Source organism: Scomber scombrus, chromosome 21 (assembly GCF_963691925.1).
Source record: "Scomber scombrus chromosome 21, fScoSco1.1, whole genome shotgun sequence".
Taxonomy (NCBI): Eukaryota; Metazoa; Chordata; class Actinopteri; order Scombriformes; family Scombridae; genus Scomber; species Scomber scombrus.
The window spans coordinates 9923066-9993835 of NC_084990.1; the positions used below are offsets into that span (position 1 = coordinate 9923066).

At 39.6% G+C, this 70770-nt stretch overlaps 5 protein-coding genes across 7 annotated transcripts in view; 2 read left to right on the forward strand and 3 right to left on the reverse strand.

Annotated features, from left to right (window-relative positions):
* Positions 1–10707, reverse strand: part of LOC134003843 (WD repeat-containing protein 49) — an 18627-nt gene extending 7920 nt beyond the window's left edge. Inside the window, exons 1-14 of the mRNA XM_062443195.1 lie at positions 10664–10707; positions 8905–9133; positions 8595–8755; positions 6709–6923; positions 6562–6608; positions 6324–6461; positions 6038–6226; positions 4729–4920; positions 4105–4563; positions 3816–3965; positions 2164–2348; positions 1474–1613; positions 671–819; positions 373–584 (exon numbers count right to left, since the gene is read on the reverse strand). Coding sequence (XP_062299179.1) covers positions 373–584; positions 671–819; positions 1474–1613; positions 2164–2348; positions 3816–3965; positions 4105–4563; positions 4729–4920; positions 6038–6226; positions 6324–6461; positions 6562–6608; positions 6709–6923; positions 8595–8755; positions 8905–9133; positions 10664–10707 — 2510 coding nt within the window. The remainder of the gene's footprint in view (positions 1–372; positions 585–670; positions 820–1473; positions 1614–2163; positions 2349–3815; positions 3966–4104; positions 4564–4728; positions 4921–6037; positions 6227–6323; positions 6462–6561; positions 6609–6708; positions 6924–8594; positions 8756–8904; positions 9134–10663) is intronic.
* A 2848-nt stretch (positions 10708–13555) lies between these two features.
* On the forward strand, positions 13556–38063 carry LOC134003816 (myoferlin-like). The gene is made up of 54 exons (XM_062443169.1): positions 13556–13735; positions 14687–14742; positions 15331–15422; positions 20483–20591; positions 20720–20813; positions 20975–21141; positions 21799–21927; positions 22083–22145; positions 22238–22288; positions 22393–22423; positions 22739–22854; positions 23003–23129; positions 23311–23414; positions 23502–23570; positions 23675–23718; positions 24289–24371; positions 24629–24667; positions 25002–25126; positions 25261–25374; positions 25613–25790; positions 25889–26013; positions 26238–26347; positions 26597–26789; positions 27005–27160; positions 27343–27474; positions 27665–27828; positions 28693–28807; positions 28989–29091; positions 29353–29487; positions 29680–29694; positions 29736–29890; positions 30128–30221; positions 30360–30437; positions 30608–30789; positions 31128–31286; positions 31505–31606; positions 31695–31856; positions 32081–32246; positions 32322–32398; positions 33560–33658; positions 33822–33950; positions 34167–34322; positions 34416–34507; positions 34624–34794; positions 34916–35064; positions 35183–35322; positions 35412–35500; positions 35586–35681; positions 35929–36070; positions 36203–36302; positions 36400–36593; positions 36898–37007; positions 37207–37354; positions 37541–38063. Exons 1-54 carry the CDS (start codon positions 13648–13650, stop codon positions 37577–37579), a joined length of 6156 nt encoding a protein of 2051 aa, XP_062299153.1. The 5' UTR covers positions 13556–13647; the 3' UTR covers positions 37580–38063.
* A 243-nt stretch (positions 38064–38306) lies between these two features.
* LOC134003266 (alanyl-tRNA editing protein Aarsd1-like) lies at positions 38307–44686 on the reverse strand. Of its 3 annotated transcripts, XM_062442408.1 has the most exons (17): positions 44561–44686; positions 44280–44393; positions 44035–44101; positions 43823–43921; positions 43464–43553; positions 43267–43326; positions 41275–41403; positions 40940–41099; positions 40704–40761; positions 40437–40593; positions 40213–40329; positions 39799–39929; positions 39628–39694; positions 39285–39376; positions 39073–39127; positions 38898–38992; positions 38307–38810 (listed from the first exon to the last, which is right to left on the reverse strand). In XM_062442408.1, the coding sequence occupies exons 1-17, from the start codon at positions 44593–44595 to the stop codon at positions 38672–38674; spliced, it is 1665 nt and encodes a 554-aa protein (XP_062298392.1). In that variant the 5' UTR covers positions 44596–44686; the 3' UTR covers positions 38307–38671. The 3 variants fall into 3 exon arrangements, with proteins under 3 accessions (XP_062298392.1, XP_062298390.1, XP_062298391.1); XM_062442406.1 differs by lacking the exons at positions 43267–43326; positions 43464–43553; positions 43823–43921; ... (1 more) ...; positions 44280–44393; positions 44561–44686 and adding an exon at positions 41877–41989; XM_062442407.1 differs by lacking the exons at positions 38307–38810; positions 38898–38992; positions 39073–39127; ... (6 more) ...; positions 40940–41099; positions 41275–41403 and adding an exon at positions 42935–43106.
* Positions 44687–47366: 2680 nt separating this feature from the next.
* Positions 47367–54350, forward strand: kat7b (K(lysine) acetyltransferase 7b). The gene is made up of 14 exons (XM_062442370.1): positions 47367–47537; positions 48514–48664; positions 48766–49014; positions 49178–49260; positions 49818–49901; positions 50085–50183; positions 50308–50418; positions 50631–50822; positions 51070–51159; positions 51369–51509; positions 51633–51726; positions 52545–52691; positions 52861–52967; positions 53478–54350. Exons 1-14 carry the CDS (start codon positions 47520–47522, stop codon positions 53577–53579), a joined length of 1668 nt encoding a protein of 555 aa, XP_062298354.1. The 5' UTR covers positions 47367–47519; the 3' UTR covers positions 53580–54350.
* Positions 54351–55427, reverse strand: si:ch211-131k2.2 (uncharacterized). Its single transcript, XM_062442371.1, has 5 exons — positions 55320–55427; positions 54995–55091; positions 54796–54825; positions 54624–54677; positions 54351–54442 (listed from the first exon to the last, which is right to left on the reverse strand). The coding sequence occupies exons 1-5, from the start codon at positions 55425–55427 to the stop codon at positions 54351–54353; spliced, it is 381 nt and encodes a 126-aa protein (XP_062298355.1).
* Positions 55428–70770: the final 15343 nt, after the last annotated feature.

Consider the following 70770-nt stretch of genomic DNA (forward strand, 5'->3'; position numbering starts at 1 on the left):
TTGGCACATGTAAGTTAGTCATCAGTACTTCATGTCCTGTATCTGATACTGGCAGTCTTGGTAAGCAAGGTGTTTGTTCTATTTGTGTGCAGAATTTAATGATCGAATCCTGAAAAGTCTGCCATTTTTATGCACGTCATACTCAAAATTTGGACCGTATAATCCAATATGCTTCACAGCACCATGTGGGTAGTCAATTTTAGCATTTATGGCCTCCATGGTCATATTGCACCACCCATGGAAGAGTTAGCACACTGCCGAGAGACACAGGGAGTTCTTAACTCTCAAAAATATTTCTCTACTGACATTATTTGATGCATTGAAATACTGTATAGTAGATATGCTATTGTAATATATAGTAGACAACTTCACCTCAGGTATGTAGCTGGGTCAGAGATATTCCATATCGCTTGCTGCCCAAAAGAACCCACATGATCTCCGTCATTTGTCCAAAGTCCAGCAGAGCCATCAGCTGAACCTGTGAGGACAAACAGTCTGTCTGCCACCTCGAGGACTTCTACACTTACCAACGCCCTCTTATGAGCCTTCCAACAGTGCAGCAAAGGAGGACATTCACAAACCGGCTGCGTAGAAAGAGAATACCTCAGATACATGGCGATATTTCATTTCACACCAACCCACAAACAAATACATGCATACAGCTATTTACCTCATGTTGGATGTCCAAAGCATAGTGAGAGATGTCCCAAATCTGAAGCTGGCCTGTTGTGTCTCCTGAGACCAGGATGGTGTTTTTAAGCTGATCTGAGTTCAGACTCAGCACACGCTCGCCCGGCTGCTCTGGAGCATAGAACTGGCCTGTGATAAGGAGGGGGACACTGAATTGTACACTTGCAGTTCAGCAAACTCAAAGAAACCGATCACTCCTATCATGTAAAATCTAGATCAGTTTTACCAGTATGCTCTTGTGGATTTTCATGGAGAAGATCGATAGGGAGTGCAACTGGTTCATGCAGGAAAATCTTTTTATATTCAGATTTTGTGCCAATTTTAAGAATACTGTTTTGACTCAAATGTCAAATGTACTTTTGAGACAAATTGCTACCCTTTAATGCTCTCTGTTATGTCACATTGTCAAATTCCTCTCTGCTAGAAAAATGCATGGCAACATATACAGACCAGTATACACACATGTGCACACTGACTCGCTCAGACATGCACACATATGCAGCGGTCAAAGTGCATGAATCCCACACCACTAAACACAGATGGGATCTGGAAAGAGACATAGCTGTGGGCTGCCAGGAATGGTACCGGCGGGAGGCCAAGGCGACAGTTCAGCCTGACTGTCACTGCTTTTGCTGTTTGTAAATCTGTCTTACGGGAGGATAATTCAAACTGACGGCTGCTTGTCAAATACAGTGTTGTGCTTATCCTCCCTCATACATGTATTTGAAATCTTTTTATTTTTTCTGAATGACATTCTCTGGATCCTTCTTTACTCTCATTCACCATGAATGTGTGCCTGTCCAGTGATGCTCCAAAAGCAGAGACAGCCGGCCTGTGATGACACCAGGACACCTCTGTTTCTATACGTCCTGTTTCCAGCACGATGCTGCAGGAACAAGAGGCTGTCCACAGGGAGCGCCGCTCTGCATACAAGCAGAAAAAAACATGTAAAAAAGGACATTCAGAATGCTTGACATAAAAGTTCGGTGACCACCAGATTATGATGGAAAACATGAAAGTGGAAGCTTACCATCCTGGTTAAAACATTTTTTAGGATGTTTGACTTTGACTGGATTTTACTGATCGTAATATTGGTAATTAATATGCTTTGTTGGCAGTGTAATGTAGCCCAGTCCAGCCCAGACTCTTGTGTGACATACATCAAGTTTTATCATATCAGCTCAAAAGTGTCGACACTACTATAATACTGTGCAGGTCTTTTTAATCTTCAGATGTTCACAAATGTTGTCCTAGGTCAGTTTTGGGGACATTACATATTACCCAAACCCTCATAACCACAACTTGCCCAACCCTAAACCTTTCTTTAACCTTAACCACTGACCCAAAAATCTGCTTTTTCACAATTTTGTCCTCAGTCAACTGGTCTGAATTTTATCCCCGATGACACACACACACACACACACACACACAAACACACACAAACACACACACACACGGGGTGCGTCCTCTTACCCTGCCTGTGTCTCTCTGTGTAGGTGGAGCAGTGGTCCTTGTGTCTCCAGCCTCCAGATAATGACCTCTCCGTCATGGCTTGCTGTGGCAATGACCCCCAAGGAAGAACACTGACCCACAGCCAGGATGTCAGATTTGTGGACGCCGTTGGACTTCCATGACATATCTGCTCTCACATACAAATCCTACATTTACACAGATTGAGATAATAAAAATCACTCTTAACCTACAGGCTTGCTTAGCTACAACAGCACCTGAGCTCCATTCTAAGACCAGTGTTTTACATTCTTACCAGATGTTGAAAACAACGTGGAAGTGCTTCCTTATGTTGTGGTATTATTTATACAATATTTATCCAAGGGACATTTGCATGCATTAATAAGACTGAATTTCAGCAGCTACAGCAAATAAAATACAAACTGCAATGTTGTTTTTAGGCCTTATCGTGTGCACAGGCTTGTTGTTGAAATTGTGAAACTCTTTGCACATGGCTTCCCACTGTGTGACAGTTTACAAATGGTCTAAACCAACATATAATTGTTTGTGTTGCCTTGCGGAAAAGCTGCTCCATTTCCTTCCCTGGTTTACTGATTTTGTTTATACCTCTGGGCTAAAAGGTTGTGGTCAGCTCTTTAAAATGTACTATCAGGACGCCATAGGAACACTGGTGCAGATGTATTGCAAGGCACAGACTCATTTTAGCTCACCAGATGCATGTATGAATATATTTGTAATTTACGTCATCGGCTGATATCATTTACTACTAAAGCCATTCATCAGCAGCTTTTTTAGACATAAAATGTTAAATGTTTTCTAAAAAACCCAACGTAGTTCTGCTGAACCAGGAGACTTCACAATGAGAGGCATTATGACTGAAGAAAAACAGGGTTCAGAATTTGCTGGAGAAGCATGAACGCTGAATGTTTCTACTGTAGTCTTTAGGAATGAATGTAACCACAGAACAGATGATAGTTTTAGGTTGAGATGTAAAAGGTAACAGAAGAGTTTGAGGTTTAAAAACATGCACGTCTGCACACACAGACTTTTGTCTCACTTTGCAGTTCATGTGTTTATACTGGCAAATACTTCATCTGAACTTATTTAGACCTTAGTCAGTGTGTATAAATGTGTAGGTGGATACGGCTGTCTGATTCTAGACAATTTTTAAACCACAATAAAAAGATATAAGGAGTCTGATTTAGTGATATCACATATTTAGCTCTGAATTTACTAGATACTTTTGGAAAATTGCAGGTAACATTTTCCGAGTCTAATTTTGGACAACATTTTCTTAAACTCAACTTGTTAAGTGTTTTAAGTCCTTATCAGATTAGTCACTACCTTGACAGTGTGGGACTCCAGCCATCCTTTATTCAACATCTGGGGAGGAACTTTACAAAAGTAAAAAATGTAAGGACTACGACTCTGGATATGTATCCATTTTTTCAAACATCTTCATGCTATGTATCATTTAAGCTTTTTGGAACATTACTTTTTTGGTCTTGGTGTTGAATGTTTTAATGGGTGGCACTATTCTTGTCTTTCCTGTAATAAACTCCGTCACAGTTCATGTCCCATAATTATTCCTCTATTATATATTTATTTACGTGTTTATGTTCTGAATTCATAATCAAAGGAATCTTTGGTTTTACCTTGGCACCAGTAATGTTGTACTGAGCGATTTGTCGGCTCCACCCCACAGCCAGCAGCTGGTTGCTATGAAGACAAGTCACCGCTGTGACTTCAGAATTGGTGACAGGCTCCAGTTTGTGCAGGTTAAGGCCGTTAAGTAAGCTCCACACCTGCTCAGTAGAGGTCAACAAGAGGCTATCTCATTACCAAACACTTTTTAAACTTTCTCGTAGATATAAAATAAAGATGTATGCCACTTAATGTGTTTAAGGTGAAAGTTTTTGTGCATACAAAACATGTGTGTTAAACCTTAATAGTGCCGTTGCAGGCCCCAGTGATAAGTCTTCTGTGGGAAGAGTCCAGTGCCATGCAGGTGAGTTCATCTTCTCCATGAACGTTGCAGATTTGAAGCCGTTTCTTCCCTGTCCCAACATCCCACAGAGACACTGATGAGTCTGCATGTCCAGTCACCACCTGTTTCAGGGTGGGGTTGTATAGTGCACAGGACAGTGCTGGACCATTGAGTTCCCTTGCTTCATCTGTCAACCATCCTCCCCCTCCCCTCTCTCTTTCAGCTAGATCAAGCAGTGCCAGATAATCCTTACATCCCACTACTAAATGAGGCTGAGTCTGTTCAGGAAGAGGAGGGCTGAGCAGCAGGAAAGGGAAGTTGCCGTGCTCTGGGATTCGGCCTGGCTGCAGGCAGGGGAACGGCAGGCCGACAGTTTTCAGACAGTGATGGGTAGAAATGTCCCAAACCCTCAGCTCCTGACAGAGGAACAAATATTGATATACTAGTAGTAATTTGTCATGATTCATAAAAATCCCACAGTATGAACTAAAATGATAAACAATAAGTGTGTGTGAAAGATCTACACAGACTCATTATCAGTACAGATTCCTGTCTTTTAGGCTTCATCTTTCATGACTTACAGCATCTCTGGAGTAGCTGAAGATCTGCCCAACGGCTTGATAAATTGCAATATCCAACACAGCGGTGCGGTGACCCACCAGCGTAGCGACAGGACTCGTGGTCACGAAGCGGGTCCACAGTCTGACCACTCGGTCACAACCACCTGTGACCATCAATTGCAGAGATGCGTTGTAGTCAAAACATTTGGCCCCCTGCAAAAGGAGACAAAAAGATGGCGCACAAAACTAAAAACAACATGCTATAGTGTAGACAGAAATGTACTGTTTCAATTGTCCTTTGGAAAAAAAGACATGACCACTTCAAATGCTACAAATCAAGTTACAGTAGCTGGTCTCATTAGTTTAACACTGGGGACTTTTTAAGGGTGGTTTTATTGTAAAATTGTCAGACATTTAATTGGCTCTTAAAATGAGTTTGCCTGTTAAAAAAATGCCATAATAAATAACAGGAAGCATCACCACCCAGTTTAATAGTGTTTTGTGGAACAGTAGTCATGACGCTGTCTTCACTGCATGGAATGAAAATAAGTAACTTACATCACATGTGATATTTGTTCTTGTGGATAAAGCCTGTGGCATAATGTGGCTAGTGAGGACATTCACTGCTGTATAAACCGATTCTCTACAACTACACAGATTTAATGGAATGAAAGTTGATTTTAAGACCTTGACCCCCACAGTTGGGTCAGGGTCACCCAGACAAGAGCACCGTGATAGAGCGTTGTGTCCGTCTGACCTCAATGTTATTTAGAAATGGTTACGTCCCTGAATAAAAATACAGGGGATGAGGGGAGTAACAGTGATGTTATCCAGGGAAAGACAAAAAAACAAGGTAAACAAAATTGGATAAACACAAAAATTTTATTTAATTTTTTATTTAAACAGATAAAACTACTTTCTCTAAAAAGATACAGCACCACACCGTAACAAATACATACGTACCTCTTGCTCTTTTTGAATTCTACTTCTCATACTACTGTTTTATTTTATTTTATTTAACAATTTATGGTCATTTAAAATATGTATATCCCATACTACTGTTAATCTAGTTTTCATTTAATTTAGTTAATTTTCCAATTAAATGGGTTTCATTATTACACTTCATATCTTTTTCTTCCCACGTGCATTAGTCTCAATTTGTTTTACTGTTTACATTTGTACTGTCTTATTATCAGATTTCTGGTCATCTGTGAAGCACTTTGTATTGCACTAACCTGCATAAAGGTACAATACATATATTAGTATGTTATCCACAACTATGATGGACAGTAATCTTTACTAATGTCAGCAAATTAAACAAAATAATTACCTGCTTAAATTTCCAGATGTAAGGCTCCTGCTTCAGTGACACGCTCATAAAGACCACAGAGGTGTTGTCACTCTCTGATGATGACATGATGACGTTGGTACTTGGCTCAAACATCAGTCTGTTGACTGGTTCCTGGTGGATGTTGGGGATGTAACGGGAGGACACCATGCTGGAGTGTTCACCAAGGTCCTGATGTCAAAATGGATAACAACAAATTAAAGTGTTATTGAAAACTGGATTGTATCCAGACATTGAGCTCAGTAATTTAACAGAGAAAGTCAAGTGCCGGGAAGAAGATCCTGTGTGGGCCGTTCAGCTTCTTGGTGGGATTCTTAAAAAGCCCTTTAGATGAGTTCAGGAACCAGATCAGGTGGATTCCTCCTTTTTCATCCCCCAGTAGCAGTAGAGGTGGTCGCTCTGGAAACTTGGAGAACAACCACATGGATTAAAGCGATTCATTAATTGCTTTCTGAGTAATTTCATCCAGTTCAAACAACAACATCCCAATAGAGACAGGTCAATACCTGAATATCATGCCAGTAACAAAGTGCAGTCGGCACGCTCCGAAACCCTTGGAATAATGATGAGAAAAAAGTGAACATTTACTTAAAAAAAAAATCATTATACACTTATTTTCATTAAATAGGCTACACTTAAGAAACGTAGTGTACCAAACAGGTGGACATCTTCAAATACACTTGCTGTGGAGACATTTACAAAATGCAGGTCCCTGCAGTCAGTTGATATGGCAACCTTGTGGACATTGCCCATGTAGACAGCATCAGTGGTCCAGCCTCTGAACCGCCTTGTGTTGGCTACTTCCTCTGTTGGGTCTCCGGCAAGCTGAGGATTATTGTAAAAAGAGTGAGAGTGTGTGTGTGTTATACTTGAACAGTACCATGTGTATTAAATATCATGATGTCACTCACCCCTATAGTTTTGAGTATATGTAAGCTGCTGTTCCAGACAGTGATCTGACCCCCCTTACTGACACTAATATAGCGGAGTGGAGGAGGATGGGAAACAGCAACCACACGCACTGTTGGCTCCCGCTGCAGAGTAATGAGTACAAATATAATTAATACAAAAGGTTATTGGATGATTAAAAGTACTACTTTTAGAAAAATAACATGAGGAGAGTACAGAATAGCTACAAGCTAAAATGTTTCATCCTTCATTATAGCATTTAGTATCATTAGTAAGAACTGTATATGTCTAATAAAATGTATAATTATACATCATTCACTTGTTAAAACTTATGTGAAGGATTTGCCCGACTTTAATGGGTTATGCAGCTACTATATAAAAGAAATGGGCTCAACCACTATCCCACATTGAATATCAACTGCAGTATAGTCCCTAGGTCATATATTTAACCTGGGGACAATGAATAGACAGAGCATTTCTGATTTTTAGACAACTTTACCCCTTCAGTAGATGAAAGTGAAAACAGCCTTTAAGTGTATATGTTCATTCTGCACAGTGAAACTCAAACATCCAACTCAAGGTACAAGAAGGAAAACACATTTTCAGGGGAGAGGGGACAAACAGTAAAGTAAACTTGTGGCCATAAAAACCTTTTAAATATGAGCTAAAATAAAAAATAAAACTCTCTGATGGGTGACAAGTTGCGAATATGACCTTAATCATTTGATTCAGTGTAATTTAACATTCAGCTTTAGTGTTTGAGATGGTTGAGGTCAAAGGTTTTGTTTTGTTTTATTACAATTCTTTGTCAGGAATGGCGCTTTCCGGACTGGAAGAACTTTTTCATAGTTCCAGGAACTGCTGCAGGAAGTATCCCTGTTTTATCGTGTCCACACTGCAGGAACTGGGAAAGATCGTAGTTCTTTGACTGCCATTTTGAAGGACTTTTTTAGCGCCTACATCAGGGTACTTTCCCAACTCAAGAGGAAGTTTGAGTCACCATAAGTGTATGGTGACTGGGCCAGGGGTAAGTGTATGTTGATTGGTCACATATGAGTTGATACAGCACTGATGCAGCATCAGAAACCACCATTTAAAAAACAAAAACCTGTATAAACAACAGCTCTTAATACAAGCTTTTTCCTTTAAACATTGCAACAAAACACATCTCCTTTCCGACATCATTATGAACATGAAACCCACACACACACACACACACACACACACACACACACACACACACACACACACACACACACACACACACACACACACACACACACACACACACACACACACACACACACACACACACAAACACACACACACACAACAAACACTCAGTTCCGATGACAGAATCATCCATCTTGTTGTTGGAGTTGTATCTTGTGCAGAAACGACATTGGTATACCAAGTGAAAGCTTGTATCACTTTAAAAAAAACTTTAGAAAAAAAGCCCTTTAAGGTATCTCAGGGGAGTGAGTAGGTCCTCTCAGGGAGTTGCTGGAACAGTTTGGTCTGAAAGTATCTAAAAGTACGAGGTCTATAGTAGTGTTTGACTGTAATTCAGTGTAATTGTTTAGACATCCTACAAAGATGCACCAAACTCAACAATAGGCCAGAGTTATACCAGTGGATTCCTACCTTGTTGTGAGAGCAGTGTCTGATTTGTAGCTTTGAGTCCAGGAGAGCAGCTCTAGGGATGGAAGCGCTCTCTCTCTCTGTGTATTCAAGAAGCAGGTATGAACACAGCTGCTGCCACTTTATCTGTCCTGTACAGCAGATATCTACCTGAATACGGAGAAATTAAGAGAGTCACAGTGGCCCTACAACATCATCTAAAAGCCATCTTTATGCTGATGGGATGTGCTGTATCATGTTTTTTTTTTTTTTTTTTTAAATCAACAGTGTCCCAAAAACACCTCAGAATTTGTCTATACCTCACTGAAGAACCTCTCAACCCAAGCACCCTCAACATCTGGACCAATTACAGACTGTAGAACCTCGCGAAACTCTTTGAACCCCATTCCATGTTCTTCATTTCTTCCTCGGTTTCTTCCACTCTTCTGTGTCTTTAGTCCAGCTTTTGAACAGGTAAATGCATTTCTCAGCAACTGCAGGTGCTCTGGGCTCAGTTTCTCTGCAGGACTGACTCCAATAGCTGGATCACTGCACAGAAATGAAAGAACATATTTGCAGAAAATGCTAGGTTTCCTTGCTCAGTAAGTGAACACCAATTAAAGACTTCATAGCTGCATTTTCCCAAAGGTCAAGTATCCTTTGGTGTTATTACATTGCTTCTGTCAGCTGGTGAGATGTTTGCAGATGAGTACACCCTCATCAGCATTTAAAATATGTTTTTTCTAAAGTAAGTGACTTTTAAAAACATTGATCCCATTATTAGAATTACCATCAGTAGCCCCTTTTAGGACGGTTTGTTTTTCTCCTTTACTCAGTCGAGTAAACTGGATTCAGACAGACCTCTCACAGATGCAGATGTTTGTGCTTTTAGTTAAATGTTAGTAATACAATTAGGGCTAAAATTCACATTATTCTTTGGAGTTGGAATTTTTGATAGCAGCCCCTGATCCCAACCCTCAGGAGGAACTGCTCCATCCCCTCTTTGGCATCTAATAAAGGGTTCACTGCAGAATGAATGCAGCGCTCCCAAGTGGCCGCTTTGGGAAAACACACTGCTGATGTAAACAAAAGTTTAAAATCACACTATGAAGACATACATAATGCATATTTATCTGGAACAAATAAATAAGAACAAGCATGTAAATTCAACTGTACGCCTTAATTTTTGTACTTGGTCAATTTTGGGGGTGGGAGAATAAGTTTGGTTTGGGGGATGCGTTGGAAAGATCAAGGAGTTTCTCACCACCAGCAGCTCCTGTGTGGCCCTGTTGCTCAGGGAGACTACAGGCGGACAACAATGAGTCACATGTCCCAGCATTGTGAGCTATTTTCCAGGTCCATTAGGACATGGATGACTGGTCCCTTACATAATGTAAATTTCTAACAATCAAACAATACCAATTGAACCATAAAATAATTAAGTAATAAAAGTGCATTACTTTGGTGAACAAGAACTTTAAAAGGCCATTTCATCTGAAAGAGGCTGCCGTGAAGCTGTGTGAGGAGGAGGATTCCTGTTAATGTCTGCTTATGTGCGTTTTTGTAAATCAAAAAAGGGTCACTGGACCATAGAGAAGAAAATGTATCACATCATAGAAAACTTGACAACTTATTTTAATTTTACACATATATGGATAGAGGATCAAAATTTAAACTTATGTACATTTACACTTGGAGTGCAGATTTTTATTTGACAAGAGTACAACTTCTCGACCATAACAAGAACAAAAACAAAAAAAATAACAGGCTTTTGTGTGCTCTAACAGATCATAAAAAGTTAATTATTTATCAAGATCAAATGCATAAGAGCAAACTGAAGAAAACTCACCAAAACCTACTGTGGGGTACCTCAGTCTCATAATACATCCATGGATTTTTGTTGTTTCTCAAGGTATCCATATTGATAACTTGAGCTTCACTATTTGAAACCCTATTTACATTCTTCCAAATACCAGATACTGCTCCAGATGTTAAAATTTTAAATCCATATTTAATCCAGACTGTACAGTGGTTCATGCTCTTTAGGTCCAAGATACGACAGCCACAATCTCCTCTCACAAATGCTGAGGCAAACCTGAGATCTTCACTCCGAGCTTAAACATGCTGGGCTTTTGTTTCCTTCTCATCCTCGGTCTTTTCAAGCAAACACAATTTGCTCAAACAAAGGTTGTTGTCTTCACACAGGGAAGGAATGAAGCCACCCGTCACAAGTGTGAGAAAGCAAAGTCAACACATAACTGATGAGAAGACCATGGTGAGATGAGAGTTTCCAAAATAACTGCAAGTCCGCTGGGGGTAACAGAGTGTCAAACCCCACAGACAAGCCCTCAGAGGGTTAATCATTTAAAGAGGCAAGGTTGGTCAGGACCCAGGGGAGTTAAGATTGGTAACTTTTGCTCAGGGACAGTTCAACTATCCACACACAATGAGGATTATACAGAAATCTTGGGCAGTTAATTATAAACTAACATATGTCATGTGCAAATAAATTCTAAAGTCAAAAAAGCAACAAGCAATGATACTTTCATATTTTAATAGCCTTACAGACCTCTGTAACTAATGCCAAGCAACCCACAGCAGTTCTGCTTACCACTTCAATGAGCATGAGCTATCCAGAGTGGCCTTACACTGTGTTTAATGAAGACACCTATGTCCCAGTGGGTTCTGGCCTGCTGGGCAATATCTTCCACCTTAAAGAATCAGCTCTAATATTAGCCCTATCATCAGTAGCCTATACTGTCTGCAACTGTCTCACATGTATACATAATTCATCTGATACATGATGAAATGACATGAAATATACAACAATAACTTCTGACTCAAAGTGAAATACCTTTTTTGACTTCTCACAGAAACTAAAGCACAGGTTGTCATGGGTAGCAGAGCAGGTGGACCCAAACGCTGAGACCAAAGGCAAAACCAGGGCTGAAGAAAAAGGTGTTTATTCTTGGAATTGAAGACAGAACACACACAAAAAAGCTAGCTGAGCAAAACTAAATGCAAGGCAAAACAGGGCTGAACAGAGGATGCAACAAACCTGAACTGCAAACCAAGACAATTGGCAATACAGACAGAACTAATAAGTCGATGGGGAACAGGTGACTAGTTATGGCCAGGCTGGGATTTGATATGTTGGGAGGACATTGGGGACAGGGCAGGGCTCATGAGATTGATACAGGACAGGTGTGAAAACTGGGGGGGGGGGGGGGGGGGGGGCTGGGGATGAGTGCACTCCTACACAACTGAGCATACATTAAACCATCCAAGAAAACCCATGAACATATACCCAATTTAACATCAACTAACCAATAATTGCAGTGTAGTGCTTCAAACAACTCAACCTTAAATAAGCTAAACCAAATGACCAAAAGAACTGAACAGAAGTAGGCCTACAACACTGGAAACCAAGAGAATACAAAAACCATGAGGCCATGGCATACATGGAAGTAGTAACAATAATAATGACTCTGATCCATTTCAGTAATTAGTGCTATTATTAATTACGCCAAGGCTTTTCCTGCTTTGGACTATGTGGAGAGGGTTTTTGATTGGCTGGCAGATATCTTTTAATATGTGGACACCTCAAATAGTTCCCAGTAACAGTTTAATCAATGGCATAATCATAAAACCATAATCACAGTACTACTTAACATTTATAATTAATATGTTAATCTTGCAACAAAGGACATGATCGTTAGTGCCTCTTATAGATATTTCAGGCAAACATGCTTCCTGTTGTAATGTTTGAAGCTACAGATGAGTGATAAATTGAAGGAAAACCAGACAAAGTGTCTTAGTAAGGTGTTGTGGGCCACCGCATGTATTAAGAACATATTCTTAATACATGTGGTATATATATATAATTTTATTTTTTACAAATTCACACTTTTATCTGAATTATCATGAATAGATCAGCATTGATTAAACATAATAGTTTTCAGATGTTGTTTAACTGTTTCTGAGATGATCAAATACCAAGCAAAATAATCTACAAAGATTCATTTTATACAAATCACAGATTTGGATCTGGTTCCTGCCCTTAAAACACTGAAAATTGTCTGTCTTGGTTAATTTCAGTCACCTGGACACCCAGGTGTAAACAGCTTCTTGATTTCATGATTAGAGGAAAAACAACAGAGCTGCAGGACTGAGGAGAACCACTGATATAAAGCAGCAACAAGACAATGCAGGGTAATATAAGATCATAATCAGGATATATTACATTCAGTGTGGGTAGTCCTAAATTGTGCTACTAAATGAAATGTGTCTCTGCCAATGCAATTCTATTAAGACATTTTTTATAACAATGAACCTTGGAGTACTGAGAAGCTGTGTCCTTAGCTGAGAGGGCCTCGTAACTGACAACATGATACATGTTCCTCTCTATCTCAACCAGTCGAGGCAGATGGCCGCCCACTTTGAGCCTGGTTCTGCTTGAGGTTTCTTCCTGTTAAAAGGGACTTTTTTCTTGCCACTGTCGCCAAGTGCTTGCTCATGTGGGAATGTTGGGTCTCTTTAAAATTAAAACCTGAAGAGTACGGTTTAGAACCTGCTCTATGTGTAAAGTGCCTTGAGATGACTTGATGATTGATGATTTGGCGCTGTGACAATGATTTGTTTTTTTAATTTTAATTTATGTTTGGTCAATATAATGAAAAATCACGGTTGCCATTATCGCCATTCTTGTATTTCAAGTGTATATAAACTACTCCCGTGGAGTCAATATACTCGTTAAGTTATATCATTTGGTCATTTAGGACAAACTATTTTCTTCGCTGATGTTGCTGCAGTTCATGTTAATCCAGTCAACCCCTCGCAGGATGGCAGCAGCAGCTCGCAGGTTTCCATTCAGTATAATTACACACCCGTGATCCGCCCTCAACTCCCCTCATTCCCAATAAAAGAGACTTTGGGAAATATCCTTTCTCCGCTCTGCCTTGACTGCTTCAGTGATGGGGTGGTAAGGGAGAGGGTGCGAGAGTGCCACAGTCCAGTTCAAACTAATTAACTTCACTGGTTTGCTTTTTGTTTTGATTGTCACCATGTTGCGGGTTGTGGTAGAATCGGCTCAAGGTCTGCCTAAAAAGAAGGTTGGAAGTCCTGATCCGATTACAACAGTGTTTTTTAAAGGTCGGTAACTTTTTTTTAAATGAAGTCTTGCAGCTCAGGGAGAAAACTTACAGGCTAATATTAATTCATATCATGATGTAAAGTGTATCTACGGCGCTAAATTATTTTATAGTCACTTAATTGGTACTTTTATTTGGAATGACGTCACCAGTTGGACCTGATAGTTTTTGCAGGGACATTTATTATGGTAGTTTGTGCTAAAAGAAAATATTGCTCTTCTCAACATGTGCATTCATAAGAAGATGTGTTTCCCTTAATTTTCTGACAGTTTGCTGAGTATTCAGAAGGTCTTGGTCTAAATGCAGCATTCTTTTTTAAAACAGGAGATTTTACTATTATGTCATGACATTCCCAGATGCCAAAACAGCTGGGTAAGGATCTTGTTGGATTCTGTAGGATATGTGCGCATGAATGAGCTCAGACAGAAAAAATGGGGGGGAAATTTGGAAATTGTAGTGAAATTGGCCTATAGCTACTGAAATCCGATATATAAATATCAGACACAGGGTCCTGTCAGAGTGGCGTTTCCTCCTGAAGAAAGTTGGCTGATCCTGGCAATCAGCCCAAGTTGTTGGCAGCTGCTGTGTTTCTACCCTTGTCTTCATGTTATACAGGTGGGGCAGCTTCCCTTCCTTTCTTTTTTCCATCTTCCCATTAAAAGTCGAAAGTGCAGCCTGCTGACACCACTGTCCACCTGGGAGAAATATGCCAGTTTAAACAAAACACAGGAAACTCCAGTTTGTTAGGGAAAGTAAATGATTGTCCTCTGAATTCCATGTATGTCAGCAAAAACAAGGAGGAAAATGTTTTTCAATACACATTTACTTATTGGCTGATCTATGTGAGTCCTAGTCTTAACAAGTCATTAGTTTCTTCATTCTGAGAATAAATTGGTGATTTATTTACAGATTGGTGTCAATCAGTATTCACAACAAACTTTTTCACTTTCAGATGAAAAGAAGAAAACAAAATCGATTGACAGTGAGCTGAATCCTGTATGGAATGAGGTAAATCTCTATTACACACAAACACACACACATGCAAAAAGCTAAAATCTGCAGACCCTTGCAGTTAAGTACATATTTTAATCACCACAATATAGCAACAGCCAGCAAAACACTCATGTATGTACTTGCATGCATTACATTCCATTAAGATGAAAAAAATGTGGAACATGGATAAAATGTAGTACATCTAGAACAACATGTGATTAATGTAATTCTGCTTGACTGTTTTACTTTGATTTTTTCATCAAAGATAGTTTACAGCAGCTGCTTAGGAATGCAGGAGTAATTGATTTTGTACTAGATATGTCCACTTTTAATACAGTACTAGACATCATGTGGTAATGTGATAACCACCACATGACTGTCACAGTATGCTTTCACCATGTCAATAGATTATTGATGTAAAGAAAGAGTTATTGTGTCTGTCTTGCAGTATTGTGTCATACAGGCTGAGTTGGCAAATCGTTATAACCCAGGTGACACTGAATTAAATGCTCTGCTCTCAGATAAAATGTTGCTTCTTCTGGACAAAACAGTAGTTGCATCATCATATCTGATGGACTGTGTGTCCAACTTCTTGTCTTGTAGGTGCTTGAGTTTGATCTGAAGGGCAACACACTGGACTCCAGCTCCTACCTAGATGTGATTGTGAAAGACTATGAGACGATTGGGAAAGATAAGTAAGTACAGTAAAGCTCCAGGAATTTAGCTCCCTGTTAGCTTTGGCTTCATGCTCTGTGCAACCACAGGATCATAGTGACAACAGACAAGCTGTTTGCCTCACCTCACTTCAGTGAATCACAGTGCAAACCTCTTCTTGTCTGAACGTAGACCTTCTTGAAAGTAAGTCTGTTTAGTCAGACAGAAGGTTTGCTAATAGGAACTGAGTTGCGTGTGTGTGTCTTTGTTTTACATTAAAAGGTGACGTCCATGACAATCAGGCTTAGCTGCAAAATAAGCATTTGCACATGACATTGCCACCACCAGCTGATTAGAACAGACCTTATCAACACTGACACAGTAGCATACAAGGAAGCAAAGTCAGATGTCTTCATAGTAACCCAGTGTTTGAGTTATGCTGCTGACTCTCTCTACCCCCTCACACCCTGCTTGCCATGCTGAGACTTGCTAGGATGTGTGGGATGACTGATCCTGCTTGGGCAACAATGGATAGATGAATCGTTGTTTGTGTTCTCTCTCCCTCTCTCTCCCTCTGGGACTTGTGTGGCAATGTATCAATGAGGAAAGGGGAAATTCTTGAATATAGTCAAATTTCTTTGCAGCTGATGGAGTGATTGCAGTGCACATCGTGTGTATGAATAGCTTTAATACTGTGTGGGGAAAACAAGTGTTGTAAGGTTTCTATGTTGGTCCAAAACAGCTCAAGATTGTTACTAGAAGCACATATGGGACTAATTTAGACCAACCACAAAGAATGTCTCCTCAACATCACTAATTACCGTGATCAGAGTCTCATGTAAAAATGAAGCTTATGAAGTGGTTCTATCTTATGAAATATGTCAAGCAAACTACATACTGTGATTTTTTTCTGTTCATATGTTTAACCTAGTAAAAGTTTCCCCTGTGCATCGAACAGTCATAACTGAGGGAGGAGCTTTTTAAATGTGTGTCTCCAGCACATGAGTCCATGTTAAACTGAGTAAAGTTTTCCACTGGGCTGGCCTGTCTGACACACTCCCTCAAGATCCCTACACAGTGGGAGCAGCGAGGGAACTTCTTCTCATGTTTAAATAGTTTCCCAGATTTTGTTATGGGTAATCCATGATGTCATGGCAACCAAAAAAAAAAAGGGGGGGGGGCAATCTGTGTCTCATCGACTGATTCGATTTTACACAGGAATCAGATGATTGCTGCCTTCATAGCAGCACAGTCTTAATCATAACATGTGGGAATCAAATTTCTGCCTGCAGTGAGTTTTATGAGTTTAAACACTGACAAAATGCTTCATTTCTTTATACTGTGTAACAACAGATGGTGGTGGAATGATAAATGATTTAGGTTGATATTTAAGTCTTCTGCTCTAATGTCAGTGTTTTTAGATTTGAAAAGGTAAAGCTGTATGTATGACAGGCTGAAACTAGAGTGTTTACAGCAACACTTGCAGATTTGTGAGATTTTACTGGTACAGTCACACAGAGAAGCTATAGTCTTGTGTGCTTTCAGTTAAATGGTAACATCAGCATGCTAACATTTACAGTGGCAAAGTACAAGTGATGCTAATGAGAATGACATTAGTTAAGCAGGTATGTAGTCGTAAACCAAAGTACTGAACAAATTAAAACTTTAGCCTGATGATGGTGCTTGACAAAAGATCAGATGATAAATTACAATTAACACAATTAATCATCTGGAGATGTTGAATCTGTAGCAAATTTCTTCGCAACCACTGCAAAAGTTGCTGAGATGTTTCAGTCTGTACCAATGTGGTGGACCAACAGACTGACATTTCCATTCATGGAGCCAAAGCACAAGTATGGCTAAAATGAATACAGTCAGAAGTATCTTGATGGGCAATTTATTAAAACTAGCTCATGGTTGAAAATGAACCTTTTGTTAAACCTGTTTGAAACTGGCTTTGCCTGGTCTGCACCTGCTTTGCATGTTACAGAACTTTTTTATCCTACAAATTTAAACATTAACTTGATAGATGCACAGTACAGATCTAAAACAGAACGGCAGACTTTTAGAAATCATATTGCGATGATGCTAAAACAACAATGGAATGGCCACTATATTAAATAATATCTTGTTTTGCACAAACAGATTTGGGAATTTGAACTGAGGGGACATTAAAAACGTGCTCTAGCTTCACATCAAATCAAATTGGCTCTCTACCCTGAGTGTATTGTTTCATTTCCAGTCTTGCAGTATAAAAATAGCAGAGTCAGACATCAGTGGGTCTGTCCAAATATTTCACCTACTTTCAACTATCTTGTCTGTGAAAAGATATTTCTGGACTCCATAACTTTGCAGTGCTGAAAACACGGATTCAACCGAAATAATCATGGAACTCTACAACCCCAAATTTCACACTTAAATCATCCAAGATTAGCTGTATCACTTCAGTGCTGCAGTAAACACTCAACAATTCTAACAATTGTGTGAAAGGAAAATGACAGGAGAACGAGGAGTTAATGTTTGAGCTGAAACGCAGCCATGCACACTCAGAGCTGCTTGTCATTTGTTCCCCTTCAAGGATAAGTGATCACTGATGGAGATATGTGAGAATGTTGTTATACCACATAATGTTAAAGACCAGAACAAGTCTGGTAACAGGGAGCACCACCATCTGTTATTGAATACTCAAAAATCCTGACAAAAGGCAAAGAAACTGTATCTGCATTCAATAATAATAGCTCCATACGCATGATATCACCCTGTTTGTGGGTAATTATAATGGCATGGGGGATGTTTCTCTGTGACTCACCAGGCACAGCAAAATCTGTTTTGGTCATTCAGCTTTTTGTTTACATGGAAAACAATGGGAAGGTTGTCAGTAAATGGATGTCTTTCCCTATTCTGTTCACGAGATGGACAATTCAGGGATGTTGTAATTGCCCAATAACTTTGTATAGATATCCTTGCTAGCTACCACTGCTAGTCATGGTTTGATACCATATAATCACACAGTGTGACTTATTCTGTTTTATATTTGAATGCACATATCAGAATGTGGTCAAACAGAAAACTGAGAGATGCAAATATCCTTGAAAAAGTTTGAAGCAGTTGGTAGAATTTTATGAGGAAAAACTCTACACACACTCCCATGACATTTCATGGAAGTGTTGGATAAAGGTTGCATCCTTTCTGAAGCCAGTCTTTCATCAAGTCCAAATCCTGTTCACATTATTGTTGAGATTCCATTAGAATAATACACATTTTGATTGTTGGGCACTGTTGGATTTGAGGCTACATACCGGGTTTATGGAGTCACTGAATCCCTGGAGAATCCCCTGTCAGCCTCCTCCCTGATGAAGAGCCCAAAGTCCTGCTAAAATAATAACACACTGTCCCTCCCATTTCTGTCAGACCATTTGTGTGGTGACCTAAGTGGTGTTAACCTGATATACAGCCATTTAAAACAATATTGCCTAAGTGATAGAGTACAAAATGCGATTTTTTTTTGTTACTTTGCTCTGTTTTTTGGAGAACGGTATAACTGCATTTAGTTTTAATATATTGAAAGATTAGTTTTTAGTGTTTTTTATGCTTTAATACTTACACATTTCTGACTGTCTCTCACAGCACAGCAGTCAACATTTCCTACATCTTAGCCCAATAATATACCCCATCCAGATCAATAAAAGTTATCAAAGGATATGAAGTTGCGGATCTAATGCAAAGCTGTACTTTTTTTGCCCTTGGATAGAGAGTTTATAGTGAATAAATGTTACACCCTATCTTGTGGAAATTCCTTCTCTTAGGAATGCTGCCAAGATAATATTACTCCATTTGCCCAAATAAAGATATTAGACATTTTACATGATGTACTGCATTCCATTACCAAGTTGTTATTACTTTGTGCATGATGCATTGTGCATTATTTCATCCAGCCAAGTAATGGTTGACCTTATCTCAACCTCTGTAGGTGTAGGTAACACTATTAGCTTCTCACAGCTAATAGTGTTATGTTGTAGCATAAACAAGCGGCACATTAAGCTGTGTGGTTATTGGCAACACACCAAGGTGCTCACCACAAGCAATAACAAACTGCTTCCGAGTGGTTTTTTCACTGAAGTAAACATAATCTGATGCGTTGTTGTTATTCACTGAGTTCAACTCACACACATTCTTCCTTGATGATTGTATTTTATCATAGCTCCAAAAATCATTCAAACATAATCGGACAGTTTTCCACATTTGGTTTCCCTTCATTTCGTCGATGAGTTCTCTAAGAGGGACATTGTTACATGCCAAACCTAAAGCCATGCAGCCCTCTCACCAACTCTGGCTTAAATTAATTTGCATCCTTTAACCTTATCTTGACAACCATTTGATTGATTAGACAGTTGTCTTGGCTTAATTATTAACATGTTAAATGATCACGTAATTTCTGAGGCAATGTTGTAATTAACATTCCATACAGAACATGTTCGACTTGTTTGCAGGGGCAAATGACTTAATAGAAAAACTGCTTCAAGAGCACATATAACAAATTGGTTGTTTTTTTTCAAGGTGGCAGTAGACAGTTCACTGGGTTACTGTGTGTTTACTATCCTTTTATTTGACCAATGACAAAGTAGAGATGGGACCAGTTTGAAAGCCTCCAATATCATCCTGGTTCATAGCTGATATGCAATGAATTACATGGAAGAATTAGTTCAATTCAGTTTGCGGTGTAGGACATCACAAGTGATGTAAACACTGATTCACTGCTTAGTAGCTTCCGTGTGGTGTTGACTGTGTGCTGGCTCATGGGTTGCGTTTATTTGTCTGAGCAGGCAGGGTTTGTTAGCTCTTGGTGGTAACCTTCATTATTCCCATTTTGTGAATGACTTCACTGAACATACATAACGCAATTCATTTCTGGGTGGATTGTAACTGATATGTTGGCTAACTAGAATGGCAGCCTGAGTTTTGCTTGACATAAGTCAGGAAATCAGTGCATAATTGTCAGAGGAAATTCCCCCCACTCTGTATCCCTGTCACATGTTATATGATGTATAAAATTATAGATCTGTTGAATTGAATAGTTTCCTGCTGTGTTTTTTCCTGACAGATTCCTTGGGTCAACCAAAATCTCTTTGAGAGACCTTGCCTCAGGTCAAGTTAAATCACTACCATCTAAAAATGTGCCTTTGGTCAATGAAAGTGGACAGAGTATTGGAGTAAGTTTTTTTTTTCTGTCAGTATTAAGATTTACAGCAACACTACCTTCATGTTGCTCAGGTTAAATATGGCTACATTTCAAAGATGTTAAAAGGAATTCATAGAATGACTAATAATTTCCTTCCAGGCTACAATCAACCTTGTAATTGCCTACGATCCTCCAGCCAATGCTGTACCAAACCCTAATGACCCTCAAGCAGGAGATGCCACAGTGGATGCTGGTATGTTTGTATAATTCTTAATTGCACAGTTATTATAGCCGGCTGGCATAGTCAGCTGCACAGCACCCTCAACTGAGCATGTCAAATTCTGTGGAACGAGACAGATTCTTACAAACACTTGCTGTAATAAGTAAGGTGTTTCATCATCTTTTTCTGAATAGGTGGTGATGGTGATGGGGGTGATGATACCGCACTTGATGGGGCCCAGAGTGGCTCTGCAGGGGTCGCCTCATCCCCTGGTAAGCCCGGTAAACCTGCTAACCTACGCCAGCGGCTGGCCAGGGCACAGAATCGCCACAGGCTAGTCAATAAACCTCAGGACTTCCAGGTCAGTGTGTGTTTCTCCTTCAGTGCTACATAGTTCCTGTTTAGATGTAAATCAAGCACTTAAAGCCACTGTGTTGGACTTATGTGATTTAAGTATCTTTTAAAGGATTCTAATGGCATACGTTTTTGCTTGTTGAAAGATGAGTCAGTCCTTGTGAAAAAATGATGCAGCTGTCTGCCACTGGGTCATTTTTTAATACCACTGGATAATTAGAAATGTTCAAATAATACACATAGTGGCTTTCACAAGAAAAAGAATACAAAGTCTAACATTAATATTAGTACAGATCTGAAGTTGAGCTTTGTAAATGTAAGTATTGTAACAGGAATAGGTTTCCTCTGCTCCTGCTTACATCAATTGGCAAAAAATGAATTTCACACACTGGTAGCCCACTAAAAACATTTGTAATCATACAATAAATGTTTGACATTTGAAATGAAATCATGAATGAAATCATCATAATCAAGTGTAATCTCCATTCTTAATAAAGCAATAATAATTATAGTTTCTGTTGGTGTAGCTACATCATTACCAAGTGTTTGGTATGTCTAAGGCTCCCAAATATTCAAATAAAATATTGACACTGTTGGTCTGAATCAGATGTTCACCTACAGATTTACATACATTCATTCACGCTAACTGATCCTGTGCTGTCAGATCCGTGTCCGGATCATCGAGGCCCGTCAGTTGCCCGGCAACAACATCAAACCAGTGGTGAAGGTGAATGTGTGTGGACAGACCCACAGGACCCGGATCAAGAGGGGAAACAACCCTTTCTTTGATGAGGTACTCTTATTTTTGTGTTCCCCTGTGTCTGCAGACCACACTGAGTTGAAATCTAATAAGTCTTTCTTCTTTTTCCATTACACAAGTTCAGGTTGAGCTGTAATTGTCTCCTATTTTCATTTAAGCTTTGTATAACTTTTTTGGTATTTTTGCAGATGTTCTTCTACAATGTCCACATGCTACCATCAGATATGTTTGAACAGAACCTCAGCTTTCGGGTAAATGCAGTAAAAGTCAATTATGAGGTCCTGTCTTCTGTCAATATGTGTAAACGTACAAAAAAGTGAATTTGCTTCCTTCCTCCCTGCAGGTGTATAACTCCTATTCACTGAGGGCTGACAGTCTCATGGGAGAATTCAAGGTACCGTGTGTAATGTCTACTCCACATTGTCGTAAATGTGTGATAGTATGAGGTAAATGTGTTTGTCAACAGTCTGACTGATCTCTCTATGTTCTCTCATACAGCTGGACGTTGGTTATGTCTATGATGAGCCAGGTAAGCTTATCACAAACCACAGATTTGTGTTTCATTTACATTTGTTCAGAGGATGCTATTGTTTATTTTGTGGGACCATACACAGAGTTATTATAATGTTATTTTAAGCTGACCATTTTATTTGTTGCATTATTGCAGTTATTTTTAATTTTACTTTATGGCATTTAAAGGGAATAAAATGCATGAACACTGTGCATTGCACATATAGGCACAAGGTATGAAGTGCTTTTTATTTGCGTGTACATTTCACCGGATGGTGCTGTTTTGTTTTTTGAAGTCTGTCCTTTATTTGGTCGTTTCTGTGTGTTTCTGCAGCCCACTGTGTCATGAGGAAGTGGCTTCTCTTAAATGACCCAGATGACTCCAGCTCTGGAGCTAAAGGCTACCTCAAAGTCAGCCTCTTTGTGGTGGGGGCTGGGGACGAGCCTCCGGTATGACGGACAAACTTACTGACAGATTTTTTCTGGCTCTGGCTGCTTCTCTTTCTTCATGTAAATCTTCATGTAAATATGTTGGGTAGGCCCCTTGCTCTCTCTCTCTCTCTCATGCTCTCCTTTCTGTTCGTTCTATCTCACAAAGGAGGAGAAAAGGGAGTCTAATGATGACCAAGATGACATAGAGAGTAACCTGCTGATGCCAGCTGGTGTCACACTGCGATGGGCTACCCTGTCGCTAAAGGTGTTCAGAGCTGAAGACATTCCCCAGAGTAAGACACACTGTAGTATAATCATGGTTTGGTATTTATAACACAGTAAAATGTTGTTTAATTTACACAGTGTGTGCATCATTTGGATTATTGGCAAAACTGATACAGGCAAGAAAAATATATAACCATACTCCTAAATAAAATATGACTGATTGATTCCTCCATTGTTTTCTCATTGTAGTGGATGATGCATTTGTCACAACAATGAAGGAAATCTTTGGAGGAGATGGAAACAAGAAGAACCTGGTGGATCCCTTCTTAGAAGCTCGTTTCGCAGGCAAAAAGGTTTCTGTTAATCTTCACAGCATTTGCATTAGCAGCATTTGGATTGCTAATTATTATACAGGCTGACATATGTTGCTGTCTCTCCAGCTGTGCACTCAGATCATCGAGAAGAATGCAAACCCTGAGTGGAACCAATTATTGAACCTCCAAGTGAAGGTAACGGATCCTACAGCTTGATACTGTTGCTGTATTCTGACCTAGCACACAAATTACTTTCAGTCTGACTCTGATTAACCTGTTCCTTGTATTTTCTGCCGTAGTTTCCCTCTATGTGTGAGCGTGTCAAACTGACAGTCTTTGATTGGTAAGTCGAACAATTGCAATTCATATTCAATAGCTGAAGTATCCAGTGTCATTTTGTGGTCAAGAAGGAAGGAATGTAAAGAAGTAGTGTTAATCCTCAGATTTACTTGTGGTTTTGAGAGTGAAGCACAGCTGTCCTGCAGATGATCAGCTGTATTTGTGTGCATGTATCCATGCCACATCATCAACCATATGAGAATAATGTGGCAGTCTGTGACTGAAACTGTGCTGGCCCCTCCCTTCCCCTCAATAACACACTCTGGGATCCTGTTGGCACCGTGTCTCAGCTAATATTCATAACTGCGTGCCTCTGGGTGAATGAGTCAGTCAGATAAGTCAAGTCCAGGAAGGCTGGTGGGAAATGAGTGTAAGAGGAAAGGTCAGAAAAACTGTGTCACCTCAGTAGGTGTTGAAAAGACCCCGGGTCCCAGACCCAAAAGATGCATTGTTAAAACTGAAACATTTAGAAATGTTTTTCCGCTACACATCTTTCCACCACTAGGTAGTGTAAAAGCAGAGCACACCAATTCACCTACACTATATGATTTGCATGTTAATCACATGATTGCAGGGATCGTTTGACTGGAAATGATGCTATTGGTACCACATATCTGAACCTGGCCCGGATAGCCTCCTCTGGTGGAGAGATAGAAGGTATGCTTATTGTTTTTTGGGTTTAAAAAAAACAAAAAACATTGGAAAATATATAAAATGCCCAATAAGTCTGTCTTATGTGAAAACTCCAGTGCTGGAGTTGACAGCCTTTGCATCTCAGCTAGATATACAATAATTGTTGCTATAAAGTAAAAAAACAAAAACAATATACAGTTAAAAACTATTGTTGTTCTTATGTGTCTGTTTTTACTGACTTCTAAATGGTACTTGAATTGTCTTTTTTTCCCCTGGTATAGAGGAACATGCGGGAAATGGGGAAATACCGTCGTATGAAGGTTCACTTGTGCTTTTTTTGCTCTGTGTTGCATGAGATGTGACGTGTCAAGCATGTTTTGCGCTGTAGATTGCTGAATAAGTCTAAACGCTGTGCATATAGCAAGTAAAGCTGTGTTGTGTTCTGCTGTGACACTAGTATTAGGATTTAAATGTCACTGTCAATGTTTTTGTTTTGTGTCTGTCACTCTCTTAACCAGCATTCCCCATTTTCAGCTTGGTCTATACATAACCACCGCCTCAAATAGAGCAACACTTGCATACTAACCTGAAAGCTTTGCTCAGATGAACACACATTGATTGAAAAGAGGTTAAGCCGTTTCTATTTCCCCACAGCAAACACAGGAGAGTCTGAAGTGGGTTTTCTGCCCGTCTTTGGGCCCAGCTATATCAACCTGTATGGCAGCCCCAGAGAGTTCAGCGGCCTGCCAGATCCCTACGAAGATCTCAATTATGGAAAGGTAGTGGTGTAGACATGATTAGACTCGTTAGTATCTAATAAGTAGCCTACAATGTTCAACTTCCTGGTTACCTCTGGCTGTGTCTTACATCTACTGAATGGCTTCATCATCATCAACGTGTGGTCTTTGCACAGGGAGAAGGTGTGGCCTACAGGGGCAGGATCCTTGTCGAGATGTCCACTAAGCTAGAGGGGAAAATGGACAAAACAGTAGACAGCATCCACAGTGATGACATCCTGGTGGTACAGGTACTTTTGACTGTTTATCCACTGAGTGGTATCTGACAAGTGTGGTTCAATTCACTCTTATTGTGGATTTATGGAGACAGGTTGAGACAAGAAGCCCTTTAGGGAAGTTTGTTAATGGATGCCAATGAGTTAGCAGGTGCTGGATCACTGAATATGATCAGCATAAAACTTGTCCATGAGCCTCAACATGATGTTATTCAGTTAAAACCTCTCTCCTCTGTTTCCTTCCCTCCATTAGAAGTACCAGAGGAGGAGGAAGTACTGTCTGTGTGCAGTCTTCCACAGCGCCACCATGATACAAGAACCTGGAGAACCAATACAGTTTGAAGTCAGCATTGGTAACTACGGTAACAAACTGGACACCACCTGCAAACCACTGGCCTCCACGACTCAGTATAGCTGTGCTATGTTTGATGGTGAGCGAAGCTACAACCTGATGTGATGCTTGGTCTGTACACTTCCGAGGCGCTTTCTTGTCAAGAGGATTTGTTCAAATAGTGTGTTATTTTTCAAGGTAACCACTACTACTACCTTCCCTGGGCTGGCACCAAGCCGGTTGTCGCAGTTATGTCATTCTGGGAGGACATCAGCCACCGTCTGGACACAGTCAACATCATCCTCTACATTACTCACCACCTGGTAATACAGCATAATTCTCTGTAATCCTCATAAACATAGATTGATTGCTTTCATTTGAATAAGAGTTTGTTTTATTGCCTGTGGTGTTTGCGGCTATAAAAAACGTAGTCCATTGCGCAGATGTTTGGAATGTGTGCGTACATGTGCCAGTGAGAGTCAGTAATAAAGGTGTAAAGTAGGAACATGAGAATAATCCTCACACCCCCTTTTTTTTGTTGTTGCAGCAATCCAACCTGGAGGCATTTAAAACTGCTCTCTCAGCCAAAGTGTCTGACAACCAACTTACAGAGGTGTGGCTGAAGTTGCTCAATCAGCTGATTGAAGACTTAGAAAGGTAAGCAGAGGATATGGTGTTGCATAAAGAAAACCGCTCACTTGGATCAGTGCATTTTAAATGTAATAAAGTTAAATGAACCCGTGGTAGTCAGGAAAAAGTTGCACCGAATAACAAATAAACCAAAAATGGCCATATGTAGTAAACCCATAAGGATGTAAGAGTTTACTGGGTAATTCTTTGGTATAATCCAAGTTTGTGTATAATTTAGATTTTAAAGAGTGTCATTATGTCTCATCTGTCTCTCAGTTACCCAACACCTGAGCTGGAGGGCCGACCCAACCTGACATCTCTGGACATCCAGTTAAAGAAGATGCGAGACAGCACCTTGACCACCATGAAGGAAGGAGCCAGACGCATGAGGGACGAGGCCAGAGAGATCAGAGACACACTCACTGATATTGAAACCTGGTTGAACAAACTTACACTGCTGGCTGAGGAGGTACAAACACAGCAAGCAAACGCTCTCACTTGAACGTGCTTTTCAGTAACAATTATTTGTAGCTGAATGTAGAAAAGTATATTTTCACTGACTGACCCTGGCAGGACGTTGAATCGCAATTAATGGATGTTATTACAATTGCTTCATGCACTGTCAAACGATAATGTTACATTATGGATAAATTTTTTTTTTCACTTTTTATTCCCATCCTCCAGCCTCAGAACAGCATGCCTGATGTGATCATCTGGATGCTGCGGGGAGAGAAGAGGGTGGCCTACAGTCGCATCCCTGCTCACCAAATCCTCTTCTCCACATACAGTGAACAGGCTTGTGGACGAGACTGTGGCAAGACCAAGACTGTCTTTTTACAGGTACAGGCTCATAGTTCAGTAAATAGATTTTTTCAGAAAAATCGATTATTGTTTTTAAATATGTCGAAACATCTTATAGTGTCTTCCACCTAAATTGCAGTTGGGTATTTTGCTGAAAGTTACTGCACAAGACTCCATTCATCTGGACTCAAAATGCTCTGGTGATATTTTGTCTCTCTCAGTACCCCATGGACAAGACCAAGGGCTTGAAGGTGCCAGTTCAGATTAGAGTGAACATGTGGCTGGGTCTGTCTACACATGAGAAAAAGTTCAACTCCTTTTCTGAGGGAACCTTCAGTGTGTTCGCTGAGCTGGTATGTTACTCCAAAATATAATGGTCAAAACAAAGCATGAAATCACTTTTTGTATTTAAGTATTGCTGGAAATTGTTGAAGAATGTATTAAAGTTAAAAGAAAATTCTCTAATTATAAATCTCTTTGTTGTTGAAAGCCAGTAAGTCAAGTCAGCACCTAAAATTAAACATGTCGCTGTTTGCGTTACAGTATGAGAACCAGGCCCAGGTATTTGGGAAGTGGGGAACCACAGGACTGGTGGGACGCCACAAACACTCAGATGTAACAGGCAAACTGAAGCTGAAACAACAGTACTTCATGCCCCCCAGAGGATGGGAGTGGGAGGGCGACTGGTTCATTGACCCAGAGAAAGCGTGAGTATAATTAGTATAATTAGAGACGACCTAACCCTTTGGCATTCGTCTCCTTGCAAAATGTAAAACATTTGACCAAGGAGAAGACCTTGTGATTTGTTATATTAGGATTTAGACCAGTTATAACTTTAGTAGTTCTGGTTATAGTGGTTGAACATAATTCTTACATTCTTTGGACTGTGTGCACTTAAGTACAGGAAGTGGACTAATTCTGCCCTGTGTGTGTTTACATTCCTCTCATGCCATAGACCACAATTTAATGACAAAGTGCCAGGATGTGCTGGGAAGCTGGAAGTTATGTACACTTACTTTTCAAATCTACCTTTGTCAACTTAAGAACAACCAACTCTCTGCTCTTCAATCCTGGCTCTGCATTTACATCTGTAATGGCTGGGTTTACCATGCCAACATTGTCAGTACATTTCTGGCAGCAAGTGACTGCAGACAAGTGACAAAATAACGAACAAAGTTGAATAAATTACATCTTTTTGTTGTTTTTTCCTTTTAAGTTTTATAACATAGCTGAACCATTATAGTGTATGAACAGTGACATTGTCTAGAGGAACACAGACCATAAAAACGCCCCTCAACAGTTTTATTTGAATAAAGTTTTAGCAGGAGTCCAGCCAGTAGTTGGGTTACTCCCAACTTGTAAACATGAAAATCGTCCCTTCTCTTTGGTTCATCAACTTTATCCTGGAGAAGTTATATTAGTTTGCCAGGGTGTTTTTTATCGACCACTGGGGAATGCCAAAGTGTAGAATTTCAAATTCTGCACATTGTGGCTTTAAGTGGGCTTTGTGAAATAAATGTTTTCATGTTTCACACACACAAATATAACATATGTTTGACTTTATGTTGTAGTCTGTTGACAGAGGCAGATGCAGGACACACTGAATTCATGGATGAGGTGTTCCAAAATGAGACTCGTTTCCCTGGTGGAGAGTGGAAATCTGCCTCCGAACCATTCACCGATGTGGTGAGAACAGCACGATGATATGCAAATAATTTGTAGGGTGGCTGCAATTAAAACACGCTTCTGATGGAATTGCAACCCATAACATATCCTACTGTATGAGTTGGTAAAAACATGTTAAATGAGAACATAAATAAATGAGTGAATGAATGTGTGCAGTTAACTGAGGTTTCATATTGTACAGAATGGGGAAAAGAGCTACAACCCTGGAGAGTTTGATTGTCCTCCAGGTTGGCAGTGGGAGGACAAATGGACTGTTGATGTCAACAGAGCCGTGGATGATCAAGGTGCGGACATTGATGTAACCAGCTGACATCTAGGGAGGAGCTATTTGTTTTTCAAGCTGGCAGTATTTAGTTACTCAAAAAGGCAGCATCTCTTTATGGTTCTTGTTTATTTTCCTCCTGATTTTCCAGTGTTCTGATGAAATGTGATAATAGTTACAATACATTTGATTGTAATTTTTAAACTCACAGGGTGGAATTCAAACCAAATGTTCTTGTATCTGAACTAAAGTGAAACAAAGTGTCTGTTTTTGTATTCTACAGGCTGGGAGTACGGGGTGACCATTCCTCCAGATGACAAGCCTCGGTCATGGGTCTCTGCAGAGAAGATGTACCATGTCCACCGCAGGAGAAGGCTGGTTCGACCTCGCAAGAGAGCTGCACTCCCTGCAGGAGCAGGTGTAGAGGTCGGTGTGCTATACTGGACTGTAGTGTCATTCCTAGTTTGATTTCACCTAAATGTTCTTTTAATGTGATGCTGATATTTGCAAAAACTCTATTTTGTTCATGTTACAAAGACTGATATCCACGTGTCTCTTGATACCATTTATAATTTTCTCTAGCTAATTGTACACAACTTTTAGCTTCAAGTTAGAAAAAGTTTGAGCTAAATGTTTCTCTTTGCACACAGAGGCGAGACCAAGGAGACCCCGAGGGCTGGGAATTCTCCTCACTGATTGGCTGGAATTTCCACAGGAAGGAGCGTTCTTCAGATACGTTTCGTCGAAGGCGCTGGAGGAGGAAGATGGCACCAGAGGACCGCCTTGGAGCATCTGCCATCTTCCAGCTGGAAGGGGCACTGGTGAGTATGGAAAAAGAGATTATTGTTATCCTTCCATGTATAAGTAGGTGAGGAAAGATGTCATGTCATGTCATGTCATAAATCATGAACCGGATCTGAGTTGACTAAGTCACCAAACATCAAATATTTTCAAATATTTACTTGTGTATTACATGAATCTTCAGTGCTACAGTGTGTTTTCATTTTGCAGTGTGGGAGGCATGAGCATGTAAAGATGTCTGTTGGTTCTCTATGCAGGGTGTTGATACTGAAGAGAAAGAGAAAGGCTCCAAGGGCGACGCCACAAAGTTGTTTGGTGCCAACACGCCCACTGTGTCCTGCTCCTTTGACAGTGAGTGATGTGAATGCAAATACTCACACGTACTGTATGAATGAATAAATGTGACATCTAGATGACTAGATAACAAGATAACTGTACACAACATGCACCATGATATTGTTATATTTTAATGTTTTTTCCTCTCTGTAGGGTCGTATATGTACCATCTGCGTGTCTACGTCTATCAGGCGAGAAACATGGCATCTTTGGACAAAGATAGCTTTTCTGGTAGGATGCTACCTTGTGCTCAAGCACTTCTTCAGATGCTTAGCTTGAAAGATCAACATTAAGACTGCCAATGGTTTTCAAGTTTGAAACAAGGTGTCATTGCAGTTACAACATTTGCTTTCTCTAAATGCAAAAAATTAACCATTAAACCACATATTTTTCCCTCATAGATCCGTATACGCACGTGTCCTTCCTGCATGTTAGTAAGACAACAGAGAAGCTGCGAGCAACACTGAATCCAACCTGGGATCAAACTCTGATTTTCAATGATGTGGAGATTTATGGAGACCCTCAGACTATTGCTCAACGCCCCCCTGATGTTGTACTGGAGTTCTACGACTACGACCAAGTGGTGAGCAAATGAACATGGAGAAAGTGTTTGTAAAGCTAATTTACGCTGTATGAGTGCTAGGTTTTTAGCAGATAATTGCTGTAGGAAATTCACTGAAAAACACTTGAGACAAAGTTATGTCCTCTTGTTCTCTGTCTTTCAATTTCCATTTGCACCCAAACTTGTTTTTCTGAAGCTTATTTGGTTTATTCATTTCCTTCAACTTGGCATTGTTATTCCAAGGAATATTTGCCCCATCTAAATGGTCTGGATTTGGATCTTGTTCTTCTTGGTATGTGCATAATGTAGAAAGTTAAAAGACTTGATATGTAATTCTCAGCATGTTATTCTCTGCACAGGGAAAGGATGAGCTGCTGGGCCGCAGTGTTTGTACCCCACTGGTGAAGTTGAATCCAGGAATAGATCAAACACCGAAACTGCTGTGGCACCCCATCTTCCAGAAGGGGCGTCAGACAGGAGAGGCACTGGTGACTGCTGAACTCATCCTTAAAGACAAGGTATGTCCTGAAAGTAATGTACGTTTTTCTTTTTCTTTTTTTTTTTTACTGATGGTGACCACTTAAAGCAAAGTATTACCTACTTTAAAAACCTCCATCATTGTCAGGCTGACATGGACCTTTTCAGTTTGTTTGCAGTAGAAAGGTTTTGTGTATATTAAAATATCTCATGATATAAAGCAGGTGTAATCCGTTCTCTCCTGTCTCTGTCTCTGCAGTCAGGTGAGTCAGATCTTCCCCTGGTTCCTCCAAAGAGAGCAGAGAACCTCTACATGGTTCCCCAGGGCATCCGGCCTGTTGTGCAGCTCACTGCGATAGAGGTAGTAAAACAACCTCAAATGCTGTTTTTCTCCAAGCTGACATACATGATATTTCCAATGCCTCATCGGTTTGTATTGCTGTGTCCAGATTCTGGCCTGGGGTCTGAGGAACATGAAGCCATATCAGCTGGCCGCGGTGTCCTCACCCAGCCTGGTAGTGGAGTGTGGAGGGCAGAGAGTGGAATCAGCTGTCATCAAGAACATTAAAAAGAGCCCCAACTTCCCCAGCTCTGTCCTCTTCATCAAAGTGGTACGTGTGTGTGTGTGCAAATGCGTACATATCTTTCTATCTTGGACAGAACCAATTTCAGTCGAAAACCAGCATTGTGAGAAGATGTCTAAGCTGTTAGGACATTTTGACCAGTCCTCACAACTTCAAAGGAGTTCTTGAGGGTTAATAGATAGAATTAGGTTCAGTTTATGGTAAGGATTGGATTTTGATTTTTGGACATCTTCTCTGCATCCTATTTCCAGCTCCTCCCAAAAGATGAGATGTACACACCACCCATTGTCCTGAAGGTGATTGACCACCGTCCATTTGGCAGGAAGCCCGTGGTGGGTCAGTGCACCATCACGTCTGTGGAGCAGTTCAGATGCGACCCCTACATCATCACTGCAGAGGGAGCCATGTCTTCTAAAAGTAAGCAAGGGATACAGGATAAGTATCCAAACAGAATTAACACAAAGGCCTAACTCTCATGTTGTCCTACCACAGTGGCTCTCATGATGGCGACTCCGGTCAGAGATGTCTCTATTAACATGGAAGAAAGCAGACCACTGCTAGAAGCTCAGGTAAACTTCTTTAGACTGACTAATTCCTCATTTAGATTATAACAAGTGAGTGTACTTGGTTATATCTTTCTAAAAACACATTGCGTTTATGTCAAGAAGGAGTGCTGAATTTGACTTTGGAGTCAAATTTGACAAGCTTTATTACTCTGGCTTACAGTTTATGTACAGCATGTCAGCTGCTGTCAACAAAATGGCTTCACCCACCTCCCACTTTGTATGTATGGTTAATTGTTATAGCTTTTCTAATTCACAAGGCTGGGCACCAATGACACTGGAAGGCTGAGATCACTTAATCCACGGCAAGCTCGATGAACTCCTCATGATAATGTCACAATGCCATTAATCTACGTGTGTATGGTCACAATAACTGCTACTGAATTTAATTGAATCACCTCTGATTTAATGAGCACAATAATTCATGCAACTTTTCACAGCAGGGGCGTAACATGTAAATAGGACCTGGAACAAATCAAACCTAACTTGCATAGAATCTAATTTAGCTATTGAACCATCACCATCCATGATGTAGCTGGAAATACATTTTAAATATTCTGTTTTAAGAAAGACAGAAAACACATTGTTGGTTTGAAATTAAACAGAAGTCTCAAAGTTGAGATATCAAACTACTAACAATGCTATGTTGTGATTGAGAGTAGATTTATTCTGCTCTATTGTTACTGAAAATGAGATGGAAAACATTACATTGGTCATATGTCAAGGCTAGGCTTCACTCAGGAAGCCAAGAATACTACTTAACCACCAATACCATATTGCAAGTGAATGGAGACAGTTGTTGTAAGTGGGCCCCCTAGTGGACTTCTTGGTACAATTGCACATTTTGCAGCACTGATTGTTACGCCCTTGTCTCACAGATTTGTGATCACCTGTGACGTTGCAGCTGGGATCTCTTCTCTTTAATTTACTAGCTTGTTCTTACTTTAATATTTTCACTGTCTTGTCAATATTTGTAGCCTAGTGTACTGTGTGTGTGTGTGTGTGCATGTTTGCACTTGTAACTGCTGTTTTATCTGTAACTTTTTGCCTATTTTTCCCCCAAAAGCATGTGGAGAAGGTGAGAGAATCAGACACCAGATTTATTTCTTTTATCAAATGCAACGAATTATGTTTGCAAAAATTAAAATCATGCAATTTAATCATCAGGAAAAAGAGACAGTTGATTGGTGGAGTAAATTCTACGCGTCAACTGGAGACCAGGAGAAATGTGGCCCATACCTCAAGAAAGGATATGACACCCTTAAGGTAAGTTGACTTCCTCCTGCAGCACACACTCAACAGTAGGAGTTCACTTGTGTGTTGTTGTAAATGGTAGTAATCACAATTTGTGATATATAGTCAAATACTTTCATTACTAAATGTCACAAATTGAAAAGTTGATAAGTTATATGTGAATGTGTGTTTGCAGGTTTACGATTGTGAACTGGAGGATGTCCTAGACTTCAAAGGGCTAACTGATTTCTGCAACACTTTCAAACTGCAGCGAGGCAAGAATGAAAATGGGGATGATGACCCCTCGGTGGTCGGAGAGCTCAAGGTAGATTGAGGCCAATTTTATTAGTGCCTTCTATGTTTTTATTATAACATACTTTACTACTGGAGGATCAACAAGTAGAAAGTAAAGCTTTAAAATGAGTCTCCTCTGCTCAGGATCAAGCCCAGTTCTTAAGATATACTGTTCCAGACACTCAAATAAGAACAATATAGAAAAATTAAACTCTGGCTGTGTTTGGATGTGTTCTTGTACCTGTAGGGTTCATTCAAGGTCTACCCTCTGTCAGACGACCCAAGTATTGCTCCTCCTCCTCGTCAATTCAGAGAGCTGCCAGAAAGCGGGCCTCAACAGTGTTTGGTCAGGATTTACGTGGTCCGGGCTTTAGACCTGCAACCCAAAGACAATAATGGCAGTGTGAGGATGAGTCTATATTACCAATAATAATTTCACAACATATGGACCAGTCAACACTGTCTGTTTGAACTTGTTTTTCTCTCTCCTGCTCAGTGTGATCCATACATAAAAATATCAGTAGGAAAGAACACGGTTGAAGACAGAGACCATTACTTGCCTAACACTACCAACCCTTTGTTTGGAAGGTATTTGCTGTGATTGAATGGATGAATTTAAACAATGTGGATTATATACTATATCATCTTTACAGGGTAGATGGAAAATCTACTGCACCTTCTCACTTTTCCTTTGTTTTGTTTAGGATGTTTGAGATGACGTGTTTCCTGCCCCAGGACAAGGACCTGAAAATCTCTGTGTATGACTATGATCTCCTGACCCGCGATGAGAAGGTTGGTGAGACAGTGATTGACCTGGAGAACCGCTTCCTGTCCCGGTATAACGCCTACTGTGGTCTGCCCCAAACCTACTGCATGTAAGTAAATTGTTGGCTAATCTTAAGGCTGAAGGGAAAATTCCCTTGAATGCCAAAGATCATCAATGCTTAAGAAAAACATGCAGTCAGGATCTTTACTCTCATTTTCTTTGGATCTCAGTTCTGGTATTAACCAGTGGCGTGACCAGATGAAGCCATCCCATATCCTGGAGAACCTGGCTCGTCTAAAAGGCCTGTCCAAGCCCAGGACCGAAGACAACGGCACATCACTCACCTTCAATGGCAAACAATACACGCTGGCTCAGTTTGGTAATACCAATTAGTATAATAGTGTAAATGATGGATATTGCACTTTTAAAGTGTAATATTTTGTGCTTGACATTACCGGACTGTGTCTTATTAAGGTGTAACATGTTTTTCCATCCAGAGGACAACAAGGAAATTCATCAGCACTTGGGTCCGGCCCGGGAACGCCTCTGTCTGTATGTGCTCAGAAACCAGGGCCTTGTACCTGAACATGTGGAGACCAGGACCCTTTACAGCAGCTTCCAGCCAAATCTCTCTCAGGTTAGATGTCACAGACAAACGTACTGTAGCTATACAATCAATGCATGGCTCCTTCTACCCTGTGTAACTTGTACGTTATGTCAACACAGGGAAAGCTTCAGATGTGGGTGGATGTTTTCCCCAAAAGCATCGGCTTGCCTGGACCTCCCTTTGACATCACACCACGCAAGGCTAAGAAGTAAGTGCTGTGCAAATCCTCCATGCTTCATCACCGGTCATATCAAATGCCACTGAGCTGACATCCACTGTGTCTGAATGTTCAGGTTTTTCCTGCGTGCTGTCATCTGGAATACCACAGATGTGATTCTAGATGAGACCAGCATCACCGGAGAAGAAATGAGTGACATCTATGTCAAAGGGTATGCTCGATTGTTCATTCAAATTAACGTTGGCGTCTGAATTTTATATGTACTGTTTGTTCAATGTGTTGGTGGAAGTTTGACGTGAAGCTGACACTGTAGTCTTAACTATTTCTAAAATTCGTTTTAGCTGTTATATGGATTTTATATTTTATTTTTATTATTGATTACTGCCGGAAAAATGTATAGTAGACACTAGCTGCACCAGGACAGTGAATGATGACTGGTGTTGTTTTTTTTATGCCAGCTGGATGCCAGGCATGGAGGAGGACAAGCAGAAGACTGATGTCCACTACAGGTCTCTGGACGGGGATGGCAACTTTAATTGGAGGTTTGTCTTTGACTTCGACTTCCTGCCAGCAGAACAGCTCTGCCTGGTGTCCAAGAAGGTGAGGCTTAGCTGAAGTGGTTAATAGTTAAAGGAGCATTTTAATGTTGTACAGATATAAATAAATAAATACGACTAGTTTTGCTGAAATGTATAATCTATAACATGGTTTCACATGTTCTTTATTTAACAGGAGCATTTCTGGAGTCTTGACAAAACAGAGTTCAGGATCCCCCCCAAGCTGATTGTTCAGATATGGGATAACGACAAATTCTCACTGGATGATTACCTTGGTAAGACTCTATAAGAAAACTTTTTTCCACTAGTTTAATTTGATCTTTAAAACACAAAATCTGACAGTTGTAGTGTAACACTGTGCTTTGATCCCAGGCACACTGGAGTTGGATTTGCGTAACCTGGTTCCTCCTGCAAAGACCCCAGAGAAGTGTTCTCTGAATATGATGGATGTTTTGGAAATGGAGGTTCCACAGAAGATGGAAAATGCCAAGTCTCTGTTTGCTCAACAGTCAGTCAGAGGCTGGTGGCCATGCTCCATTGAAAAGGATGGGAAGGTGTCCCTGGGTGTAAGTTGAAAGTTCATCTATAGGTAGATGGATTCTTTTGTTAATTAATACTGGCTTGTTCAAACTTGTACACCTGAGCAAATAAATAAACGATAACATGGTTGGAATCAGTTTAAACCCACAAAAAGAATTACACACCCCCTGCTTTAGGCTCCAGCTTAAAAAGTTACTTGTTCTTATTGGTCAAAATGAGTTAATATATGATGAGTGAACATAACATCACACAACATTCAAATATTGTAAAATTAAAAAAGGATTTCATTGTTAATGCTTTATTTTTATATTATGCTAATTGTGTTTACAGGGCAAAGTGGAGATGACATTGGAGATCGTCAGTGAAACAGATGTAGATGAGAGACCTGCAGGAAAAGGCAGGGACGAACCCAACATGAACCCAAAACTGGACCCTCCAAAGTAAGATCCCACAATGACAAACACAAATTGACAGTCAGTCAGGAAAACATGTCTTACTGTGCATTTTTGTAGATGGGACCTCTTTTTTCATATCTTCATATTAAACTCATCCCTTTAGTGGAAGGTAGAAATTTAAAAATGTAGTTTTACATTCAACATGTCTGCTATTAAAAAATACTTTATCCTTTGTAACCAACAGGCGCCCAGAAACATCCTTCTTTTGGTTTACCAACCCCTGTAAGACCATGAAGTTCATTGTGTGGCGAAGGTTCAGGTGCCTCTTCATCGGACTCATCATTCTCTTCATACTGGTTCTATTCCTCGCTATCTTTCTGTACTCTTTACCGGTAAGGGAATATTATCCTTTTCACAATCTAAGTTATACATTTTATGTATTCAGAAATGTTTTAAGTCCAGTCCGTAAAAACCCAAAGTGCAGTAGTTCCAAATAAACACAAATGTTCACTATTATTTGGAGGACGTCAGATGTAAAGTTGTGAGTGTTTTGATTGTTCTCTTTTCCCTTTTTCCAGAACTACATCTCCATGAAGATAGTGAATCCACTAGGATAACTCAACAGTGGAGGAGAAGCCATTGACCCATTAAGGAAAATGAAAATATCTACAGGATCACAATAACTGGGCACAACTACTGCTAAAAAGTCAATATCTTTTTTTTACTGCCTATAGTGTTTTATAAAGGTCTAACTGGATGGGAAGGGTTGCTTGCACATTTGCACTACATCAACATACTGCCATAAAAACTGCTCAGCAATACAATAGAAAATAGGACATAAATCTGACTGCTTAACACACACACAAACAAACAAACAAACACACACACACACACACACACACACACACACACACACACACACACACACACACACTCTGAGTGGTCAGAAAATAGAAACCCCTTGTACACTGTAATGCAATCTTATATGTGCACATGATTGTAAGGTTTCTATATAAGCACACTTTATATAAATGAGGTGACAAGTGACTGATAGGTTTCACAAAGGTAGTATTTTTACAGGACAGTTGTATTTGATTTCATTAGTGTACGTAAGGGTTTCTATTTTTCTGGTAACTCAAAGTAATCCTGCAAATACCAGTAAAAGATGATTTAAAAACATCCATGTAAGACTATTTTTTGTATATTTTCATGTATTTTATATTTAAATAAAATATTAAATGTCATGTGTTGATATTTTAATTACTTTGCAGGAAAATGCATGTTTAATTTATTAAATAAAGGAGTTGTATTAACAATATGAGCAGTAGGTATATGACAAGTGAATTTTCTCCAATAAGAACTTTATTTGTGCAGATTGCAGACTGATGTGTTCTTGAGCCAGGCAGTTAAATCAACTCTCAGATGTAATTTTATTCCTTTTATTTTCTGATAACAGAAAATATAAATTTTTACACTGGCGATTTTAAATTATTTAAAAATAACATGAAAATCATATGTACAGCCCATGTTGTACAGAAGTGTCAATTATATACAATTTCACATAAATGATCAGTTTCTCTGAGGAACAATTTATGTATTTAAAAATGTAGTGACAAAACATGATTCTTTAGGACAGTCATTAGGTAAACTCTCCCTATTGGCTTTGAAATGTATTAATTCCCTTTAGAAATATAAAATATTTGCTGGGTTTATTCTTCTCCTCTGGTGGGTTGTTTGCAGTGTTGCTGCAGTAAAGCCTCCACCTCCCCTCTTCTTGCCATATTGTTAGCTTTGCCTTGGAAACGTCCATTTTTTCCTGCCCCCTTCCCTTGGAGCAGCTCTAAAACCCTAGAGAACACACAGACAGATACATACAGTAACTTACACAAATGTTTGATCAGTAGAGTTCTAAAAGAAAAAGGTGGTGTCTCTTACCGTGGTCCCATCTCAGTCACTGTTTGACTTGGTCCAGCCAGCAGAAACAAACCAGGTCCCTTCTCCTCTCCAACAGTCAAGAAAACCAAAGTTTCCTAAGAAAAGACAAAACCAGGCTTTTCAAAAATATTCAACTGCTAATACTAAGAACCAATCACTTAGGTTATATTATTACCTCTGTATTTATTTCATTGGCGATGATGTTCATGAACTCATTGTCTCCCTCTTTTCTGTCAGGAGGAGAAAAAACATTTTTATCTCAAACACTAATTGATACTCGTCTTTAAATCTGACCTGGTCTCCCTTGTGGTGTCTGTCATGGAAATGTGTTTTCTTCAAGATGCTTAACATCAAACCAGCCTTTTACCTTGAAGAAGAGTCTCTTACTTGTAAAAACTGAAGAAGTTGCCTCTCTGGGGGTCATTCTTGAAGCTTTGAGCGATGAGGACAGCCATGTCTCGTAGCAGGCTCAAGTTAGTCTGCCAAATACATTTTTATGATGGTTAGGGAGTGTACCTGAAGTATGTTCCAGTACTTTGCAGCAAGTATGTGAAACAAAAAGTCTGATTTGAAGGAGGCTCTTTGTAGTTAATGACCTCTTCTGGCAACTAATAGGAATTACAATGTAGGCCAATGAAGCCCGACTTGCTGCAATAACTGCTGTCCCGGTCTAATTTCAAAAGAATTAAAAGTTAGAAAAACATGACAGCAATATAAGAATATCACTTACTTTCTGTAGTAGCTTAGCAGATTTCTGCAATTTGTCAACTGCCTCAACATGCTCATCAGGTCCAGTTCTGTTTAACAATGGCAAAGTAAGGTTATTTTATTTTCACTTCAAACTCTGTGAATAAGTTTAATTGACAATGGTGATATTTGATGATTCAGACCATTGACTCACTTCAGAAGAGAAACCAAAGACCGTTCTGTGCTGAAACTTTTCTCAGCATACTTCAGCACTCTGTTTCCTGCCAGGAATATCAGATTGGTTTTGTTTTTCTTTCCTTTCTCAGTGCCCAGAAGCTTTATCATCTAAAATCCAGATGAGAGAAAATGAAACACACTGATTAATTTCTTTGAATCACTTGAACATGTCACATATGACTTGTAAATATATGTTAACTGTGTATTGTTTTCCCCCCACTTTTTTATGTTTACAGTTTTCATGATAGAAAACTGATGGATCAGAAGATTATACATTTTTTGTACATCTATGTGTACATTTTCATGACATCAGAAGTGTTTAAAATTATACAAAAGTCATGAGACACTTGTGTACCTGAATGTATGTGTGTGTATGTGAGTGAAGTTGTACCTGTAAATGACCGAGGTTCGACACATGGGTTCCACAACACATGTTGGCATCAATACCCTCGATATCAATAATCCGAATTGGCCCTGCATGGTCATCTGGCAGCCCGCGACTCCTCACCTGGTTCACAGACACAACTCATGTCACATATTGCACATGTATAATCTTTAAATATTTTATTTACTTGTTTAGCACCAGTATGTTCAATATCTACAGTATAAACAAACCTTTTCCACAGCAGGATCATCGATAGAGAGGAGCTGAACAGTGACAGGGACATGGGCTCGGATCTTCTCATTTATGGCTTCTTCCAGTTCCTGGAGCTGGGCAGGTTTTACACAGGGAGTGTCCAGTTCAATGGTGCTTCTCTGACGTCCCAGCTCCCTGAAAAAAAAAAAAATCTAAATAAGATGGGCGAGTACAGAAGATTTTATGTTGACAGTGAAATAATTTGGTGAGGTGTAAAGTATATAATCTGTGCAGTGGGGATGTACCAGGATGTGGTCTTGTATCCAAACATCGTTTCAGCCAAAGCTGTGATCAGATGTTGACCTAAAAGTAAGGAGGAAAGCAATCATAGTTGATCGCCAAAACAAAACAGATTTTCAGATGTGTTTACTGTCGGATGATGATCACGCTTTCATGGTTCAGTTTTGAAAACGAGTCACTTTGTACTGGACACGCACGCAACAGCCTGACCTCAACAGATCCTCAAGGAAATGGTTCTCACCTGAGTGTTGCTGCATATGGTCGAATCTTCTCTCCCAGTCCACCTTCACAAGCACCTCCTGACCCTTCTCCAAGGATGAGCACACAAAGTGTATGGCATCTGGCCCCTGCCTTGTCACCCTCAAAGCTTGGACATCTCCAATCAGACCGTGGTCATCTGGCTGATGATGTAGAAAACAGCAAACAAAGTATGAGAAACAACATAATACTTCTTCTATGCCCCTCCTCATGCACAAGTGCAACATGAAAAATATACGGGTGGATTGGATTTATAAATTCATTGCATAAATGGACTTTGGAAACCGAAAACAGTAACATTTTGAAAATCCAACTTACTTGGCCACCTCCCTCAGGAAACAAGATAGTGTCTTGGAGCTTCACATTAAAGCCTTTAAGAGTTTCTTTCTTTCCATTGATTTCACGTTTGAGCTCAGCTGGGCTGCAGGAAACTACAGAGGTAACAAACTGAAAGGAAAAGAGGAGGAGGAGTGAGAGTAGCACGCAGCTGTTGAACGGTTTAGGATTTCAGTCTTACATAGATCTGTACTGCGGTCTGCAGTTTGCACGAAAAGTGTCTGACAATCTATACATATCTTACTGTGTAAAGTGTGGTCAAATGTTGTTTCCACTACTTAACTCAACTGTGAAAACGCTGTTTAACTGTATCTTAACTCGTTTCAGACTGACAATGTGAATATGAGTATGAGCGGCTAGAGAATACAAATTCTGTTCTTGTAGGCTATTTGTCACAACATTAAAAAAGCAGAGAACTCCACACATATTAAACAATATAGTCCTTAAATGTGACAGTGAGTAACTAGCCTGTACTTTAGCAACCGTGCTAACCATTTCTGCAGAGAACATTACATTTCCGTCAGATGGTTCAGCGGGCTGTTTAACAGTTAAGCATTGCAGAACTGTCCGAAACACTTTCATACCTCTTTTAGATAGCATTCCCGTTGACACTGAAAAGCCATGTTGGAGGGTTTCTCTTCTAAAAGCTGAAGTCTGTCACAAGAGAATAACGCTCCTTCTTCTTCTTCTTCCTTGGTTTTACCGGCCGAAAACAAACCAGCGTTAAAGGCGCCACCTACCGTAGTAGATACATACTGTTGTTTTTCAAAGCCTGACCGCAGGGACAGATATACTTTATGTCTGTTAAACAAACAAATAGATGCTTATATCTATACATAATTAAACAGAGATAGTGCAATTTAAAATATCTGCTTACAGTATCTGGTTTGCTCTTGAAGTGAATATCTGCTCTAAAAGATGTTTTTAAAGCCAACAAAATTAAAGATTAAATTTGGCAGCAGTCACATCTGCCTCCACTGATAAAACATCCACTGGCCCTGTACCAACGGACCTGAATGACACTGTTTCAGCTGACCAAGGTTCAGTCACCACATCTGAATTGAATCTGTGAGCTGTTGGTAAGCAACTACAAGAACCATCATAGTAGCCACAGTAGTAAGTAACAGTAGTATAGTAGCTTTATAGTAGTTTTTCTCCTTTAATACTGAACGCCCTAGAACTGACCCGCACATATTCAACAGTTTTCTTGCAGTTACAGTGAGAACTGACTGTGATACAGCTCTCAGCTTTGTACACGTAGTAAAAGAGTCCAAACCAAGAAACACCAACTTTGGGTGGCTTTGACTTGCCTTGCTGAATTTGGATTTTGCAACAAAGAACAAACATAAACTTGACCATACTGTAGGATAAGCTGCATAAAACAATACAATACAGGAAATATAGTATAAAAGTACCATAATTAGTACCTACATACATACATATATCATTATAAAAAATCATACCCATCACCACCCATCAACTGTTTGTTGACACAGTTGACAGTACAATACACGTACACATCTGCACAGACAAGCCAGTGACAAAAAAATTGCATCCAAGCTTTATAATATTATGACTGTCAGACAACGGTTGATAAAAGTTAGTTTTTATTAATTAACTGACAATTACTTGTCATTGTACAATGGACAATAATGCGTAAATAAATAATCACATAGAAAAAATTACATCTCTAAAATATTTTGGACAATAACACGTTGAATCATCAGCAAATATTACAAACATTCAGCAAACATAGCATTGTCTGCAGTAGTGGCCTGGCCTCCAACACAGAGATACTGTGAGTCTCAGTCAGACTGTGGGGGAAGAAAGGAGACAGTGGTCAGTGTCCATATTTAGATTATCAATGCATTATTTTCCCTTTACATAGCCATACATCAAAGCAAACCAATAATGTCAGTAATAATCTGTAGGCAATCATCTATATTAAATGTTAACACGGGGCACAGCACTTACATCACTGAGATCATCCATATCTGGTGCTCCTCCTTTCTTAGCGGCCATATCTAGGATCATCTGAAAAAGGTAAGCCACATATTCACACACTCAAATTCAAACCCTCCTTTTAATATTACAAAAGTACAAATATTGTGCACAGTTTCCAAAGCTCTAGAATTAATGTCAGCATTTAATGGTTCAGGGACTTGACTCACATCTGCGTATCTATCGTACTCTTCCTTTCCTTCGTCTTCTTCATGCTCCCAGTCCCTCCAGTTGTCAAAGTCCACAGCAAGCCAACTTGGCTGCACAAGGAAGGAGAAACAACACAATTCAAGATTTTATTTACCAGGGTAAAACTGAGAGGTGTTGAAGTAGAACCTTGCTTCATATTTATACAGTTACACACCTCCACACCTTTTTAGCTGATGTGGGGGATTAGTTGAGCTGCCTGGGTGATTTAATAGCTCTGCAGGTAAATGTCAGGCCATGTTAAAACTCTGATGTTTCTGACATGTATTTTCAGAACTTCACTGTACATCATTAAAACTTTGTGACTGACATACAGACTTACCTTAGCGAGATCCTTCTGGAGACGAGGCCATGAAAAATCAGGCTTCACCTTCCTTAGCAAAATATTGATGTTGCGGTCATAGACTCTTTCTCTGGAGTCCTTTAAGTGATGAAAGAATATGAACACACTTGTATTTAACAACACGATGACTGCATATTTCATCATACAGCACAATTCATTGGTCTCATCATGCCTGAAAAGTGGATGCTTACGTTAATTTGGATTGTATCGTAGAAGTACAGCTCATTATAGATCACATCATCCTCGTCGTTTTTGCAGCTGTTGAAGAAAGAACAAGTCTATTAAGGGAACATTTTAGTACATACACAAATTGCAACACTAAGCCTATATAGTGCAGCCAAAAATGGCTGAGATTTTCTACAAACTCTGTTATATGTTACAAAAGACAGAGATAGAGAGCTAGTGAGATTTAAGAAAAAACATTTTGTAAACTCACCATAAAACAATTTTGTCTGGCTGGATGTCAACCTGGACATCTTTAGGTTTTTGAACCTTGAAGTTCATAGTGACATATTTCTTTCTGTCAAACCACACCGCATGTGCTGGCTGGCTGTTAAAAAAAAGAAAGAAGACAAACTGTTATACTTTTTAATCAAATATACAATCATTTATATGAGTTTCTAAAAGTGAAACCTCTTTGTAATCAAAAGGATTAGTAAAAAGCATGTGTTGGTCACTTTTAGTAATGTTACCCTTGAAGAAACTGGCACCACTTACCATTCCTCTGGTCGAACAATTTTGGGTTTGTTCATTCTGATTCTTGGGTAAAGCTAGAACAGAAACTACTATATCTTAGTCCTTTAACAGAGAGAAGGTAAAAAATCCTGCAGCAGTCGAATGGTCTGTGTGCTCTAATGGAGTACACATGGCTGTGTATGCTATTTAAAGAACAGTTGGTATCAGCTGCTAGGGGGACTTGCCTGCCACAGCCCCTTCCCCTGCCCTTTACGGTCTGTGCTTGGAAGTCTCTGGAAAACAGATGCTTTTTCTGGGTTCTGCAAAACTTCAGCCTCCCCCAGCTGGTTGCTTATCAGGGTGGAGGTGGGGGCAGGGAAATAGAAAACAGAAAAGTATATTTCAACAAATGGGACATATGAAAGAGTAGAAAATAGTTAATTCAGCTTAGAGCATTTGTTTTGTTATTGTGTTCATGTTTGTAGGAAGAAAAAAATTATTCTCCATTGTGGAGGGGGCTGAACTTTTTTCATCAAATAGATCAATATAGTTACAATTTTTTTTTTGCATTAAACAGGTCTTGCAAGACTTGTACAATATTGAGAATTAAGAATGTACAAATAATCCACTGGATCATTTAGTAGTAGTGGTAGTAGCTTTATTGTCATTATATTGAGGGTTAGACACTTGTCACAGTCTGTTCTGCTCTTCTCCTGCTGCTGGTAAAATTCCATTCCTCATGTCCGGGAGTGCTACTGGCATTATCTTACCTGCTGCCAACTCGGTCTTTGGTGACCCTGAGCCCTGCCTGTTGCCCTACACATTCTGCCTATACCTGTTCAGTTACCTTGCGGACTATAATAAAGATCATTTTAAACTGCTCACTGGTGTTCTGTGCTGCTACTGGGTTCTACCACCTCCACCCGTTACAACAATATAACGAAATTTAGATAGCACTCCCTGAGCCATAAAACATTTAAGAAAATTAAAAACAATTTAAGACATAAATAAAACATTGATAATCTATAAGAGCAATAAAGTGCAATATAAAAAGGTGCAACCACAGCAAACAGTAGCAATGCTTGTTGTAACAGTAGGCCACACTCCAGTGAGTGTGGGTGAGTGGGATGAGGGGATCAGGCCGTGTTCATTAGTTTAACAGCTTGGGGGAAGAAGCTGTTTTTCAGTCTTGTAGAGTGTGACTGAATTGTCCTGTATCTCCTGCCAGAGGGAAGTAGTTGGAAGTGGTGGTGGCCAGGATGTGTTGGGTCACGGATGATGTTTAAGGCCCTGCCCTGACAGCGGGTTTGGTAAATGTCCCTGATTACAGGAAGCTGGGTCCAAGTTATGTATTGTGTCGTCTTGATGAGTCTTTGCAGAGCCCTCTGGTCCTTCTTGGTGAAGCTGTGATGCAGTATGTGATGATACTATCCACAGTGCACCGGTAGACGTTAACCAGCAGATTCTGTGGCAAACCTGCTCTCTTCAGCTTCTGCAGGAAAAAGAGATGCTGTTATGCCTTCCCAATGATGGTGGGTGTATGTGCATCCCAGGAGAGGTCCTCAGAGATGTTTACCCCTTGATATTGTTTCCTAGGATAACAGAATAGAAAATTGGTTTTAGACAAAATTTTGTTGTAAAAAATATTAATTAAAAAAAAATAACCTTACGTTCTCGCGGTCTTCCTAATCAAATGGAGTTCACACTGTAAACATAAACATTTAAACTTCATCCCCTGAGAACTTCAAGATGAGGTTAGAAGTTCCAAAAAAATGTACTTAATGGACTTTGGATTATAAAACCTTTCTCTTTATGAGTGTTATAGTGATATTTTTAATGTAGTTATATCTTCAAGTAGCGCGAAAGTTTAGGTCTAATTAAACTTATAGTAAATAAATTAACTTTGAGACACACACACGCGCACACATGCACACACACACACACACACACACACACACACACACACACACACACACACACACACTAGTATACACTATACAAGTTACAAATAACTTGTCTATAGATAGTAAAGCTTGCATGTTCATGTTTTCACAGCTTGTTTGTTAGTCATGTACATCCAGCTAAAGAAAACATGTAACGTTCATTTAAATAATCAACTCAGATATGTTTATGTTTATTATATATGTTATTAATATTGATTTATAAATATACATTTAGACAAAATAACTATCCAGGGTTTCTCTGAGCTCCCCGCAGAAGGTTGCCTACTGCTCACATTGCCTAACTAATAAGCTGAATTAAGTTTATCAATAGGTCATATTAAACCCCAAGAAAACTCAAACTTATGAAAATGTATAATAATGAAATTGGAAAAATAAAGTAAATGTAAATTAGGGCTGATTCTAAGTTTTTCATCACTTGCAGTTTTGAAAAACCTTCTATATTTTGACCTGGACTAAATAAGAAGATTCCAGACAGCTCCGGATTTGTGAAACTATTATTCTATGTGTGAAAACAGAAAAAGTCTCATGTGGTCCGGATGGGAAAAAACAGTGAAACATTGTAGGAGGTGAAACCATAAGCAAAATAAAGTTTTCACAAATCTGAAAGTGGGTTTAAGCAACGTTAAGGCTTTTGCTACGACGTCTAACACTTTTTAAAATAAGTGTAATTAATGAAAAACTGAGAATCCACCGCTAAATATCGTTATTTATATTTCCAATAACTTTTTCCTAAACTGATTTAAGAAGCTAACTTCAGCGTCGTATTGGTTACCATGGCCGTAGTGGTTACCATGGATATAATGGTTGCTAAGGATGTATTGACGGCTCACTCGACTTCTTACCGGAAATGCAATTCTCTCTACTGTCTGTTTGGGGAATGTGGCGCGATAGATCCAGGCAAAGCTGTGTACATACAAACTTATGCCTGGATCAAGATCAATACATTGCTTTCTTTCGTCACTGTATATAAAGTTTGTTTGAGTTTTGCTTGCTTTGTCTCTTCAAACGCACATGAATCGGCGCCCGTCAAGCTGAAAATGCCTCGTAGACGACAGGTAGGAACAAATGTAGGTCGCATGATAGGGTAAGGTTAGCTAGGCGAAGTTAGCAACGATGTGTTCATTCTCCGGGTGATGACCGTGATCCTACATGCACCATTCATATTGCTAATGATTCAACACGCGTAAACACGGCATTAGTAGTGCATATGTGCAGCAGTTAATCATTTCACTGGTTTTCAATTGTATTAGTTGTCTTATTTTGCTTTGGCGGATGGTAACAAGCGCCTGTACCAAATCTACAACTTTACCTGACATATACTTGAAAAAAAAACAGTATTTTGTGGATCATATACGAGCCGAACTCACCATAAGACCACAACTTGTATTATGTCAAAAATATTTGAATAAATACAGGCTGGAATGATCATTAATAAGCACAACTCTTAAACGGTGAGATTTGCTAATGTAGTTTGGGTCAAGTCGAATAGCCGCTTAAAAAAGGGGGCAGCGTAGCTAACATTAAATGCTAACAACACTAGCTTGGCTACTTTGTCGTGTAGCCCCATATTATACTAGCAGCCGTTACGTTATTTAACTGGATACTCTTGCAAAAGTACCAAATGCTGGCTAACTTTGGTAAAATGTGCTTTTTTGGTTAGCCGGTAGTCTCAGCTGTGTAGCCTAACGTTACTGAAAACGCAGCGAGCAGCAAGCTAACAGCTGTCTGTGGCCTTTCTCTTAAAGCATGATTACAGAGGAGGTGGCTGGATAAAAATAGTGGGTAAACTCTTAAATGGCTTTTGTTACCCAATCGTATCTGTGTCCCAGATTTTGGTTTACTGGTATTATGAATCAAAAATCCACAGTTATTTGTAAGCTAACCTCATTGATTGTGCTTAAGACTCACCCCTATTGTTGTCATATCAAAGTGACACCACTTGCAGGGGCACATCAGCTGTTAACTTTTTGTACCATGATTGCAGAGTTTGAGTAGGATGCCTCTCATTGCACTTGCTTGTTTCCATGATAGAGACATATGGCTGGGAGTGGTTCAGATGGGACAGAAGACTCTGACTCCTCTGCTGAAAGAGAGCAGACCAACAGTTCAGAGAGTGATGGGAACATGTCCAAGAGGCAGCGCCTCACCAGAGCCTCCACTCGCCTTAGCCAAAGCTCACAAGGTTAGCCTATTCATTCAATACAATATATTATTTACAAAATTAACAGTGATTATTATCTCAGGTGTTTAATCAGAGTGGCGGTTTGACTCCATTTGGTTCAGATACTCCTGACTTGAAACGAGCTGCGGACCATGATGAATCTCCACCACTGACACCAACAGGAAATGCCCCCTCCTCTGAGTCTGAGCTGGACATCTCTAGCCCCAATGCCTCTCATGATGAGAGCCAGGCTAAAGATCAAGCCAGCAGAGATTCAGATAAGGACCTCTCCCATCGACCCAAGCGCCGTCGCTGCCATGAGACCTACAACTTTAACATGAAATGCCCCACCCCTGGGTGTAATTCACTCGGTAAAATCCCTATCCTTTTGCATATTTTATACATATGCCCATCAAGGGCATCCTTATTGATTATTTGAAAGTATTGAATTTGATTTATATTCAGTGACGTCTTCTGCCATAAGAATATGACAGTATTAACTCATAAATGACTTGCTTCTCTTTATTTACCCAGGTCACCTCACAGGAAAACATGAACGTCATTTTGCTGTATCGGGTTGTCCTCTTTACCACAATCTCTCTGCTGATGAGTGCAAAGTGAGTGTCTTCAAAAAATCTTGGATCTTTTTTAACTACTAGTTGATGTTCTGATGTGTTTCTACTTTCATTGGCTTGCATGAGGATTGCCAACACTGTTTATTGTATAGTCATTATATTGTATGTAATGTATTTTTAATGTTGTGCTTGGCTACCTTACACATTTGTCCTTCATCTCCCATGGTTTATTTTTCCCTTCATGATGCAAACCCTTCTAATATGTGCCATATCTGTACATAGATTTTGCATGATGTTTTGAGCTGTCTGCATTAAGGTTACATCAGTCAGTTTTATTGGTTTCATTGGGTATTTCATATAATTGTCAGACACAACAGTGTAAAACTTCTGGTCAACTAACACTGTACATATACAGCAATATTGATTTCAATGTCTCTCTCAACATTCAGTTTTTTGTTTTTTTAAATTGAACCTTTATTGTAGCAGGGTTACAATAAATAATATAATATCTCATCCCTCTCTGACTTATTCCAATGAGTTGTTTTTGTTGGGTTTGTTTTACTGTAAATAATAATCCATTCATAATTCTTTATTTTCAGGTGAAAGCCATCAGCCGCGAGAAACAAGAAGAGGAGATGAAGGTGCAGGAAGAAAGCAACTCGCGCCATGCAACTCGTCACCAGGTCTCTTTTTGTAATGATTGGTGTCACATTAATTGGTGTGACATTGCATGGATGTTATCTATGGATCCAGAATTAATTGTGTACAAAGTTTCCACCAGGTCTGGTGGCCCACCTCCACAGACCTACTGATAATTAATATCTTATTGCCAGTAAGTAACAACGTATTTCCATTTTGTTTTTCAGACACCAACATCAAAACAGAGCAGATACAAAGAGCAGGTGGCTGAGATTAGGAAGGGGCGTAACTCTGGACTGCAGAAGGAGCAGAAAGAAAAGCATATGGTACATCACCGGCACTCCACTGGCCCTTGTTCACCTGACACTGCACACTCTTTCTCCATGCGTCACCATTACAAGTGGCTCTGCATTACGTAGCTGAAGTGTTGTCATTCTGTCTGATCCACAGGAGCATCGGCAAACACACAGCAACACTAGAGAACCTCTGCTCGAGAACATCACCAGTGATTATGACCTGGAGCTTTTCAGGAAAGCCCAGGCCCGTGCATCTGAAGACCTGGTAATGTGCTGTTTCACATCCTTAAGATAATGAGCTATAAACACCACTTTATGGAATAAGAATATCATGCTTTTAAAACTAAACTAAACTCAACTATAAATAATGACAAAGATAATAAGCTGTGGAGCTCTTTTCTCATTTGTTACCTCATTAGGTGTCGGTTGTGAGGTTGGTGCTAGGATCAGCTGTGATATTATGTTTTCCTCCTTTAGGAGAAGCTGCGTATCCAGGGTCAGATCACTGAGGGCAGTAACATGATCAAAACCATACTGTTTGGCCGCTACGAGTTGGACACCTGGTACCACTCACCCTATCCTGAAGAGTACGCCCGCCTTGGTCGCCTCTACGTCTGTGAATTCTGCCTCAAATATATGAAGAGCCAGACCATCCTTAGGCGACACATGGTGAGAGTCTTAAAGCCTGTGATACACCACTAATGTTATGCCAAATACTGTTAATTATTAACTACAGTTTCTTTTATAGTATATTTGTTTTGTTTTTTTGTGCTTTTAAGATATCCACTATTTTGAAAAAGTCTCATACCTGACAGACTTACTGATGGTGAATGATAATGAAAGAGTAATGGTAAGAAATGTGGTGTAATTATGTTTTTATATATTGAAAATAATACGGATATGTGTGTGTTTTCAGGCCAAGTGTGTGTGGAAGCATCCCCCAGGAGATGAGGTGTACAGAAAAGGGGCTATTTCTGTGTTCGAAGTTGATGGTAAAAAGAACAAGGTAGGGGGACTTGTAATTTTAATTAAAAAAAAGAAGAGAAAAAAAGCAAAGTTAATATTATTTTGTGTCTTTGTGGTAACACCAGCTCATGTAGTTATTTGGCAGTTGTTTACCTATAAATCTGTAAGGCAAGTATCACAGTGACATCTGAATTTTAAGAAAAATCACATAATGCACAAAATCGAGTAAAGATGACATTTTATCCCCAGATATACTGCCAGAACCTGTGTTTACTTGCAAAGCTCTTCTTGGACCACAAAACGCTGTACTACGACGTGGAGCCTTTCCTCTTTTATGTCATGACTGAGGCTGACAACACCGGCTGCCATTTAGTGGGATACTTTTCAAAGGTAATTAAAGAATACATTTAGATTCATGGTGTATTTATACATTAAATACCGATCTTGTTTTGTAGAAATTGTTTTTTGCTCGTAATACAGAAATAAATAAAATGTTTTCTTTCTTATTTAAAGGAAAAAAATTCCTTCCTCAACTACAATGTTTCCTGTATTCTGACGATGCCGCAGTACATGAGGCAGGGCTTTGGCAAGATGCTCATTGACTTCAGTATGTATATATTCACTGATTTTCTCATTTTGTCAATTTGTTACTATGCGAAATTGCTGTTGTCTGTTCTAACAGTAGGATTTATCAGTTAATTAGAACATATAATTATACATTAAACATTTCCCTGCTCCAGAAAAAGACCCGATAAAATACATGAATATTTAAAAAAAATTAAAATCCCAACAATGAAGGATTAAGACGTATGTTATTGTTATTGAAATATGGTCGAATCATAAGCAGTTCTAAGATGGCTACGGTAAAAAATCAGAGTGTCTGCCCAGTCTGAAAAATCCCTGTTAATATTGGAGCAGTTAATAGAAAATAAAAATGATGGCATGGTTTGGACCTCTGTAATATCGTTCCTTTTAATGAAAATGACTGTAGCTCCATAATCACTGAATATAAAGTTGGCTGCTTTAAACTCAACCATCCTTTTTCATTCATCAGTTATGCAAATTCAGCCTAATTTTGGAGTCATATGGTAGTGCCAAAATTACCCTGTGAATAATTGATTGTTATTACTTGTTGTTTAGTCAACAAAATGTAAAACATTTAAAATCCATGATTCATTAAGTAGTATTCGTGCAGGGATTTTGCATTCGATTGTAAAATTATCATGAGCCATTTCATTCCAGTTTTATTCTTAACGAAATTATCGGTTTTAATTTGAAACACTGATGTGTTTTTGAATGGAATAAATGAAAATTATTGAAGTAATATTTTGGTCTATTTGCAGATGATGATAAAACATAGATTCTTAAAAATATTGATTGTTCTTTTAAACTACCCCTGCTGACTGTCCCCTGTGCTGTGTTTAGGTTATCTGCTGTCCAAAGTGGAGGAGAAGGTGGGCTCACCAGAGAGGCCTTTGTCTGACCTGGGCCTCATAAGCTACCGCAGCTACTGGAAAGAAGTGTTACTCAGATACATGTGCAACTTCCAAGGCAAAGAGATCTCCATCAAAGGTGAGTGACAGCACTTAATTCATATACAAGTTATCCACATATCTTTTTTAACTACCATTAAGATAAAATACAAAATGTTTTTTTAAGACACTATTAACACTTGAAAATATTGTCTTCAACAAAGTAGACAAATGTATTTACTTTTGTAATATATTTACTTGATACACAGAGATCAGTCAGGAAACTGCTGTCAATCCAGTGGACATCGTGAGCACCCTGCAGTCTCTCCAGATGCTCAAGTACTGGAAGGGAAAGCACTTGGTGTTGAAACGACAGGTAAGATGTCTGTCCATTGACCTGTTTAGTTATTTCATCACTGCTTAGTGTGCTACAGTCTCTAAGTCTAAGTCTTTTTTTTTGTATTGTGTATCTTTCATTTATATACTTATTTTATTGTTTTCTTGTGTTACCTTGTGTCTTTTATTATTTTATTATACTCAACATCAGTATAAATGACGCCCAGTCCTGATAATGATTTAAAAATAATAGTAATAATAATTATACTACTAATAATAATAGTGTAATTTAGCATCTCTCCATCTAATTTTTATATAAACATTTCTTTAAATATTGAGAGTTTACTTAAATAATTTCAATTAATGTTGGAACTTGGATTTTAAGATAATGCTGCAATAATGATCAGTATTCATTTTCCATAGCTTTTAGTCCCAATGCAATTTCTCCCTATTGAAAAATGACAGTAATTGTGCTTCCATTAAAATGTAATCATCAACATCAATCATCATCATTTGACAGTGCGGTTTGTTACTTTTTTCTTCCTCATAGGATCTGATTGATGAGTGGAAAGCAAAGGAGATCAAGCGAGGCAACAGCAACAAAACCATCGACCCAAGCTCACTGAAATGGACCCCTCCCAAAGGGACATAAGCACTAAGATCCTCAGGCTACTGAATGAACTCACCTCCAGCCTCACCAGCCACAAGTAGCCTAGACCTACTAACTGTCAATAAAGATCAGTGTTCTTCATTTCATTCATTTTTTTTAACCCTGCTTATTTGTGTCATGAAACCATTTTTTAAAAAACTTTTTATATTTTACTTTCGTTTATATTTTAAACACCATACATTCTACGTCAAAATGATTCTTGACTAAAACATTCTCAAAAAAAAAAGAAGAACGGTAGAGAATCTGTTTGTCCTTTTTTATTTGACATCTACTAAGCTTTGAATGTTAAATGATAAATGGTCCAGTGTGGTGGATAACATGAATGTTTCGCTTTGCTCATGCAAAAGAAAAAAAAAGAAAAGACATACCTACATTTGGCAGCATTTGCAGGCTGTTATTTTTATTTCGTTCAAGAAATGTGTATTTTGAAGATAATAGTTGTTTTTCTTTTTTTCCCCTTTTTTTTTGGATAAATACAGTAATTGTCAGCATGATTTGAAACTGTAAGCAGAGTGTATTTTGAGGAGTATGATTTATGGTCATGTATTCTTTGGTTGGTGTAAAATTGTATAGATCATGATATAATGTGTGCTTCTTTTTGTAGCTCCATCAATACAGGATTTGGACCCATTCTTCTGGTAAACCTGCCAAATAATGGAACAATAAATTGAGATATTTTTCAATTTGCTGCAGATATAAAAACTGACAATACCACTGTAAGAATGCACATACAAATAAAACAACCTCAGGTTTTTATACTGATACAATCATACCTTGCTTGTGTGGTTTCTCTGAAACATCGATTGCAGTGGTCGTTGCAGGTGGAAATATTCTGGTTAAAGATTCTGTTGATGAACAGAAAACATTTTAACTCAACATTTTAATGGGACTGTGTCTGCCTTGTACGCCTTGTACTTTTTAATCATAGTTGTTAAATGTGTATTAGCAATTGGATATTTTTTAATATCAATAAAGCTGCCTTGATATTTTCAAATGATAATATTGTTTCTTGGTATTTGTGCTCACCACCACTGGAAATGCTTCTTCCCATCAGGCCCACAAACATTTCTCCTTTGTTTCCTGGAAATTGAAAAAAAAAATCAGATTTTGATTAAAATGTGATGATGAAGATGCTGTAAAAGAAACTGAAATGATTTAGGTTGAAAAGTTTATTTTTTATTTTTATCAAGCTACTTACGTCTATTTACTTTAAAAGGTTTCTTTATTCCTATGAATGAAAAAAGCAGTATAATCACACACCAGTCTATTCATTTTCATTAACACAGATACAGATATTATGGTACATACTGAGAAAAAAAATTGAATTATAAACACAGAAGCAAAAAAACAATAGTTGCATGCTGTGTTTTTTAAGCGAATAAGATGTTAAAGGCCACCTGAGCGTTTCCCCATGAGTCCGTAGAAGCGAAGGGCTTTAGATCTTTTCATCAAAGTGGCAATGGGTCGGCTCAGATCTGTCTCCAGTGATTCATCCTGCCAGAAAAATTACACACGTTACACATTTGATTTGTTGTGGTAAAATCAAGATCATCAATTGAATATTAAATGTATAAATAATCCCTACACATATGCCCTAATTCCTTGATATTTAAGGTTGACAAATTAATAAAGCAGAGGGAGATTTGAGAATATTTTTGCAATAAAAAAAACAGTTGTATTCTCTCTCATTTCTGATGAGAACGGTACATTTCTGATGCTCACCTGCCAGTCTCTGGATAGTGCTCTCTCCTCTTCCACACTGGAAGACAGTCCCTGATGCACCAAAGCAAAAAAAGTAACAACCACAAATTGAATCTTCCAATTATCCATTTTTAGGTCACAGAGAAATATTTCAGTTTTTATCTCTGTAATAAAAACAATTGTTTCAAGCAGAAAAAGCTAGGGGAAAAAAGTTTGAAACAATGTCAAGCAGATGGGATGCAGCATTAATGTATCTGCTCCAAACTGCATCCAGGCGGCATTTATACCTCTATACCCCATGCTGCCAGACCCCTCCCCTCTAAACATGATTACGCACTTGCCTCCAGCAAATTTGAATTCTGCCAAATTTCAGTCATATTACAATTTACAATTATAATTAAGATTTGTTCCAACTTTTCACCTCAGTGATGAAGTGTTTTGTAGTCATTTCATGTTAAATATATGCTGAATCCAAGATTCTGCTTTCAGTTGAACAGACTGTAATTTAAACCAGACATTAAATCATGTTAAAGCTTAAATATTTACATTTGAGATGGTCAGCTTTCATCCATTTTTATTAGACATCTGAATTGCTTTTGGTCTAAAAATATTCTCTTGTTGATCATTTATGACCTTGTGATGTGCACATGCTTCTTTGATATCACAGAGGAAGAGGGCAGGGCATGCAGGCGCATCGGGTCTTTGAGCGATGCTTGGCAAATAAAACCCTTTCCTTTGAAGGTAGTACTTTATAGGTTAGCCATTTGACTTGGTGAACTACCGGTAGACCTGAATTCATTTAGTGGGACAACACAGATGGGACCTCTAAGATCATGTGAACTTCATGATATGTGCACTGATTTATAACGATTTCATATTAAATACAGATGTACTGAAGGTTGTATCAACTTGTAATCATCAGAAGTCAAGCAGAGAATGATGAAAAAAGTACTAGAGGAGACAGTTGACATTTCAAGTGTAATGAAATATGAATGAATCATGCTGCATCTTATAAATATACTAGAACACTGTGGTGAATCATGTCAATATTTGTAACTTTTTGATTATGCGATACGTCAGTAGGGTCATTTATTTTCCATTTCCTGAGATAATTACACTGTTATTAAGCCTTTTCATGATCTTTACTTACTTAGCCATTTAAATGCTCTGTTTTAATGAAAGGTGAGCTCTTTTTTCAACACTCTGGCCATAGAAATTTCTGGAGAGGCAATTAATTGACAATCTGTGCGCTGTAAGGACACCCACTTGAAACAAAGCTGACACATCAAATGCTTTGATCCATGCACAGGTGCTTCTTAAAGCAAGAAAAGCCTGGGACAATTAGGCCTGAAAGGCAATTACACCTGAACAGCCCTCATGTGCACATAGTCTAACCTACTGCTAACGTGGAGTGCTGAATCAAAAGAAATCAGAGGCACAACATTTGCATATGAAATGGTGAAACCACAAAGAGCTCCCGTAATGACAGAACACTGCATTTCCATGTGACGCAGGGTAGCAGTCGGGCAGGCTGTTTCAGGATTTTGGACCGTTCGCTGCTTGTGACTCACTGCCAGTACTGAGACTCAGATGTTAACATCCATTTCACCTTCAAATACAAGATTCTTCTAGTGTAAACTGTTCAATTATTAACAATTTGTCTTGTTACAATATAAACATGCATTATCTGGAGAGGTTTGAATCTGATAAGACAAGAACCTTGCTACCTTGTATAACAGGTTGTGTTCTGATCTAGGTGGCTGTGTTTGAGATTCTGGAGGTTTTAATGCAGGCTTCAAGTGGTTCACTCAGTAATTCCAAGGGAATCCCCCTTTATCTGCTTCATCTCCGTGAGTTATTACTTGTGTCCAAACATCTTTCATGAACAACAGCCTTTTACCTTGATCCAGTGTGTTAGATTTATTGGCATTTAACTTTGAGGTTGCCACACACACACACACACACACACACACACACACACACACACACACACACACACACACACACACACACACACACACACACACACACACACACACACACACACACACACACACACACACACACACACACACACACTGTTCTCCTACACACTTGGAGAACAACGGTGGCTGTGACACTCACAGAAAACACAAAAAAGCCCTCTCTGGAGCCAGTGTTTGGTTTGTCTATCCTGGGCTATTGTAAGAACATGACCATGCAACATCTCCCTATGTAGATATAAAAGGCTAATTGTAAGGTAATGAAAACATAATCATTCTTACTTTCAGGTGATTATACACTAATGAAAACATACTTATAATTATTATATTCAATTTCTGCCATCAGATCCCCCCTAAATCTTACACATTGTTCCTTTATAGGCCTGACTGAACCAATACAACTGGGTATTTTTTGCCACTGAACTGCAGCCCACTGTATTACACTGATCATCATCCCGGGGGAAATTGTACATGACAGATACAGTACACAGTATCTGTGTATAATTTCTTTGTGGTCTGAAGTAATAAAAACCATCATCTTGTCTATTCTTGTGAGTCGTGTGAATAAATGCTTTCATATGGTGTTTGCTATGCACCGCCATATTGTCAGTGTATCAGTCTCACTGCTTTTCTTAAATAACCGTTACATGAATTAGTCTAAAATGATCTAAATGTCATATTATCTTTTCCCTCACCTAAGAAAAGTTACAGGTACCTATAGATAAATGACACAGGGTGGCGCTACTTTATTGTTACAGCTGAGGGCTATAATCTCCTGTTGACAGATACTGTGTTATCAGATGAGGCAAACCCCAAGTATGCTCCAGTGTGGTGAGTTTAGTCTAGCGGACTGATATCATCACCTCTTTAGCCTAACAGAGCAGCTTTAAGGCCGACTTTTAAACCTGTTATCTCCACACAATCTGGATCCATCTTAACACTGACAAATTAGTCCATTCATAGAACTAAGTGGGCTTTACTGGAGCTGGTCAGTCAAGTGTGCAGCAGAAGAAAAGTGACAAAGGGTACTATGGGACACTGTGCTATGTAAATTTATTGTAATATGCTGTAAAGGCTATTAGGTACTTAAAGATCCCCTTCAGGCATGTTTTAAGACTTTTGAAAATACTCTGCTTTGAATAATAATTTGTGTCTGACGTGGTTTTATTAAAAAGTGAAGTAGATACATTTACTTAAGTCATATTATTAGTACTTCTCCCTCATTGGAAAATCCAGGATCTGTGAAGTATTTTTCATTTCATGTATTTTTCATGCTGGACCAAGATGTGTCATGTTTTAATGAAGTCCATTCTCAGTGTTCGTGCATTGGAGGCTTCAAGTTTCAACATCACACTTGTACAAGCTGCAAATTTGACCATTACTGTCTTCCAGTCTTTTGTGATATCATAAATCCTGTCCATAGGTACTCATGTTAACTCTGATTTAAGCTTAACAGAGAGAAATGTAAGATGAATGTGAAACTAGCCTTCTAATGTCAAAATCATCATTCCACGCAGGTCAGCTCAAACATCTAAGGTGCACAACAAAATAAGAGGGGGGTGGCCTTTAATATAAGTGTGCTTGCTATCTTGCTATTACAAGTTAACTAAAGTATTAATAAGAAGATGGGTTTTCAGTTCTCACGTTCCAAAAAAAGGGAGTGTAATTTGTAAAGTTCAATCAGCAAATGTCTTCTGTCTTCTTTCTACAAGTGTTATTGATTCTATCTTCAGGTATGTTTTTTTTGTTACAGTCAGATGTATGATTCCAGTTTTATCTGCTGTAATCTTGCTGAGTGTATGCGAGTGGACACAATGTGCATCTTGTCCAGGAGGTGGCAGTGTTCACTAACAGATGTATTCACAGCACCAAAACCTGAACAGCTATCGCCTCACCGTTTAAATGTTGCCACCACCTCACTGGAGGCATTGCATGAAGACTTTTAAGTTCTCATGATGCATTTCTTCATTGATTTTCTTATTATTACATGGGTTTTTTTTGTCTGCATGCTTCTGCGACATCCAGAGACGAAAGAATGTGCAAGTATTGTCTTGGTAAGAACATTGTGACACATGTTTGATTTTTTTGGACCATTTGTGTTCACTTTGTAAGTATGAATGGACAAAGTCAATTGTCAGCATACAACATTTTTTAGACCACAAAGAAATCTGGATATTTGTTGTTGCACACAGTAGTAAATTATGTCAGTTGAAAGATGAAAACCTTGTTTTTGTTAAATGCTTTTTGCATGAATCAATAAAAACTTGTGTAACCACAAATGCTCAGAACACACTGATTTACAATATAATGGCTTTAATGTGGCATCATAATCACTATGCTAAATATTGTCATCCACAGCATTTCTTCACAGTGCCATTAAAGCACCGAACAAAGGCTAATCTAGATAATATTTATTTATGCAGTATATCACAATCACATATCAAATAGTGCTGCCTTAAGACAGCTACTGTCCATATTACCTTCAGTAGAGTGACACTAATGGTTTTCCATGTTTGAAGTATGACACACCAGAATAGATCAGACCTTATATGATGAAGACTCCATCCATACAATGGTAGGCGGTATAACCATACACCACTACATGAAAGTATAAATTATCTTAGGAGTTTTCACTGTTGCAGTTAGCCTGAATGCGTCCTAACTCTCTTGTTCTCTAAGTTGTTTTTCCCGTTTGGTGCCCTGTGGCACTTTAGTGTGGTTTCTCTACAGAGGCATAAATTTGGCTCTTCAAGGCTAGCACTGTCTGCCTTTGCATGCTTAGACTGGGTGCTTTAGGCTGGTACTGCAGTGGTTCTGTCTCCATGTATCCAGAAGCGTGAGACAGGCTGGTGGGATTGGCTATACCAGTCATAAACCAAGAAGAGCATGGGATGTGTATTTTGTGTATATGTGTGGGTTTGTATCTCCCCACCAAACACCAAAACAACGCCATGTCGACTTTCTCTTTGAGAATGGCTGATGAAATGCAGCCATGCTCGATGGCAGCATTTCATGCCACCAGCACAGTGAGTGGGTTCCAGTGTAAACACACCGTAAAGAACGGATGTCATCACTGATAGGTGATAAAGGCATTCCCCCACCTGCACACTCAGACATCGGCAGGTTGTGTGGATGTCTTATCACAGCGGCACTGGTCACGCTTTTTAGAGGTGATGTCAGGTGGCGGAGGTTCAGTGGAGCATCCTTAAACAAAAACAGCAGCAATCAGATTCACCTTCAGAGTTCTGTGTTAGAAGCAGCTGAGTCTTGGATTTGAAGTCATTTAGAATCACTGTGAAGGGTCTGTGTTACCCCATGATTGTGAGGAAATGTAAAATACCTGTAAAATAAAGACATTTCCTTGTCACTTTTACTTTGTTGGCATCATTCTCAGTAAGAATTCCTTTATAAGCAAATGGCTCAAAGCTGTTAAATATTTGCATATAGCTAGGTCAAAGTCACATTACAGGTTATGTTAGCTGCTTGCACGATTAGTATTTTATCACCATTGAGTGGTTGTGTAATTACTTGTGGTATTCATTTGCTGGCAAGAAACAAGCATTAGCTGACCTTAAAATATTTAGGTTGTGTTAAAACATTTAGTTTCAATTAAAATGATTTTGTTGTATGTCCCTGTTTATTGAAGTGGCTAAACATCTTTTGGCATCAAAGAGTAGTTTAGTGTTTGGGTAGATGCACTTATTCACTTTATTACCAAGAGTTATTGAGAATATTGATGCCATGTGTGTACAGTAAATTTGAAGCTAGTTTAGTTTTGCATAAAGACCGCATGGAAATGGGGAAACAGCTAGCCTGGGTCTGTCCAAAAGTGACAAAATCCACTTACCAGCTCCTGTAAAGCTCACAAATTAACACATTATATTGTTTGTTATTTCAGTAACTTCCTAGAGTCTGGTTGGCAAGTTCAGGACATAACTTCCCATAAAACTGCTAATTATTTTTTAGACTTCGGTTTTTGTACAGATTTAAAAAAATAAAAAAAAATAAAAAAAATAAATAGAACATGTCCATTTGTTAGTTTTAGAGGTGCTGGTAGAGTCAGATTACCTGTTTTCTTGTTTCCAGGCTTTTTGCTAAGCTAAGCTAACATTATCAAGCTTTTCCTTGAATTTGGACATATATGTATATAATATGTTGAATCTCTCTGTCTCAGTATGATTATTTGTTTTCTTTTCCCAGCCTTACTACAGTGCTCATCTGTTGGTTCTTAGGTCAGAACCCACGGGTCCCCAGAGGCCCATAATTGGCCCTGTTACTGATGTTCTTGTTTGCTGGGCTCTTGTGGCTTCTTCGACACTCTCAGCCTATGGCAAGGCCTCCTTCGGTCAGATGTGCTTACTTTGTCGGGGAGCCAATCACCAATTCATTCCCAAAGCCTCAGAGGTTCAAAAGCCAAGTGCATAATTGCTCCTTAAATCAATCTGCAAATTTCGTGGTATCCAAGCTGCAAACAGTTGGCCTGGAATCGTTTATTCATAAGAAATGGCTGTCCATGGTATGTATTTAGAGTCAGAGAAAATACTACAGTATCATGGAGAAAATCACATTTGAATCAGAGAAGATACGTTCAATTATGGGCCTGTGGTTTTCATACATTTTAGCTCGGTACATCTCATCCCATTTGCTCAACCTTTATGGTTATCATTGTGTTTTTGTGGTTCTGATAGGAGAGAGGCCACACAGCTAGAACTGTCTCCCAGCTCTTCGTGTAGGAGGTTTTCCCCATAGTTTGAGAAATGTTCCCTCAATCCCTCTTCCTAAACTTCAGTCAGCTGCTGTGAGTCTGCTTGTGTGCGAGACAGAGAGACGTAAGAGGCAGACAGTGTGGTTGCAGCAGTGTCACTTTAAAAACAGACAGGACTCATCTCTCTTAGTCTCTCCACCTTAATAACAGCTCCTCTCCACACACACTTTGATGCCCAGGGCTTTACAAGTATTGTTTAATGCACACCGTCCTGTTCACTGCCTCTCACTCTGTCTCTCTTTGGACTTTTCTGTCTCTATCTCCTTCTTCCTCCTTCCCTCCCTCCCTCCCTCCTGTCTTTTTCTCTCTGTCTCTTCACTCCTCCTCCCCCTCCCTTTCCTCCTTCTCCTCCTCCTCCTCCTCTCCCTGCTGTATTTGCAGGCAGCTTTAGTGCCAGACACCCTGAGGCAGCGGTAGCGCCAGCGAGTCTTCCCACCTCTGTTTTTGTGGTGGGAGATGACATGTTGAAGCTTTGAAGGGCAGGAGAAGGGAGGGAGAGGGGGAGGAACGGGAAGGGAGGGAGGGAGCACATCACTCGGCGCAGAGGAAAAGCAAGGGACCCAGAGAGAATGTCATGTGGCCTGCAGTCCGCCCAGATATTCTCTTTCTTTTGCTCTTTCTCTGGCTGTCTATGTGGGCAGGCAGGAATGGCGACAGGAAGCAACCCCCCCCTCTCCTTCCTCCCTTCATCCCCTCCTACCCTCCTTCAGCGCTTCACTCACTCACTCCTCACGTCCCCCCCCCTCCTCTCCACCACCCCATTTTCCTCTTCCCCTCCGTCACCCTCCGTCACCCACCATCCCACCTTCCACCCCTCTGCTCAAACTTCATTGCTCCCTCTCTGGGCCCAGTTTCAGAATTTCCTTAACTGTGTTTTTCTTTTTTCCCCCCCTTCTTTCCCCTCATTTTCTTCCTCCCTCACCCACAGGCGTGCCTGTGAATCATAACTCACTTGGTGTTGAAGTGTGCTGAGGTGAGATGAGGTGTGCTGAGGTGTAAACTGTGACTGACTTGCAGACAAAACATGTTTGATTTCAGATCCTCCGGCATTACTCATCCTCTTATGATAGAGAGGGAAGAGGCAGTATTTTTCCAAAAGTGTATGTTCCCGATTTATTTCTTTTTCTTCATATATTATTGTACAGGAACCTGCCACTAAAACAATGATAAATGTCTTTTATAAACACTCTATGACAGAGGTAGTCTGATATAATACCTGGAAGTGTGTGCTGCTCTTTTTGGTATTTAGGTGTTTATATTTCCACTGGGAGAATGCTGGGTCTGTGTACTAATTTGTGTATCAGAGCAGCGGGATTAGCATTGAGGCAGACAGGATGGGACCACACAGAAATGATCAAACATACTCTCTCAGATATGCTTTGTTGAATGTATGGGGCAGTCTGAGCTTTGTTTGGCATACAGAGAAAACCCAAGATGTTCACAGTGATTTTTCCCAGTCAGGCAAATAAAATGATGAAAGGCAAATAGGAGCTTCCACTGGGGTATAAAAAAAGTTTCCACTGACTTTGATTTGGGCCTCTGATGGTACTTCAACCGTACCTGCCTGTTCTTATGTGGCTGCCTTCTCACCTTGTTCTTTCAAAGTGAAAACACTTTGTAAACCATCCTCAGAACCAAAGACTGGGACTTTTAAGATGGGTATTTTTCAAAGTAGAGACTGAAGATATACAAGTCAGTATACAAATCCTTTTTAATTTGATCTTACTCTTGCACTGCCAAATCACCTAAGGCAATATCGGACTGTTTGTAGGCAAATAATGTGAAGATAAAAAAACAAAAGACCTGCTTCTGTTGACCAAAGTAAGTCACCCTTTCTGGCGAAGGTGAGCTCACTGGAAGCTGTATGTTTTGGTGCGCAAAGATGTACGCATTTGTATTTGTGTCACCATATGACAGACTATTTGTGTTTGTGTAGATTGTATCATGTAGGCTAGTTTGATATTTCAAGTCATTACCAGCATCAGAAAGGAAAGAGATTACAGGGTACAGCAGCAATAACACACACTATTAGTAAGACAAGGTGTTATTATGCCTCTGGTGTCAGGTGAGATGTCAGAGCAACTAGTCTATGTCATGCTTACAATTGCTGGATCAGCAGGCTTAGACAGTAACAAGTGAGTAATATAAACACAAGAGGAAAAGTATATAAATCTTTATTGAATGGAAAGGCATATGATCCTCTGCTTTATATTGTATTTTTTGCATTACTGTACAAGTTAATGATTTTAAATGAAATGTTCTTTAAAAAAAAACAAAAAAACAACCCCACACACATTAAATCTGACACAACGTAACATTTTCAAACATCTGGTTGTGTAACTAGTCATCACATTGCGACATAAAACATAACCTTTGTTTGGATACTTTCACTAGCTACAGTTACAGTGCAGTTTTTTCTTTCACTTTCAGATTTCTCTGAGAGTCCTTTACAGTAAGTGTGTTAAAAGCATTAAGAAAAATGCTCACGGCCGCAGATGTGAATGAGCACATAAATTTCGCCTGCCTGTTTTTTTTTTCCTCTGTCTTTCTTGTTGCTTCTAAATTTTCCGTGCCTGGCCTTCCTACTGCTGAGAGTGCTGTTCCTCGAAGCCGCAGTATATTTTGAAGCAAGGTCGGGAGAGAGCCAGAGGCTCCAAAATCAGGCACAAGACTCCCAGTGTTCCACTGTTCGGCTTGCTCTTGGCACCAGTTCCTGACCAGCGAGGTCTAGCTAACCACAGCCACTGTGTGTGTGTGTGTGTGTGTGTGTGTGTGTGTGTGTGTGCGTGTGCGTGTGCGTGTGGGTGTGTGTGTGTGTGTGTGTGTGTGTGTGTGTTTGTGTGTGAACATATATAGCCCTCCCCCTCCTAGCTTCTAAGCCTATATAGAAATAGCTTTGGTTGACTCATTTATGAGCTCTCCCACACAGAAACAGTACCTAGGTGTGAGTCAGAGAGGCGCGTGAACAGTTTCTATTGGAAGAATTTTGTTGGTTTTCAGTTTTTGTTTTAACCCCCCCAATCCTAACCCCTCACACTCCATCTCCCCAATAGTAACATGTAACAGAAGTGGATATGGGCCCAAATGTCCTGGTTTTGACAAATCTCAACACACAAGCGATTCAGGGGAGCTCCTCTAAATTGGTTCCATACCTTGGCTGACAGTGATGAGGTCATCCCCCAAACAAAAAGAGCCTGAGCCGGTGATTTTGACAATGCTCAAATTTCATACTTTCCCTGCTGCTGTCATTATAGACCATTGTATGAAATGTCAAGTCTTAGCAGGAGGATAATCTGTCTTCAACCATAACCTGTTCTGAAACATAGACATACAGGATTTTGTTTTAAAAAAGAAAAAAAGAAGGTTGTTGGGGGATGGGGGCGGACCACACATCAAAACCTCACACTCGATTAACACATATGGATCTGACATTAATCCTGAAGGTTCCTTTAAGTATGTCAATGGAAAGCCATCCATCTGTCTTCGTCCTCAGACGGAATATCCACCCGGGGTCTGGAAGTCTAGGACGCAACACGCAAAACCACAGCGAATATAAATAAATGGCTGTATTTCTCTCCCTGCTTTTGTCTGGTCAGGACACTCCGTGGAGAGCCTGCCAAGTTGAGCATCTACATTTGGGTTTGGCTGTTCCCCTCTCCCGACAGCTCAGCCCGGGCCAAACCACAGGAAAAGGAAGCGAAAGGTCCTCTCTGAAGGGCTTATAAAATATTGTCCTGGGTAAAAATGGCCGACGTGAATGGCAACATTCAGTCCCTCCACTACAAACAAAAGGCCTTTGAAGGAAAGACATGGGGCAGTCTCTATTGTTTTTGCTGCCCAAACCCTTGTGTTTTACTGTTTCTCATAGTTAATTTGTGTTTCTAGTAAGTGCTTTGTGTTTCCTGGCAAAGATTCTGTGCATGATATGGTGTAATAACCTTTGAGAACAGTACTTTAACTGTTTATTGGCACTGCTGTGGTATAGTCATGGCTTCAAATTACCTGGAAACATTGTTTAATACATACTATAGGCTAATCTAATACTGAATACTAAAATCTAATATCTTCAAATCACATTTAATGTCTTGGAAATGTGGATGATAAAATGTTCTATATCTGTGAGTATGTTTGTATAATCTTCTCAACCAAAGATTCTAGTTACCTACTATTTTAACTACCACAGTTTAATTTGATATCTGTCAAGTGGGATAGGAACTTCCCTGGTTCAATTCCACAAACCGCTTGGGAAAATCTTAGTTAGGGAGAGGAGATAGAAATACACGACCCGGTATCAACTTTACGCTGATGTGCCTTAAAGCAAGTATTCAACCCCCCAACTTCTCCAGTAGAGCTGCTCAGTTGTCAAACGTTTAATTACTATGTGGCTGCCTTGGGAGTTCTAAGTGTGGAAATGTGTGAAAATCGACAGAAGCATTACTGGATTGAAAATTGAGTTTCTATGTGTCTATCTTTCAAAAGGAAAATGTATTATTCTAAAAAACTATATTTTGAATAATACTGCAATAGTCCTAAGCTAATTCATTACACTAAATACTCATTTTCATCACCACAGTCATATTTTGAGTAACAGATCATTTTGAAACTGTTGGAAGACACTCCAGCTTTTAAATTCCAGTAATCTGAACTCTTCAATTTGTTCCACAACAACTGCAAATGGCTGAGTTACAATTTAACCAATGTGCTGTATACCTGCAGTGCAAATGCTTAGCCGTGAAATTGAACTGATATGTGGTGGTGGTGGTAAGAACCTCTTCCATTTCAGTGTTTTTCCATCTCTCATCTGTTGAGTTTTGCCCTCCTGACAAACACACAAACACACATACTGTATATAATACAAACCGATGTCACAAATACTTAAAGTCAGACAGTAAAGCAAACTAATCACCTCCCACACATACACATACACACCGCACACATCCTCCCATCTTCCCACCCACTGTCTCACTCCTTGACAATGTCTGTGACAGACTATAGTTGCATGGTTCATGGAAGTCTGTGGTGTTCTCATGCATTCGGCTCCTTGTACTCACAAAAACTCATTACAGTACAAGAATGTGAAGAGATGCATGAATGCATGGCTAAATGCACCGGTGCATGCGGTGTACGCACGCATGAGGTGTGTGTGAGGGCTCGGTGTGTGCATGCGATGGTGTACTGAGGGCCATCTGGTCACCCATGCCATGCCGTGGTCCCTGTGAAGTGCTGTCAGCGTGGCCGTTGTGGTCTCCCGTGGCGACTGGAGGTTTGCTGCACAGCACTTCCAGCCCAGGCAGCCGACCTCAGAAAAGGAAATTTGGGTCGCTCAAATGGAGGGGTTGCTCCAGAGCTATTTACAGAGCCCTCTACCGGTCCAGCGCCACCCACGATATTCCATATGAGAACTAGTGTGTGTGTGGTGCCTGCGGTGTGGTGTGTGTGAGTATTGGGGGTAAAGGGGTGGAGGGGTGGTGGGGGAGGGGGAGGACAAGGAAAAGGGGGTGGTGGGGTTTCTGTGTGCCTATGTACATGTGTGTGTAAAATGCAACTGCTTTTATGAGGAAATGCATAAAAAAACTTTATACTTAAGCCTGCAGGCATGGGTGATGTGTCCTGACTCCTGGCATATAAATGCATGTACATTTAATCATTATTAAAACAATTTATATCCTATTATCAGAAACTATCCACTTTACACTTCAATTATAATCTGCAGCAACAAAAATCCAAAAGCCACCTGTATATTCACCCATATGCATTGACTCACTTGTCACATGCCATGGATGAAATACTTTTCATTCATATACGATCGCACTATAAGAATATAAAACCACAAGTCATATTCCATGAAACACAAATCATAAATCACTGTCAGATTTACGGCTATTGTATCTATAGAGTGCATACAGGAGCTGAGATTAAGCCAATCCTTTTCTAACCTTGTCTGTGTAAACATCTAGGGCGTCATGGTTGCTGATGATGGAAATACGATGAGGATACATAGACGAGCGGAGCCTCACATTAATGAGAAACCTGCCTGTAGGAAACTTTGGTTCAAGTGAGATCATGGGCACTTCTCTTTTGATGCCCATCAATTGGGTTTAGTGGTTTTCTGGTTGAGCTCTGTAGACTTGGGGAATAATGCTGAAACAGGACTGCGGATATGTGCGCCAAGACGCCAAAAATCTGCTGTGCATTCACAGTATTTCAGTGATAAACCACATCACGCCTACTGGAAGCAAATGTGACTTGTATTGAAGATTGAGAAAAATCAGTTGACCAAATCTGCAGTGGGTACATTGAACATGTTTACAGCCATATCAAAAGCTGTGGGAGGGTACGTTTCATTCACAGGGGCTCAAATGAGTACCTCGCCTACGTGCTCTTGATGTATCTAAGAGAGGTAAGCAAGTAAACAATCTCTTAAACGCCTACAGCCCGAGGACAGTCCACCGCCACCCAAGGGGAGACCTCCAGCGTCTCTCAAAGTCTCCCTATGTTGTGAATATTAGGTTAAGGTTATTTTAGGCCGACCCGCTCCAGAAGCAAATTACAGTGCAAGAAAGGGGGTGAAAAACCAAGTGGGCTGTCCACCGTGTAATTTTCCTGTTTCTCTTTCAAAGGATGAGGTATTCCTCGAGGAAGCCCTGTTAAATTTACAAGCCATGACCCCACATCAGCGGGGAAGGAGGCTTCTCCGGCGGGGAAGAGGAGGCATGGATGGAGCTTGGTTGAATTTTATGTCTAGCACTTGATGGAGCTGTGACGCTGCTTTTCAAAGTCTTTTCCCTCAGTAGAAGTGGTTTTAGACTGACAGATTCAGGACAAGCAATCAAAAGTTGGAAATCTCCCTGAATGTTCAGATAGCTTTGTGTTTGGCTCGATATTCAAAAGAAGCGAACATGATAAATCATTTCACTTCTGTCACTGTTTAGCTCTAACGCGCATGCATACCAAACTTGGTTGGTATAAGATTCCTGAATAAGACCCTCTGGCTGATTTTAAAGAAACCTCACCCTGAATAAAGGTCTTTCCTGCCTGAACAAGAGAGCAGCCTTAGAAGAATGAGGATGATCACTGCTTACTCCCCAAGTGTACCTCCAGACGTCTCAACCATAATTATGCCAGTCTGGGAGAATTACAGGTACCCTGGCATTACTTCTAATACACACTAAGATGCATACACACACACTTACCTCTTCTTTATCAAAGGATACTATACTTTTGTTTTCTCGTGCTTCAAGTTCATAAACTCTGTGGAAAACCATTCAGCTTTGCGACTTTGCCAAAAAGGCCTTCCTGGGGTGTAATTATGTGTTAAACATCACATGCTAAATGGCAACCCGGGAACTCATGACAGTTAAAACCAGATTATTGAGAGTGTTGACACACAGTGCTGTTAATACATATATATACATCATCAATATCTTCCAGAGCATCCGCATCTACAAGCTGCTGTATGAGGCTTTATATTCTCTCTCTCTGTGTTCCGAAGGGGGCCCTGCAATAGTGAGGGGAGGGGGAGGGGATGTGCGCTGCAGTGCGGCTTGCTGGTTAATTATGGGTCGCGAGCTGCAGCTCGGCTGGCCTGGGCGGGTGTTGGAGCCAGTGGGTCTGGCACAGGGAGGTCTGGCCACAGACCCCGGCGGTGACGGCATGAAGTCTGGGACGAGTCAGAACACCAGCCCGGGGTTTGGAGCATTCCTCGCATTCCCTCCTCCCATGGCTGCCTGCCTGTATGTGTATATGTGCAAGAGAGAGAGCAAGAGGAAGAAATGTGTGAAAGATACAATGCGTGCATGTTCATAAAGGCATGTATACAGCATGTATGCATGTTTTACATGCTGGCTGAAAGGATAGTGCATCCAAGCTTTAAAAAGGGCAGCATCAATGCAGAACCCAATAAGAGTTATCTGTCATGATATCTGAGCATGGCAGATAAGTCCTTGATGAAACTGCTGTCACTGAATAGACAGATTTCTTTGGCACACTTATATAAGTAACTCTTTAATGATTTTGACACACATAACCAATATGATATCTTGTAGACTTGTTTAATGCAGTGAAGCGCGCAGTCTTGAAGTCTGTCCTGCCAAAAACGAGTGTAAAATATGGAACTTTCAAAAAAAGGAATAACAAACTTCTTCTTCTTAGGAGGAAGAATCTTTCTCTGAAACTGGAACTTGATTTAATAAGAGATCTATCAAAACAGAGAAGCACCCATATGCCTAAAAATTAATCTTTTTGCAGTTTCACAATCTCCATGTTTTCAAGTTTCTTGGAAGTTTATTTTAATGTGACATGACTGACATGAAGCAGGACAGGACATGCTAGTTATAAAAGACAGCAGAAAAATTCATTTTCATCATGCAAGAGTCCCGAGTTACTTTAAATTCAGACATATCCTTCTTTTGAATCCTTTTTATCTTTCACACTGAACATACTTTTTTTTTTTTGCAATAATATTTCTAATTGAATTAACATGAGGCATTCTATTTACAACCAAGATGCTAAACATTATGACAGTAAACGACATCATTATGTTTGGTAACACAGTTTTAACAATTTGCTTATAATTTCTTGAAAGTTTCCTGGAAAGAACTATGTGATTTGGTTCTAAAACAGTGAAGTCCTGGAAAGTAAAGCGGAGTAGACCCAATTAAGTATTCATAGGTTACTCAATAAAAATTGAAAACTTTTCCTGCTCTCCACTAACTAGAAACCTCTT

Coding starts and splice junctions, on each gene's coding strand:
- LOC134003266 (XM_062442408.1), bottom strand. CDS start 44,595: ATGAACAAACCCAAAATTGTTCGACCAGAGGAATG. Junction 39,695..39,798: donor TCTTTGGTTTCTCTTCTGAA/GTGAGTCAATGG, acceptor ATTGTTAAACAG/AACTGGACCTGATGAGCATG. Junction 39,377..39,627: donor CTGCTAAGCTACTACAGAAA/GTAAGTGATATT, acceptor TGTATTTGGCAG/ACTAACTTGAGCCTGCTACG.
- LOC134003816 (XM_062443169.1), top strand. CDS start 13,648: ATGTTGCGGGTTGTGGTAGAATCGGCTCAAGGTCTGCCTAAAAAGAAG. Junction 30,438..30,607: donor GGACAAAGATAGCTTTTCTG/GTAGGATGCTAC, acceptor TTTCCCTCATAG/ATCCGTATACGCACGTGTCC. Junction 34,795..34,915: donor CTGCCCCAAACCTACTGCAT/GTAAGTAAATTG, acceptor TTTGGATCTCAG/TTCTGGTATTAACCAGTGGC.
- si:ch211-131k2.2 (XM_062442371.1), bottom strand. CDS start 55,427: ATGGATAATTGGAAGATTCAATTTGTGGTTGTTACTTTTTTTGCTTTG. Junction 55,092..55,319: donor CACTATCCAGAGACTGGCAG/GTGAGCATCAGA, acceptor TTTTTCTGGCAG/GATGAATCACTGGAGACAGA. Junction 54,443..54,623: donor AAGAAGCATTTCCAGTGGTG/GTGAGCACAAAT, acceptor GTTCATCAACAG/AATCTTTAACCAGAATATTT.
- kat7b (XM_062442370.1), top strand. Junction 49,902..50,084: donor GCCATGCAACTCGTCACCAG/GTCTCTTTTTGT, acceptor TTTGTTTTTCAG/ACACCAACATCAAAACAGAG. Junction 52,968..53,477: donor ACTTGGTGTTGAAACGACAG/GTAAGATGTCTG, acceptor TCTTCCTCATAG/GATCTGATTGATGAGTGGAA.